At 42.3% G+C, this 66681-nt stretch overlaps 2 protein-coding genes across 2 annotated transcripts; one reads left to right on the top strand and one right to left on the bottom strand.

The window, feature by feature from the left end:
* Positions 1-7083: 7083 nt before the first annotated feature.
* DLX5 (distal-less homeobox 5) lies at positions 7084-11449 on the top strand. The gene is made up of 3 exons (XM_026706223.2): positions 7084-7606; positions 9432-9616; positions 11085-11449. Exons 1-3 carry the CDS (start codon positions 7243-7245, stop codon positions 11409-11411), a joined length of 876 nt encoding a protein of 291 aa, XP_026562008.1. The 5' UTR covers positions 7084-7242; the 3' UTR covers positions 11412-11449.
* A 10987-nt stretch (positions 11450-22436) lies between these two features.
* On the bottom strand, positions 22437-28970 carry DLX6 (distal-less homeobox 6). Its single transcript, XM_087915278.1, has 3 exons — positions 28274-28970; positions 25921-26114; positions 22437-23666 (listed from the first exon to the last, which is right to left on the bottom strand). The coding sequence occupies exons 1-3, from the start codon at positions 28854-28856 to the stop codon at positions 23415-23417; spliced, it is 1029 nt and encodes a 342-aa protein (XP_087771404.1). The 5' UTR covers positions 28857-28970; the 3' UTR covers positions 22437-23414.
* Positions 28971-66681: the final 37711 nt, after the last annotated feature.

Below are 66681 nucleotides of genomic sequence, written 5' to 3'. Positions count from 1 at the left end.
TTGTTAAGTTGATTACACAGTTATTTAAGTGTATCTGGCTTCCCCATTGACTTTGCTTGCCAGAAGGTCACAAAAGCTGATCAAACGACCCTGGGATATTGCAAATATGAGTCAATTGCCAAAGTCTGACTTTTTATCATGTGACCATGGGGATGCTGCAATGATAAATACAATGTCATTAAAGTGGTCATAAATCACTTTTTTCCAGTCCCCTTGTAACTTTGAACGGTTACTAAATGAAGTTTTGTAAGCCGAGGACTACCTGTATCACATTTGTGCAATGCAGATTCTGTAACTGATCTATCTGCATTCATCATTCTATATCATCTGCATGACATCATTATCTAAATGATGTCTCTATATTATCATCACTATCATACAAATATGCATACTAAGTCATAGATGTCATGTACACAGTAAATCACTGTGGAAAAGTAGTCCTTCGTATACAAAGCTTGTAGGTTTCACTTTGCTTCTGTTTCCTGTCACTTTTTTAAAAGAATCCTTAATAGAAAGAGAGAGAATGATTACCTGGTATTTATTATCTGGCTTTTATGATGCTGGCAACAAAAATGATACTAGACTCTTATTAGGCAGGCCTAAAGAAACTTGGTATATTCAGCCTATAGAAAAGAGATCGAGGGAGACCTGGTAATAGCAAGAATTGTACAACAGTGGAACCAGCTACCTGTTGAAGTGCAAATTCTCTATCTCTTTTTAAAAGGCTGGACAGTCACTTCTCAAGAATGGTTTAATTGGTTTTCCTGCACATTACAGAAGAATGGGCTAATAAGGACGTGTGGTCCTTCTGAAGAACTGGTAGTGGAAATTTTGACTAGTTTGGAGAATCGGCAAATACCACCTCTGACTGGCCCCGCCCCCATCTATTCTCTGCCTCCCATTGAGTCCCAGCTGATCATCTGGGTCTTCTTTTGTTGCCTTGCACAGGAGAACAGAGCTAGAAAGCAGGTTAGTGGAGTGGGGAGGGAATGGGGATTTTGCAGTATCCTTCCCCTGCCACATCCACCAAGCCATGCCTACCAAGCCACACCATGCCCACCAAGCCATGCCCACAGAAAATGGGAGGAAGTTGCTGTGATTGCTCTCCCTACGCAATATAGTCGTGTGACATTGGATTTACAACTGCTTTGCTTAGCAACAGAAATTTCAGTCCCAATCACCATAATCAAAACAGACAAACAGACAGGATGGAATCTGGAAAGCAAAGGTTTTATAATTCTATCTGTCCCTTTCTCTCTTTCTCCCCCTCTGACTCTTCCTCTCTCTCCACGCTTTCTCCCCCTTTCTGTTTCTTTCTCTCTCCTGTCTCTCCCTCCTGTCTGTCCCTTTCATTCTCTCTCCCCCACTGTCTCTCTCCCTCCCTCTCTCTGTCACTCTCTCTCTCACACACAGGCACACACACACAAACCTTCTATTCATGACTGTAGTGTTCAGTGAAGTTGAAGCAGCAGTGATATCTGTGGTAAGCAACTAAAAATCAGCCAAAATATTTAAAAATACAGTGGCTACTGAGAACAAGAAACCAGTTTTCAACCACAGTTATGTGGGTCCAACTGAAACAGAGATTTTCCTTTTCTCAAGGATGAGTTAAGGGCAACAATCTCAGGTGAGCTGGCAGCTAGGATATATCAGTTAACCCAGTAGTCAAGACTGAAAAGCAGGCCAAGAGCAAGTCAGGAGTCAGACCAATGGAAGACCAAGGAAGAACTAAGGATGCAGCAACTTAGCAATGTATACAATATGGTTTAATTGATTTTTCTGAATGTACTGTATATGCATATCTTTATCATCGTTTACCACCCTAAGTTGTTGTCAAGATGGGTGGATATATACTTTGAATAAACAAACAAACAAACAAACAAATAAAAAACAAATAAAAAATAAGTTGCTGTGTAAGCAGTAGCTGGGCTGAGAAATTGTTATAATTTCCTGTCTGATGGACATTTTAACATAGAAATGCCAAAAATTCTTAAGCTTTCTAAGCTATTTCTTCATTTACAGCAGGGCTGTCAAACTCACGGCTAGCGGGCCAGATGCGCCATGCACTGGCCATGCCTCCACCCTTTTTAGCAAAAGGGAAAATGTTTCAATATATCACGTGGCACCGCTGTGATACTGTGAGTTTGGCACCCCTGTTTTACAGTATACATGAGTAAAAACATGATTGCCATTAAATAGCAAGGCACTAATCAAATTTTCCTCCTTTATTAAATAGCTTTATGTCCATTTTTTGAATTCTGGGAAGTAACCATGTTTTGTTCCTGTTTAATTCATCAAAGAATCAAAATGTGTGGCTTATTCCAATTCTCCCATTTGGGGAGAAGGATATCCATGTAATCAACCAGCCTTGATCAATCAATGGTAAATTTGCAGATGAAGTGCTTAACTTGGAGGTGGGGAAAAGAATAATATAGATACATACTTTTAGCTGCAGATAGTCCTCACTTTATGACCCTACATTGGGACTAGCAATTCCATTGCTAAGTGAAGTGTCATTAAAGAAAATATCTGAGTATCCCAATAGCAACAGCAGTTCTTTCAATCCTTGTTGCAGTTGTTAAGCAAACTACCCACGATCATTACGTGAGAAATCACATCACCACATCACCACGGGCATGTAAACTCCTGCCACCTTCCCTATTAGCTTTGCATGTTGGAAGCTGATTGGGAAAGTGACAAATGGTGACCACATGGCAATCAAATGCCATCATAAATGTGGAACAGTTGTCAAGTGCCTGAATTCTGATTATACATGATTGCAAGGATACTGTTGGGTTCATGGGTGCACAGATGAGTTGTAAGTCGCTTTCCTCAATGTTGCCATAAGTTCAAGCCGTTGTTAAACAAGGACAATCTGTATTCATCAGCCAATTACCTACTCAAGGCCTCTCTTTGTCTTGCTGGCCCATAAAAGAAAACAGATTTCGTTAACTAGACAGTACCGCAAGCAAAGTTAATGCAGTTATTCGGGCAAAATAGAACATCTGTACAATGATCAAAGCTGACCTATGTTATAGATCCCTAATAAGGAAACTCTTAACAAAGACCTTTACTATGCACTTCCGGTGTTTCTCCGGAGCACGCATGAACAAGTTCGTCGATTGGCCACAAGATGGCACTCTTAGTAAAGACTTCAACGTCCACCTTTGGTGGTGCTGAAAAGAAAAAAATTGTGGTCCTTGAAAAAGGAGCATGACTCCCATTTTTCCAACGTGTCACCCCGTTCGGATGGCACTGAAATTCTTTCCCTGTCCCAAGCGAACTCTTTCTTTGCAGAGAAAAGCTGCGGCGGCGGCGGCGGCGGCGGCGGCCGCTCGCTCGCTCCAGGAAAGCAAAGTACCAACTCAGCAGAACCCGAGTTGGGGTTGCCTTGAATGCTTTTCCAGCCCAGAGCGCCGTCGCCACAGGCTCCTGCCTTGACCACTTCATCCAGAAGCCCCCGCCCCCACCGCCGCCCAGGATCCTCGAGCCCTAAACAATGGGTGGATTGTGCAAGATCAACCCAGCACTGGCTTTCTTGCTGAGAGCTCCCTAGACTCTTGGCTCCGGATGTGCCAAATATAAACCGCGCAGTAAAGCAAACGAGAAAGTCCAGAAACCGAGTTGGGGGGGAAGGGGGAACAGGAGAAGATCGGCCGAGCAGGGTGAATTCCACACATCTAACCTAGGCAGAGAATTGTTGATGTGACTTTTGAAAGGCATTCGTGGCTCGCCCCCACCCCACCCCAAAGAGTTTTATAAGAAAAAGTAGAATAGTGTTCTGAACCTTGCACACCAAACTCTTTCCCTCCGGGGCGCCTTTAGGGCCAAATTTTCCTTAAACGACTTCGACCATTTAAGCCGAGATAGCTACCAATCGGAAAGTACGGATCTGCGTCCGACTCTCTCGCCTAAATTAAGGGGTCGCCAGGCTCGAAGCACGTGCCACCGTTAATTCTGTCTCCGCTGCTCGACTTCCCACTGAAATCTCTGTTAAAAGAAGCGGGTCGGAGGGCGCAGCCTGAATCCAACCTTGTCCCACCAGGTAGCTTCGCGCCTGCCGAACAAAAAAGCCTTTTCTGAAAGCAAGGCACGCTTGAACCCCTGAACTCTGGCCTCCCCAGTGCGGCTGCATCCAAGCGACTGAGATTAGTCGCAGCTGGCCATTGGAAGAGCAAGGAAAATGCTCTGGGTCCCTTAGAAAAAAGGGCTGGATCGAAGCTGCAGAGACCAGAAGTTCAAGCGCACCTACCAGAAATGTGTTAAAAACAGCTTGTTCCAACGTGGCGCCCCTCAGATGGGTTGAAAGGAGAAATAGCCAGGTGCCCATTCAGCAAGCGCCCTCCCATCTGTAGGGCACCATGTTGGGGAAAGTTGAATGTGAAGATCGGCCAAGAGACCGATCCTTCGCATTTGTGCTCTGGGTTTCAGTAGCCTGGCTGGCTTCTGTCCCATCTTCCTTTCTTGTGTTGGTCGGCAAAAATTCCCTTCACCAAAATTTATGGCTTTCGCGGTTTCTCGCGTCTCTCGCCTGCCCCATTCCTACCATCAAAAACCTTCCGCCCCGACTAAAGGGGTACGAAGTGGGTATTTCATTAAATTTCGCTCTAGTAAAGTGGACTGACCGTCGATTTGCGGGTGGGTGCCTGCGCTTTTGGTAAAATGATTCGCCATTTATTTAGATCAAGTGATTCCTGTAATTAAACGATTAGGGATTTGCTTAATGTGATTTTATAAGGGCCGCGCCTGTTTCCAAAGCAAACAAGGCGCTCGAGTCTTTTGCACATGAAGCAGACTCACAAGAGCGCAGTTAACCGGGTCTTCGGAGAGCAAACAGTCCTAAATCTGGAGAATAAACAGTTCGCGAAAGAATCTGTCGCTCCAGGCCATTGAAAACAGCGCCGGATTTGTTTGCCTGACTTTGAGGTTTTTGTTTTTTTTAAACCACATTAATTTCTACCACCTTCATTTCCCTCTCCTTCCTCAGCCCTCTTCCAAGAGGTTTGTTGGTCACTATACAAGGTATCTGAAGCGATTTCAGAATTGCTGTCTAAACCTGGTGTCCTTCCCACCACCGATGATGGAGAACATGAAAGGTCATGTTGGGTCCATGGAGAAGGGATAGTCCTAAAGATGTGGCTGAATGTCCCTCCAATTTTAGCCAAGAAAGTCAGTGGTGAATGTTGAGAATTGTATTCAAAATATATCTGGGGAGAAGTCACAATCCCAGCCCCAGTTCTTTGGTGCAGGGAGTTACAGCTCCAAAAGAAGGATTTTGTTTAGGCAATCATAGGAGGTAGGAAGTTTCAGATAAGGTGCGTTGGGGTGGGTTGGTGTTTTTTTTTTTTTTTTTTTTTTGTACTTCTTTAGAGGTTGTTCCTTCAACTGCAAAGAGCCCCTGCTAATTGTGCACTACAGAAGCAGGCCACTTTTCTTTGCGGGGCAGGAATCCAACTATCGAAGGCCAACACATTTGGGAGTATAAGGTTGGGGAAGACTGCTTCGCTGTGAAGTTGTAGGAACTGTAGTCCAATGTACATGGAGAATGGTGAAAGCCATCTTGAGAAAGAGGATAACTGGAACAGCAACTCTAAGAGAATAGCAAGGGAGCAGTTGACTAGAAGATTGGGAGGAAGAAGTTTTAAGACTGACATCTAGCTATTGATGGTTCTCAACTGCTTATAGGAAGATACCTTGTAGATGAGGGTTTCTGCCTTGCTTTCAGCAAAGCAGCTAATCTGGGAAAGTATTTCTGTTGCTGAACCCTGTGGAGTAAATATTTATTGCCATGCTGGGTGAAGATTGGCAAGGAAGAGAAGGAAAAGGAGATAGAGAATCTCCCTGAGTGTAGAAGCATATGTTCTTCACCTACACACCTGAAAAAAATGACTGTTACATGGAGGAGGTGAAAGTTTTCCCACTCAATGTAATTCTCTGTTAGAGGCCCTCATGGCCACCCCAAGTTGAAGTAGGAAGGTGGTCTCAGTAAGCCAAGGCAGATGATTCCAGAGGTGGGTTTGTCTTTAGACCAGTCTCACTAATGTCTTTCCCTGGTGACATTTTCTGAAAGAAATAGTGCCATTGTATTTTTTACAAGCTGATTTGATAAAAGTTTCCTGAGATCTACAATGAAATAGAAAGCATTTTATGCCAACTAGATCTTTACTCATATTGACTCCAAAATTAGACACAAATGCATTACACTACAGCACTGAGAATATGATCAGTGAAACGAAACTTTGATTCATTTAACAGACATGTCCATGGTTTATTTAATACTTTTGGAATAAATTATTGAAATTATCCCAAAGACTAGGTGGAATCCCTTGTTATAATATTGCCTCACAGCCTTGCTGTCACCCTCACGATTAGACCCATTTTGTGGATAGGAAAACTGACTAGTGGAGTCAGAGGATTGTCCAATATAGGAAAGAAAGGAAAGGTTGTCCAATGTAGAAAAGAAAATCTTATTTCGGATGTGATTCCTTTCTATCTTCAGCCCGCGTATCCTTTTGTATGCATATTTGTGTCTTTATTTTTTTATTTTATCACTTTGTCTCTTCACCTCTTTTAAGACCCACTAATTTCACATTTGCCAAGAACACCCAAGGGAAGGGTGAAAGCTTCTACGCATTGCTGAGGACTGACGCGCTCCTGGTCCATCCTCTTTACTTGAACCTGGGGCAGCACGCTGATATGGAAAGATAGGGGCCAAGCGTTCACACGTGGGGAGCGGGAGAGAAAAGCTTTATTCCCCAAGGCGCTATTTTCCTCCTTGTCTGTAAATTGCACAAACTTGACGGTTCCATGCTTTTAAACGCCATTTCTGCCCCTCCCGGCCAATGGGCTACAAGGCACAGAACCCCGAGATAATGGTGACGTTCGAATGCCCTCCTCCTTTTTTTAAGGGAGCGTGAATGGAACTTTCAAAGGAAGCCAGCCAGCGGAGCGCTTTGTTGTGCTAAACTAGTTGGGCGAGTTAGGGTGTCGCTGCTCCTGATTGCTCTGGCCAATGGAACCCGATCCACCCCGCTGTGCGTAAGAGCGCAATTAAGGATTTAACCAAGCCTCTACGCTCCCTGCGAGCAGTCTGCCAGAGCTATAACCAGCTCCAGAGAGCTCCCAGCCGTCGCCACCGCCGCCTCCCTCTCTCCCTCCCTCCCTCCCTCGCTCCCCCTGCCATGGCTGCCTAGAAGACACAGCCGCACGCACGCCGCTTGCCTGCTTGCCTCCCAGCCAGCTATGACAGGGGTCTTTGACAGAAGAGTGCCCACCATCCGATCCAGCGATTTCCAGTCCCCCTTTCCTAGCAGCGCAACTGCCGCCACCATGCACCATCCGCCCCAAGAGTCGCCCACTTTACCCGAGTCTTCGGCAACGGACCCCGACTTCTACAGCTCGCCGGGAAGCGCCCCGCATGGCTACGCTTCGCCTTCCTCTGCATCTTATGGCAAAGCGCTCCATCCTTATCAGTACCCTTATCAGGGCATGAGTGGAACCGCCGCCAACTACCCCGCCAAAGCTTACACCGACTACAGCTATGCCAGTCCCTACCACCAATACGGCGGGGCTTACACTAGGGCGCCGAGTACGGCCAGCCAGCCAGGTGAGAGGCGCCGCCGCCGGCAGCGGATGGGGTGAGCGGGAGAGCAGTACTTGGACAGGCCGAGGGGCGCACTGCAGGTAGGGGATACGCCGCTCCTCTCAGGCCGCCTGGGGACGGCGTGGAGCTGGAGCTCGGTAAAGAACCGTCTCCCCAGCCATGCCCGATGCCCACTCCCGGCTGAAGGATCCAGGTTTCGGAAGGTGAACTGAGATTGGGGGGAGGAGGAAGAGAAATAAGATTTTGTTTGGTCGCCCCCAAAGTCAGGGTTGAAAGACAGCGAATTTGGAAAATGGAAAGTGTGGAAATCAAAAGGTCCCCCCTCCTCCCAGGGCACGCGTTAAAATAACAACAAAAAGAGTCCGGCTGTAAAAAGTTGGGCTATTCGGTGGACTATTTCAACCCCCTCCCACATTTTGTATACCCTTTTTTAAATACCACAAAGGGACTTGAAAACCTGAGCCCTCCTATATTTTTTGCATGAAGACGTGCTGAGCTGGAGAGAGGAGCAAACAGGGAGACTCTTATTTGATCTTTTCCCCTTCTTCCTCCCCTTCCGGTGGGAGGAGGGGGAAGGGACCGAAGGTCTCCTAAATAGCGCTAATATGAACGCCCAAATTCGGATGCTGGTTTGCTCCCACACACGGAGAAGCGCGGTTGGAACGACTTCCTTGTGGTTCCTCGGGAAGCAGACTCCGGGAAAATGAAGCGCTTCTTTGGAGGCAGCTCGGAATTCTTCCTCTCCGCCATCACTCGCCCCACGCCGCCCCACCCCACCCCGGCCCTATTCTGTGAATCAAAGGCGCGGAAACTTTTGCGGCTGCCTGCAAGTCTCCGCACCACTTTCTTTGTACTTACCCAGAATCTATACATAGCTATGAGTCTCTCTCTCTCTCTCTCTCTCTCTCTGTGTGTGTGTGTGTGTGTATGTTACATAGAGGGGGAGGGAGAAACATGCACGTACATTTCTCCCTTCTCTGCCCACCACTCTGGCATTTCTATGTATTTCTTCGGCTGGCCGATGCTCTCCCCAAACTAGAAGGAAACTGCCAGTGGCGCACTGAGTCTTCGTAAAAGGAACCAGACGCAACCGCGCCTCTCCTCTCCTTCTACCCCACCTCCGGCCGATCGGCGGCGAGATTATTCTGTATAATCGACGCTCTGTCTGGGCCGGATTTGGCTACTTTCGGCTCAGATGGAGGGAAACGCTCTCTTCCTTTCTCCCCCTCCTTGGGGCTTTGGGGGGGCTTTGAACTCTGCATATCTCAGAAGGTCTCTGATCAGGGTTGAATGCATGAAGCTCCCAGTCAAGCGGGGAGAGGGAGAAAAAGAGCGAGGTGGGGAGAAAGCAGGATCAGGGCTGAGAATACTGCAAAGTTTTGTCCAATCAAAGGAGTGCTTTAAGAGGACATTTTAAAAGTCCACGTTTTCTCCCAGGCGGGCACGCGCACCTCTGCCACCCAGTTCCTGCCTTCTTCTTTCACTAAAACGCTTAGCCAGATAAATAACACACCGGGGAGAAAATATCTTTCGGCATAGGAGATGACGCCTGTCCTCCAACTAATTTAAAATTGGCAAGGGGTTTGGGCCTGCCAGTCAGTTTCCGCACTTCTTAATCTTCCAAGGGTCTCTGCAGACCAAACGCGTTGCGTTTGTTTACAAATTTGAGCCAAGTCCGGGCCAGCAGGATAATTGCGGGCCCATCTGCCAGATTCGGGGCAAGGGCAGGGGAAGTGGGCGTGGTGCCTAGTTTTCATAATCATCTCCTCCTCCTCTTCCTCCTCTTCCTGAATCTGTTTTTCTTCTCCCCTTCCCTATACCTCTGTAGAAAAAGAGGTGGCTGAACCCGAGGTGCGGATGGTGAACGGAAAACCAAAGAAAGTGCGAAAGCCAAGGACTATTTACTCGAGTTTTCAACTGGCGGCTTTACAACGCAGGTTCCAGAAAACCCAGTATTTGGCTCTTCCCGAGAGAGCCGAGCTGGCCGCCTCTTTAGGCCTGACGCAGACTCAGGTAAGGATCGGCGGCCGGGGCTCGAGGCTCCCAATCTTCTCTCGCGGTGGGCGAAGCCCCTCCAGGAATTCCAACTGGGCTGATCTCCAAGGGACCATTGCACGCGCGATGGCGCTGAGCAATCCCGACTTTCTCCTCGAGAAGCCTGTGGGATGCTTCTGCAGGCCGGAAGGCACGGGGCGAGGGCAGGGAAGGGAGTGCATGTGTGCGGGCGTGGGTTGAATGTTTATTCGTTTAATCTTCCTCCCGAGCATATTTCTCCCAGCGAAATTTCTGGTGCATCCAATTTCCCCGCCAAATAGGCGTCTGGTTCCACCGTCAGCTGCACCAGCCAGATCCCTTTGGAGCGGGGAAGAGGATCTTAAGGCAAATTCAGAAAGCAGCGCCTCAGTGAGTGGAAATTAACCGAGCTTAACTTCGGCGCAGTTCCAACTCGGTTCCCAAGCGCTTTGTTTACAGCCTGCGTTTCCCAGCATGCGAGCGGTGTGCTTTTCGACAGTCCCGAACTTCTCGGCCTTCTCGGGATAAAAAGGGGGGAAAGGGAAGGAGGTGGTGGGGGGAACCTTCCACTGATCAGCTCGGGAGGGGGGAGTCGGCTTGTCAGAGAGATACGGAGAACCGTGGTGGGGATTGCTGTGGAGGCTTGGATCCCACAGAAAAGGTTTTTACGTGCACCGGGTTTTAGTTCCGGTTTGTTAGGAGTTCAACCGGCGTCCTCTTTTCGTTTATTTGTTTTGTTCCCTTTCCTGTTTTCCTCTCCTCACCCTCCACGTTTTCAAAACTATTTGGGACAACTGCTCTACGGTTTAAATATCCGCCCCATGTCCAAAGACTGGGTGAAAGCACTGACACTCTATATTGTATCCCATTTTTAATATTATAAATGCCATTCCTTTAAGGATTATTATTTGCATTTCGAATTTTCTGTGCATGTATTTGGAACAAAAAATGTATTCCCCCCCACCTTCTTGTCTCTGATGCTCTGGCCCCGTCCGGAGACTGTTTTGCACGGTAGAGGCTAGTTTGAGCAATAGGGAGAGATTTAAGTCTTGGAACCGAGGGAAGGCCAAGAGGTTTTTTTGGCTAAGCCGTACTAGGATCCTTAAAAGCTGCCACTCTGAGGTCGCTCAGGACACTCTTCGCGTTCTCACAGTCTCTTTGTTGGCTTAGGTGCAAATCTGTGTGGGATTGTTGCCCGTCTAGCGACCTCCCACCCACCCACCCCCGTGTATCTAACCATTTCCACTTTCTCTGAAGTAAGCGCGTTGCTCGGACGTGGAAGCTGAGGTTGTAAACCCACCGATTCAAGAGGGCATCTGAACTGCGTTCTGCCGGTTAAAGTCCAGGCTGAGAAATGATTTCCAGAGGGAGGGTCCGGTCAGCGTTTTCCTTTTCCTTTGTGTTTGTCCGTTGGGATCCAACCCTGCCGTCCCTCTCTGACTTTGGCCCCCTCTTTTTCCTCCTCAAGGTGAAAATCTGGTTCCAGAACAAAAGGTCCAAGATCAAGAAGATTATGAAAAATGGAGAGATGCCTCCGGAACACAGTCCCAGCGCCAGTGACCCGATGGCTTGTAACTCTCCGCAGTCCCCTGCCGTGTGGGAGTCGCAGGGCACGGCCAGATCTCTCAGCCACCATGCCCACGCTCATGGGGCAACTACCAACCCCTCGCCTGCATCCACTTACCTGGAAAACTCCTCTCCCTGGTATTCCAGCGCAAACGCTCTGAATGGCCACCTGCAGTCCCACGGTTCGCTCCAGCATTCCTTAGTGTTGGCTTCTGGGACAATCTATTAGAACCAGCGATCCTTTTTAAAAACAAAAACAAAACAAAACCCACCATTCCTTCCTCTCTTGTTTTGGACTCCATTGCTTTTGTTCATGAAGGGAAATAATAATAATAATTAATAATAATAATTAATAAAAAGGGGGACTTCTCTTTAAGGAAACTAACAGGATGAAATGTGTAAAGCTTGTGCATGTAATTTATTGCATTTCAAAGGAAACTCCCCCCCCCCTCTGCCCGTCCCCCGTTGCTTTTGTTACATTTTCTCTTATTTTTGAAGACGGGTTTTGGATTTGCGTTTTTGTTCTCAGCAGCCTGGACACTTTCAAAGGTGCCTTGAAATCTTATGACCTCAACTTTTTTCAAGAGACTTTTTTTCAATGTCATTTTAATCATGTACATACTTGTAGATAGAGGAATTAAACTGTATATTCTGAATAAATAAAATTATTTCCACTGTGACGACAAAGAGAGAGAGAGAGAGAGAGATGAAATGGCAGGTTGCTATTCTCCCCCACTACACACACCCCACTAATCGAAATGAAGTAGAAGATAATAAGTGTTAGCTCCTTCCAACCAGCCTCCTTTGCCATTCTTCCTTTGTTTGGACTGCCGTCCTACCACCAGTTATTTAGAAGCAGCCCTTACATCTTCCTAAGCTTAATTTCAGGACAGTTTTCTACCTCCTCTAGGTTCCTCATGGGTTGAGTCCCGATTCTCCCCACGGTAGGGCGGTTCCGACAAACTCTCAAAACTCCCGCAATCTTTACCGAAGTCTTCAAATCTGCCAGTAAGTCTTGTAGGTTTGGAGATGGGAGACTAAATTAATGACCGTAGCCTGTTCCGCTGAATGAGAGAGCAAGAAAAACGACCTGAAAAGGGGGAGAATCCGGGTCTGAGTAAGAACAGAACAAAACAAAACAAAACAAATGTACTCCTGGATTTCTGCTTTTTTGTATTCTGTTGAATTTTCGGGGGAAAGCCAGAAATAACAGCTGGTGAGTGCAAGGCGGTGTTTATCCTTCCAAAGGAGCTCCGAAACTGGGCAGTAGCAGGTCGAGAAGATGGCACGGAGCCTCTGCGCCTCAGGGCTGGAAACAAAGGCGATCTGCGAACAGGACGCACGGATTTGGAAGCACGCGCCTTTGTCGCGCCTCTCCCTTTGCATCCTCTTCTCCACGCCACCAGTTCCGAAACTGAATCGTAATCGGAACCTGGGCAGAGTGGCTGTGGAAGGAGCTGGTTTGTTTCGGGACTCTTGCACACGCAGCCCAAACTAAGTTGGCCAAGTGAATAGTGCCGGGGGTCGAAGTAGGCAACTAGCGGGTTTTGTTTTGTTTTTGTGCATCAACACACACACACACACACACACACACACACACACACACTTTCCTCTTCAGTACTTATGTAGACAATAAGGCGGATAATAAAGCATTCCTTCGAAATCTTCTGCACCCATGTGACAAAGGGTATGCTTTTAAAAGTAGCTTGGGTTTGGGAGTCATTTTCATCTTGGAAAGAAGGTTGGAACATAAAGAAAACTCATTAAAAATTACATCCTGTCATCTGAGGAGTTCAGCAAAATATATTTCAGAACTAGGACACAAAACCTCAGAAATGGCTCCTTTTGTGGCTGGAGCAAATTTATCTGCCTTTAGACTACCTACCTATCTACCTACCTTCCTTCCTTCCTTCCTTCCTTCATTCCTCCCTCCTTTCTTCTTTCAATTTTGGCTCCTCTCAATATTATTGGCATTCAGTTCGTTTGTAATATAGGGCAATAAAATGTTGGGGAATAAAGCTTTTCTTTCCCTAGTTTATATAAAACTAAAATGATACTGCTTTCCTGATACCCCTTACCTGGGAATGTGATGCAAACCCAAACATAGAATACCCTGCTGTTTTAATCTGATCCCTTTCTACAAAATGATGTTCACGTGGCCATCCCTGCAGTCATCTTAGGAGCATTCTGTTAGTACAGCTAGTACAGCTCACCTCACCTCTTCTTTGCCCTTTAAGACGACATTGCACTATTAACTCTGCAGCGAGCAATGCTGAACTCAAATGTTAGGAATCCTGGGAATTGGGCTCCACTGACATATAAAAGGGGATTCAACCTACATTTTGCAGCTTTCGATTGGTTGAGGATTCGGGCTTGTGCGCGCTAATAAAACAGTCTCAATTTTGACTACAGCAGTAATTTGACCTTGCTCACTTGCCATGAAGGCGACCTTTCGAAGAGCGCACCTCTTCCTTGAGATAGAAAATCGTACTAGGTTCTCCTCCAGCTGCCTTCGCCCAATAGCTCTTTTTCCTTGGTTATAGAGTCTTTAGGTGGCAGGGATCTGTATAAGCATAGAGGTGTACACTTTTGATAGCTACCAGGGGCTCCACCCCGAAACCACCCCCCTGTTCATTTGAGCCAGTATGAATGAGAGTTCCTCCCTAAGTTTTTGTCCGGCGTTGCTTTAATGTCCGAGAACAAGGAGCAGTTTCTGCAGAGGGCCGCCTTGTTCTTTACCGTCAGTAGGTCCCCGCTTCACCATCTTTTTTCCCCCCGAGGATTTTATTTTCTCCTCGTCCTCTCTCGTCTCCTTGGGGAAAGGCGCTAGCCCTTAGTATCTTTCTTCGTTCTTTCGGGTAGGTAGCGAGGATCTACCAGCCAAGCTTTCTTCCCAATACTAGTGTGGGCGCATGGACAACTACGGCCAGAGAAAAGCGCACCTCCAGCGAGCTGCGATTTTGGAAGGGGACGGGCAGGCGGCTAGGAATGACTGCACAAAAGCTCCTTCCTAACAAAGATACATATATAATCAACGGCGCTTTTAAACTCTATACTTAACAGGCCGTTTCCCTTCCCCCACCCCGCTTTCCTCCTCTTCCAAGCGACGCTGGGACAGCCGCAGGGGGCGGGCGGGCGGAGAACCGGGAGAAGAGCATTCCTGTGGGTGCCGAATGGCTCCAGGGCTGCGCCACAAGGGCTGCCGAAAGAAGCCCAGACCGGAGAGAGCGAGAGCCCGCAACCTCCGGCGGCCTTGATCTCCACCCAGGAAACCCCCCCTCCTCCCTATCTCCCCCACCCCTCCCGTACACCCACAGGCGCATCCACTCAGCGGCTCATCGCGCGTTCCCGGGACGAGGCACGCAAGGTCACGCGCTCTCCCGACGCTGCACGACTCGTCTGCAGCCAGGAAAGTTCTTGGTTGGATCCGCTCCTCTCGCCGCCCGGTGATGCCGGGGCTATAGCTCTGTGCTTTTTTTGGCCGGTGCGGGGATAAAACGGGCTGCTCTTTCTCCGCGCTCTGCTCGCCCTTAGAGGGGGGGACGCTCTCTGGCTTCCTTGGCGTAGCTGACTCGAATGGCTCGGAGTTTCTAGGCCTCGCCGTTTGCCTTCTATCCCTCGCGCCAAGGAGCTCCCTGCAGCTTTCCCTTTCCGCCGCAACTCCACTTCGAATGCCTTTCAATTATGGGAAAGAGGGTGAAGCGTTTCACCCCACCCTATACGCACTAGGAAAACACAGGATTATACCACGACGGTAGCTTTTCTAGGCAGATAAGTTCCCCTACCTGCTTAGAAAAGCTACCGTAAGGAGGTTTCCACCAGATTGTGGCCTTCTGCAAAGTTAGGTTGAATCAGCAGCCATCTGATAGGAATGCTGAACGACAAATCCCATTGTTCCCAACCACCGCGACCAAAGAGGCTGCGAGTTCGAGGTTCCACCCAGTTGGAGCCCTCCTGTTTTGGATTTATTTATTTAAAACAACCATCAAAGAATCTCCCCCCCCTCCCCATTTTTCTTTCTGGGCGGGTAAAGCGAGAGGAGGCAGGGCAACTTTCGAAAAGTGGCTAAGGTTTTACCAGTTTGGAAAAGACCTGGCGAGCCGGTAGCAAAGGTGTAAACCTTCCTCCAGGCAACTAACCCAGCTTTAATTCGGTTATGTGCTTCATGGGTCAGCCCCGAGGACAAAGGCGTAGGCATATGCGCACACGGGTGTGCGCACGCTGAGAAGCTGATTCGCGCAGTAGCAGACGCGGGAGTGATCTTCCTTCTCATCTTCTTCCTCCTCTCCCCTGCTCCTCCTCATTGACTGGCCGAGTTTAATATTAATATAACCCTCTGCCAGAACTATCCTCGTGAAATCTGATCCTCGCCCCTGACCGATTTTTTTTTCAGCAAATAAACACCAGTCGTGACGACTTTCAATCAAAGCAAAACACACCGTCACTTTCTCTGGGCCGGAGGAAGATCCGTTTGGCAGAAGTGAATTTTCGTGCCCTGCCAGACGCTCCGCGGCGTCCTTTTAGCTGGTGGGGGTGGGGCTCTCCATTGGGTTAAACCTGACCCAAAGGCAACAGAAGGTGGGAACTAGCAGAAGCGGCAGTGGAAGGATCCGAAGTCACCACCAGGTTCCGTCTCCCCTTCCAACCGTGCTTTGCTAGCATTCCATTCAGGGCCACCGCGTCCTTTCTGAGCGCCCCCCTCCCCCGGCACGCAGTTCAGGGATCCCGCCTGTGCACCGGCTTTGCGGTGAGAAACCTTGCAGGGTCTCCTTGGCATGCTTCCTGAAATCTCTTCCCTTTTTTTTGTAAGCTAGAAGGGCAGTTCCAAGGCGTGAGGGAGTCCTTCGGGGAAACAGGAAGCAGGGACCTCAATAGGAGCCGAATTTTGGAGCCCACCTGCATCAAAAAGATCAGAGGAGTTTGGGTAAATGCCACCTTCAGTACTTCTGGTTCAATGGCGGCCGCCAAAGTCCCATAAGAAGTTGGGAAGGGAGGGGGGAGAACGGTTGTGCTGGTTGCTACAAAACGTCGAATTATTTGATCCCAACGCCGATTCCAAGAACACCAGGCCTTGGCTCGGCACGCACACCATAAGACGATTCGTGCCTGCACCTAATTTAGGCGGGAATAAAGCTGACACGGTTACCAGCCTACAAGTTCTCTAGTTCTCATTCTCTTTGGCTCCCCGTAAGAGTGATCCTCGACGTTTTAGATGCTATTCCTAAGGACCTGATCCAGTAATGTCGCCTTCCTAGCAACCTGCTTAGGAAAAAGAAAGCCACTGTTCTTTCATTCGCTTTCTTTCTTAAATACCCATATTAAGCCGTTGATTTCAAGGGAGCCTTTTGCAAATCTAACTGGCTCAGGTTCCCGGTGCCGCGTGTGAAAATGTGCAAGCATGTAAAACGTGGTGGTTAGATCAAGTACCTTCTTTTGATGGTTCGAAATAGTCTTTGCATTCCTCATTTACTCAGTGCCCCAGACAATAGAAGAGAACTCTAATCTCCAGCAAGCTGCTTTGTTTAATTAATTGCAATTAAGACCTGGCCCGGATAATTGCCCATTGGGCTCCTGAGGATTCATCCAATGAGATAATTTGCAAGAGGAAAACGGGTCTTTGGAACGTGGAGATTGAATCTCAAGGACATTTTTTTCTAAGGATAATACACCGCCCAAGCAAACAATAGATACCACTGTTCCAATGCATGTATTTGCCTTAAATAAAACTGAATCCCTAGATTATCACGACCTAATCCTAAACAGTACTAGAGGGTCAGGCTGCGATCAGCTTAGGTATGGGCTTCTTGGCCCCTTCTTGAAATTACAGTGTACCTATGGCAGCCCACTGTAATCAAATTTGCATTTAGAAAGTTTTCCGCTGGGGCCAAGAAGCGCCAGGAAGGGGTCCTTTTGCTCCCGTTCCTTCCTTGAGCGTTTCCTGAGATATCTACCTGTCCGTTTGGGAGGCAGCCTGCTGAATGGACCCTGAGCTAACCCAACGGGGTTTTTATGCGGTGGGGCTGACAGAGTAAGGTCTTTGTTTCGGGGTAAAAGACAAGGGTCCTATCGGGGGAGGAGAGGCACCTAGAGCAGGATCGTGCTGGCCAGGCTTGCTGCTTTGTACGTTGGGATCCAGGAAAGCGGCACTTGAAATCCATTGTCTTGAGTTCAGGTTTAGCTCAGCGGAAGCAAGGTGCTTTCGATTCAGGCCCGGCGAGGAAGAGGATCCCAAACCTGCAGAAACGTTCTCCAGCGGAAGATTCCAGGCTCTCGACGCGGGCTCGCCTCCGAAAAGCCACAGCTGCCTGTCTGGTGATTCCACAACAAAGATCCAATCGCCCGCCCGCCCAGCCTCGGACCCCTGATTTGCTCGGTTTTAACTCTCGCTCTTCTTCTTCTGCTCTGTATCAGCCCATATTCCCCCCTTCCCGCAGCCCTCCACGTTTTGATTTAATCGCTCCCGTTAGCATTTCACTTTTGTATTTTCCCCCTCTTCCTCTATCATTACACATTGAGTGCCCCGTGAAATTACAATTGTACATTTTCTGCTCAGCAACCCATTGGTAGCAGAGGGGGGGGGGGAGAGAGAGGAGAGGGGGAAGAGGTCTAAATAATGGCCGAATTAGCCCTACTGGACAGTTTCAGATGTAACACTCTGTAATAATTATATTGCAGGCTGGATTAGGATGCTATTATCATAATCTGGACGTTTACAATTATCCGTAATTTGCAAAGATGCGCCAGGTCTTGATTACAGCGGTTTTTTTTTTATCAAGCTAACCATCACTAAACAGTGACAGTAATAACAGCTAATTTTGCTGGCAATATAAGAGGTGCTGGGGTGTGCAAACAATTTCACACCTGGATCTGCTCAGTCAACCAAGAATCTAGAGAAAGAGCTTCTGCCCTGAAACACAGGGAAAAAAATATATATATCCTCCACTGCTTCTTTTCACTCTAGATTTCCTTAGACTCTCGTCTCTGCCTAACAGGTTTGCACGGGGGTAAGTTGTTTGTCTCGATTGGGTGAGGTTTCTTGGGATTTTAAAACCTTCTTTCCGCTTCCGCATGATTCCTTCAGCTTTTTCCCATTATACAGAAATTATGGCTATTGGTCTTTTTTAAAAAAGAAAGAAAAGAAAAAGAGTAGTTATTTAGCAGCCCCATGGCTGCTCCTTTCTCCGAAGTAGACCTTTGCCGAGTCAAGTGAGAACAAGGAGCGTTTGTCTTGTGGTTTGTTTGCCCGCCTGACTTCTTCCCCGATTGGGACTTTAGAAGATTAGGCTGGGTGCCTCTGGAAGGCAGCCTTCTGACGGCCGCTCCACTGACTCGACCACGCGAACTCCACGATTCACGTGGTGTTCAGAACCAGTGGCCGTGTTCCCACGACCCACTGAAGCCCGAACCAGCCAACCCCATTTGAGACTAGGGCCGTGAGAATCCAACCTGCGTGGTGAGTTGATGGCTCAGCGAGTCGTGCGAATGCAGGCGATTGGGTTAATTGAGTAAACCCCGGTTCATTCCTGCCAGCGCAGTCAATATGGGTTGGTGGGGGAAGGGAAGACGAGTATTGGGGAGAGGGAATAAGGCGCCTCAAAAAGGACAAGAGGAGGCCACTATGATTTCAGTAGCAAGGGAGAGTCGTTTGCTCAAGAGCTGCTACTTCTCTAACAGTTCTATTAAGTCTTACATTGCTGGTTCGCATTGCCAGCTCCAATCCTGTGTAGCCCCACTGTAAAAGAATCCTCCGAGAGCCGGTGTGTAAGTGTAGGGGGGTGTATGTGCGCGTAGGTGCAGGCGCGCTGGTGTGTATGGAGCATGTTTACAGCTTTCTCATAGCTTCAATGCTCTGCGAATGTATTTAAGGTAAATCCTACCGAGTCGTGCTTTTTTAAAAAAAAAAAAATTTTTAGGCATCCTTAATATCTGGCTGTAAATGCCACTAGATTTTTTCTCCCAGCCAAATCTGTTTAGAGACGGGGTGTTGAAAGAAGGGCGAGCTGCCATTCCGGAGCCTCTTTTTTACTTCTTAAATTTTCAATTATCTCCTGCTTTCCCATCCACCCCGCCCTGCCCCACCCACTCAGGTGCTTTGAAGATGCTGAAATCTCGGTTCCTCTTCTTAAACTGCATTTCCTTTCTACCCCTCGTTCGAGACTTCTGAGTGGGAAGTCGCCGCCACTTATTCCAGCAGCCTTTTGCCCATATTCTCCTCCTGTCCCAGAAACCTTTTCTCCGCTGTTAGGCGAAAGTTAAAGGCCTCTTCTTATGGAGGAGGTCACCAGGCCAGGTGGCAGAGAATCGGGTTGCTAAAACAAGTTCAACAGATTGCAGAAGTGTTGTTGTTTTTTTTAAAAAAAATATATTATTTTTGTGGTCAGAAAGTTCAGTGCATCTGGCTCGGACAAAATCAGTAGGCCTGGATCGCCTTCTCTTCCCCGCTCCCGCACCCCCAATTTCAGAGGAAATTTATGGAATGCTTTTAAGGAAACAATTGGTACGCAAGAACTACCCCGATTCTCCAGGGCAATTTTGCCTTCCGTTTCAATGGAAGACCCATCCACCCCCCACCCCCCACGAAACACTGAACCTTCTTTGGGACGTTCCTGGATCCAGAGTTCTGGGTTTAAGAAAGAGGCCTTTCGATCCGGATGGGGAAGAGGCTAGAGTGGGATATAAAGAAGCTGCGGATGGGCAGCAGGAAAAATTGTGCTCTAGAGAAGTCTTATATGTTCTAGTCGCCTGGCAGGGTTGCCCTAATCTGCCATTCCTTTAATGGGTCCCGTGCTGCCCCTCTGCCCCTCCCGGACTGGCAGTCTGTGAATCTGCTTAATGGGTAGAATCTGAACCTCACCGAATTTTTGCTATCCAAGGCCCAGTGCAGAGAACGTCCTGCATTGGCTCTTGCTGACCTGAAAAAAGAGCCCTTTTCTAAAAGAAGCAAATTCTATTGTTTCTCCCTCGCCCCCTCCCCCCTCCCCCCCACCTTCTAAAGAGGTTTAGCCAGGTGGGGAGCAAACAGAGGGGAAAGGTGCACATATTTTGCTTTTATTTCCACCCCAGTAGTGGTGATGGGGGGGGGGAATGAGAGGTTATGACTGGCTCCACTGATTTAAATGAACTAACCGGATATATTACCTAGAACAGCCTTCTATTTTGGAAGAAATAGACTGCTTTTGGCAGTGGAGTGTGGTGCGGTAGGGCTGGAGGGAGTGTGTGTTACTCGCGGCTGGATGGGTCAATCAGAAACCAGTTGAGGTGAAATAAACCAACAATATTGCATGAAACCGGTGAAAAGCAGAGGTGCAAAGCATTGTAAGTCTTACAAGCAGGGAGTGATTTCCTAATTTCATTAGCATGAGATTTGTGTCTTGCATCATCTTGATCCCATAGTTATATTTGTCTAGCACTGAGGCCTATCCATCGCAGCGGCAGCGGCAGCCAGCGTGCTGTGAAGCCTCTCTTCCCTGGGCTGGTGGCTTTGCGGTCCCCATTTTCTCTGTGGCTCATTTGGTTTTCAACATTATTCTTCACCAGGAAAACTTGGGGGACGGGATAGCTGGCTCATCCACAGAGGTGGATACCCTCGATTTAAATGCTCAATAGCGTTTACCCCCTAATACAAATCAGAACCAGTCAGTGAACCCCACAACCAGCTGTACCTCAGAATTCTCTTCCATTCTTTCTAGCATTATAATTTTGGTTAATTTTCAATTTTAGGTCCTATGTCTCTGCAATTTGTGTATGAATAACAGAATAATTTCCCTCTTTTGTTTCGCCTTTCCTGTTCCTGAATCTAAATAAAGATGGCTTTTTAGTATTAAAAGTGGAAGAAAATTACAGGTAATTATCTTTGACGGTAAAAACGCTGTAATCAGCGGGCTACATGAAAAATTACTCTAATTATGGCTGCATTTAAGAGAATGGGGGGAAAAAACCTTCTTATGGATAAAAACCTTAAATTGTCCCCAATGTCTGCTTCAAATTGGATGGCACTGCAGCTGGGGGCTTTGTTCACAGTTGATCCTGGGGAGAGCTGAACCCGAAGTTTCACAGTAGGCACGGGGAGGGGGAGAAAAAAAGAAAAGAAAAACATTTTCCCCCCCTCCAAATGTAACAATGCGAATGGTAGAAAATGACAAGACTTGATCGGTTTTAAGCCATTCTGAAGACTGACTGAGCATGGAAGTTACTCAACAAAAAACCGGCGCTGGTATATTGGTAAGTAGTCTTGGCTTTTGTGTCTAATTATAGTGACTGTCCTTTTGCACAACTGTATGTAGCTGTCATTATATTCAGCACTCCGAGAATCTCCATTGACTTCTGATAAATGGCTCAGTGGTTTCAAGGTTCATAATTTGAAGGATGCCCAGGGCTCTAGCCATTAATTCTCTCAGTATGGGGCATCCTGCTTGTGTGACGAAAGGGGCTTTTCATGATGGATGATTTCTCGCTTTGGCACCACCTCGCAAGGATATCATTCGCGGCAGCCCTTGCCTGGAGAAGCCGGGAGCGCTCTGCCAGACCCGAAGAATCGGAGGCAGCTTATATCTATCTGTCTGAGGAACGGCCCGCCACAGGGCCACCCCTCTGCTCACCAAGGCAGCCGACCTTGGCGTGTTTGGGGCGGGGGCGGAAGGGGGGGGGGTGAGAACCGGGTAGAACTGCCGAAAGTCCTGAGACGGGTGGCCCCTCATGTCGACAAAGGCGCGAGACTCCAGGCGGTTTCAGTTCAGCCCAAGGCTCTCCTGGAGGATAATCTGGGTTGGGAGGGTGGCGGCACTTTAAATCAACCCTCGGTGGATTCAGACAGGATTCCTACAGGGAACAATCTTCATCGGTTAGAGTGGGCAGATAGGAAAGTCGGGCGGTTCCTAAAGAGGCACTATTTTATGACTGGTTTGTGCGTGGATACGCTTGTGTGTATCTGCCTCCCCACTGACCGGCACCTGCTAAGTGGGAAACTTCCCTTAGACTGGACTCTTCTGGTGCTGTTCCGCTCCTGGGGAGCTGTATAAAAAAAGGCTTTCCTGCTCTGGAGAACTCCACCTAAGCCGAGGATGTGGACTGGGAAGCAGCGGTCTTAGGCTATCCCGGAGGAGTAAAGCTCCAGTAGAAGGAGTCAGAAAGAATCCACCAGACGGGAGAGGGGCGGTGGGAAGGGACGTAATCTTTGGCTCGCGGAATAACCAGGGGGTGGGAAGCCGAAAGAGAAAGAAACTTGTCAACGTACAGAAGTAAAGCAGGACTCTCGCACATTTTGTGGCTTTTTACTCTATATATGAAAGGAGGAGACAAAACATACAAAGATATATATATATACAACTAAAATTCAACAATATGTACAACGCGACTGTCGCCAGCTGAAAAACCATGGGAAGGGGATTATGGCGGGAATTTTAGCCTTTGGAACAGGTCGAATTTTTGTTATTTTCCCCAATTCTTCCTCCCGCTCTCCCCCGGAGGAATCCATTGGAAAGGATTCCTCCTGGAAGCCCCTTTAGAATAAATAAAGGTGGCGCAAACGCAGAGCTTTAGTTGGTTGCAATGGGGCATGCGCAAAAGAACTTCTGGTCAATTTCCAGGTGCTTTAATTCGCCAAGAGAAGCTTATTGACTACAGGAGGAAGAGAAGGCGGGGGAGGGGGGAAGAGATTGGGAAAGAAAAGATTTCCAGTTCTGACCAAGGTTCACCATTGTGCTGGCATGGGGGTTGAGGGGGGTGGGGTTGGTATAAAATATTCTTAAACCAGATTTCCCCCCTCTCCTCATCCTACCCTCCCTCCACTGCGCCCTCCTCTCTGGATGGCATTTCCTTCTTCCTAAAGGGGAAAAAAAAAAACCCTTCCTCTATCCATTTTGTTTTGTTAATTTGGGTTTGGTGAATAAAAAATAGGGTAGCTTTGTTAGCTTTTTTCATTCCACAGGAACTTTTTTTTTTAAGTTGCTGCATGGTGGACTAGCGGGGGAAAGGCTGTAATTGGTTTTGTTTTTTTCCCCATTCTGACTTGTACTCCCAATAAGGCTTGGTGCCTTTGAATCCCCAACAAAATATCCCAAAGAGGGCATCTGACGTGGGTCACAACGCAAATGGTTTCTCTCAGCTCAAGATCAATCGCTGAGGTTAAAGGCATAACCGCCCCAGTCCGTCTTCCTTGCCACGCGCTCCCAATTCACCCCAAGACCCACGAGCTGGCCCCGTCCGCCAAGCCCAGCAGTTGTTCTTGGACCGATTACATCATTTGTGGTCTCTGCATAGTGTCTTGATGTGGAGAGGAATACCAGTGAGAATAGCCAGGCATGTAGCTGTTGGGAGGCATGTTGACTCCTTTGGCAGAGGCTGAAACGTCCCAGACTGGAGGCAGACCTGGAGAACGTGGTGAGAGGGTAGCCGAGCCAGGCAGAGGGTCAGTCTCGTGGGGGTTGCTGCCTTGCTTGAGCAGTTTCTTAAACTTGGAACGCTTATTCTGGAACCAGATTTTCACCTGCAATCAAAGGGCAGAAGTCATCGAAATGCCTACAGAATAGCAGCTTCAGAGCAGCTTAAGAGGAGGGAAGAGGACAAAGGAAAGTCGCTCTGAAATTTCCTTTATTCCCTCCCCCGCTTCTTTATATCTGGAGCAATAAAGCACAACTATCCTGAATCATAAAATTCAATATCTTCCCACCCCTCCCCTCCCTCCCCATCCCTCATTCTCATTGCTGTAGTTACCTGCAACAAAGGAGCCTTAGGTAACTGAGTATTACATGTTATTTTACTGCATTTATTTTTAAGGGCCTTTTTCTTCTATGGGACCATTGCAGTGCACTCATTCACTCTGCTTGCTTATTTTGTAGGCATCTATTGAAAGCATCTACGCAGGTACGTAAGCTATAGACGTGCACAGCTGTGATAGTCATCAGTATACTATGCTGCATAATTAAAAACATGCAACACTCATTTTGAATAAGAGAAGAAGGGAAAGAATGCTCAGGGGTTTTTGTTTTGTTTTGTTTTGTTTTTGTACTCAGCAAAAGTGATTGTCTACAATCTTGATTCATATTTTAGTAGTGGCTTCCCATCTCAAATCCCCATCCTCCAGCACCTGAAACTGCCCTTAGCAGACTCTTTCACCTGGTCTGGTGCAGCTGGTTCTTCACTTACAGTGGGATGAGTGTGCAGTCCTAGAAACACATACTCAGCGGTTTCACTGGTCAGCTGGATCTATTCCTGAATAAATCTGCTTACGAAGGGGGTGCCACTTGGACTTGAAAGAGCTTTTAAGATCAGGTTCTAAAATGACTCTGGCAGCTGACTGGCTTCAGGGGGCCTAAATTGGCTTAAATCACAAATATGTCAGTATAGTTGGAAGTCCACCTTGGCTTATATAAGAAAAGTTACAGGAGAAATCAAAAACAGCCCCTGTGCAGCAGGTCCTTTGGTGGTCAGCAGGAAAGAGCTAGAAAAATGAGCCGATTTGAAGTTTAAGTGGAGATCGCTGGGTTGATTTGAGCGCTGTTAAAAAAAAAATCTAAGATGGGATAAGGGAGGAACTAAAAAAGTTAGAGAGACTTTAAAAGAAGAATATAATACATGGCAAAGTGTTTGTCATTCAAATGGGATAGCTGTTGGAACTCCCAGGAGTAAAACTGACAATATCCCTCTTTTCTCTGATAATATTAATTTTCTAGTATATTTTAACCTGTATGACAGAATACAAGTTCCTGTTTTACCGGGTCCGGGGTCGCAAAGTTTATGCTTATTACCTTAAGACATGGAATCTTAATTCTCTGTCTTTAATTCTCCGATTGACTTACATTCTTAACTGCAAGCCCTGGGCACATCTATGATTGATTCTCCCACCCTCCTGGCCAAAATGTAAATGCCACCAAAACTTTTTAAAAAAATATATATATATTTTTTGGAAACTTTTCTTGCCATCCGGGAATACAATTAATTGCTTTATTTTTCAATAATACTCCATATGTCATTCAGGCTTAAATTTGCAGAGAAACCAAGAACACATCAACCACATTTAACTGTAGCTTAACTTGTTCTAATTTTGTACACGCTTCCCTTTGATCCTTAGCCTCTATCAGCACCTTTTGTACATTTAGCCTGAGGGCACCCACTGGATTCTAGTTACTCATCCAGGATAATTTACTATTGAATATCACTAAAGTAGTTGTGCTTTATTTGGGCCCAGAGGCTCTTCAGCATATCCAGTACCTTTCTACTATCTCAAACTACGATGGAGAAGCTGTTCTACCCTTCCTACATCTAATACTTCGTATGCATGTGTGTATATATATATATATATATATATTATTTTATTTCTAAATCACTCTCTAATTTTTCCATCTTAGTGAATATTTTATAGTCAATATTTTGACTATAATAAAGTAGATACAAACACCCACAATTCCGAGCTGGTGGATATGCCTTTTTCTACATCTAAATACATTGTTTGCCTTGATCAGAGGCAAATGAAAAGTAGAGGGATAGCTGAACTAGACCTAGATCTCCAAATATCTCTATACAGATAACTGATAGCTCATCAACACACTTTAGATCATTGTTTAGGACATCCACTGTTCTCCAGTTTCTATTCTTAGTCCAATGAAATTATACATTAAGTGTGTGTGTGTGTGTGTGTGTGTGTGTGTGTGTGTGTGTATCTCATTTCTACGACCACCACCATGTCAGTCCTGACCTTATTTCCTAAAGATTGCCTAGACCTGGTCTTTCCTGGGAATTACCTGTGTCTGAGTAAGTCCTAATGAAGCCGCCAGCTCTGCTCTCTCTGGAAGTGCCAGGTATTGGGTCTGCTGGAAGCGGTGGTTTAATGCCTGCAGCTGCAGACTTGAGTAAATGGTTCGAGGTTTCCGGATCTTTTTCCCTTTCCCATTAAATCGAATCTCCCCATTTTCAATCACTGTGGTTTTTTGTTGATCTGCAATCAAAACGGAAAGTGCATTGGAAAGGAAGAGGGGCAGCTAAAGATACCTCATGCCTAGTTTAGGGTGCTGTTCATGCTAGGAGGGGAGATTAATAGTATCTATTGATAAAACTGCCCCAATATCATTGCTAAAACTGTATAAGCATTAGGGTGAGGGCAGGTAAATAAGGCAAGCAGACCATCAAATGCCCTTTTTAGTGGTGGATTCACTTTTACCTGCAAAATGACCTTAACTGGCTTTCCTGACATTTCCGCAGGCAAAAACTTATTACTTAATGGATGCTTAATAAAGCACTTAAGAGATTTTTCCCCTCAAGTAAATAAATATTGCAACTTGTGGGAATAATCCAGATGTCTTCATTCCAGGACAAATTCAAGAATTGCAACAGGAAGATAATTTTAATGAAACATTCATTTTAAATTAGTTTATAATTACTGTGGTTATCTAAATACCCCTCTAAACCACAGCTTTTATTTTGAATTAGCAGAAATAAACACACATCATCTGAACATTTCCTTTTACATGGTTAGCCTCATTTTTATACAAATGCAGTTTAATTTATTTCTCTCTCAGTGAATAAATTCAGAGAAATTGCGAGAACTGTTTGGACAGATAACCACAGTCAAAAATAGGAAGGAAACCTTTCATATTGACGCTATTGCTGATTTAGTCACTTTTATTGGTTTGTTAAAATATTTATTAGAGATTAGCTGAGTAGATGAATGGATAAAAATACATATCTAATTTGAAATTTTACAAGATTTTACAAGGATCAGGATGCATCCTCCATCTGCGGCAAGTCACCTAAAGATACTGAAGTCATTTGTGTCTGACACTCTAATCTTCCTTCCTTCCTTCCTTCCTTCCTTCCTTCCTTCCTTCCTTCCTTCCTTCCTATCTTCTTTCCTTATCCTTCCTTCCTTCCTTTTCCTTCCTTATTTCTCCTTCCTTCCTTCCTTCCTTCCTTCCTTCCTTCCTTCCTTCCTTCCTTCCTTCCTTCTTCCTTCCTTCCTTCCTTCCTTCCTTCCTTCCTTCCTTCCTTCCTTCCTTCCTTCCTTCCTTCCTTCCTTTTCTTTCCTTCTTTCTTTCCTTCCTTCCTTCCCTCCTGGAACTTCTGTGGCTTCTGCCTTTGGCTGGGGAGGAATTAGTTTTCATAGAGAGTCTGTCTTTTTTGAGCCCATCGTTGTAGAAGAAGGCAAAGGGCCCACTGCTCTTTCTAAAATAATTCTGAGGGTACAGGCCACGACTCGGAAAGGATTCCCATGGGCTAAATACACACTCATTAAAAAATAAATAAAAAAATAAAAACCCAAACAAACAAGTTATAATTCTGAACTGTGGAAGGTCAGTCTGGTCCTAGCGAATGGTTTGTAGGAATACAAGTTGCACTCCACAGTCCATTGGGAGCGTTCAAGTGCACGACGATGTTTGCAGAACCCGCGGAAAAAAAAACAACCCCGCATGCTTGAACATTCTGATGAACCTGAATTCTAGTTCCCTTATAGCTCTCGCGTGGGTCTTAAGGATGTCAGGGAGCTGCCGATGCGGGTCGAAGTGGTGCAAGAAAAGAAGTCGGGATAGTGGGAGGGGGAGCCGCAAATGGCAGGCACACTTACTTAAGAATAGAGTATAAGTTCCACTGAACTGCTTGCGACTCCTTCTCGGAGAAACAGGCTTCGGATCGGGCAGAGAAAATGTCGTTTCAAAGAGATATTCGGCGCGAAAGGGGGTGCAGGGAGCCAGGCATCTTCATCCACAAACGGTGGAATTAGAAGCCAGGTTCTGTGCATTACCTAGGTCCTCACTTGCCAGAAAACGTGCATCGGAACGAAGAGCAGGGAAAGACGTGTGAAAAGAAAGAGGCGAGACAAGGTGCAAAAGGGGGAACCCAGGGGGAAACGCGTTGCAGGCCAGAAGAAAGAAATAGAGGAGCCGGAAAGAGGGAAGAAGAGATAGAGAGAGCAAAGACGAGAAAGAGGAAGGAAGGAAGGAAGGAAGGAAGGAAGGAAGGAAGGAAGGAAGAGTCGAAGAGGAAGAGAGGGGGGAATGGGAGGAAGGAAGGAAGGAAGGAAGGAAGGCCAGCCACATCGGGCAGACGCCGGAGGCGCGGGGGGCCTTGGCTGAGATCCGCGTGCGCGTCAGTGTCACCCACCTGCGTCGTCCGGCCGCGTCTGGCTGCCCGTGCCGCTCCCGGTCCCGGTCCCGCCGCCGCTCCCGCCGCCGCCGTGGTAAGACTGGAGGTAAGGGCTGTGCTGCGAGTGGCTCACGTAGGGATAGGCGGCCGCGGCTGCGGCGGCAGCTGCAGCGAGCGAGCGGTGACTATAGGAGTTGGCGCCGGCCGGGCCGGCCGTGTAAGGCGCGGCGTGGTGGTGGTGGTGGTGGTGGTGCGGGTGTGGATGTTGGTGGTGCGGATGCGAATGCGAGGCCGGCGCCGCCGAGTGCAGGCAATGGAGCGGATAGTGGGCGCCCGCCATGGCTGCCGCCGGCGAGGTCTGCTGTTGTTGCTGCTGCTGCTGCTGCTGCTGCTGCTGCTGCTGCTGCTGCTGCGCTGAGTGTGAGGAGCCGCCGGGCGCCTGTGCCACTGGAGGCGGCGGCGGCGGCGGCGGCGGCGGCGGTTGGGGAGGCTGCTGAGGCGCCGGCGGCGGCGGCGGCGGCTGCTGCCCGAACTCCATGAAGGCAGATTTGGACGAGTCCTGAGCTTCCAGCCCGTCAGCCATCGTAGTCATGGTCATCATCCAAGTTGGGCAGCCAGCGACGAGCGCCTCTGCCCGGCTCGGCGCCCCCTTGCGCTCCCGCCACCTTCAAGGGAGCCTATTAGCCTGCGCCGGGCGGGAATTAGCGCCGGGGCTCGCTCGCTATATTTCCCCCCCTTTCCCTCCTTTTTTCCTTTCTCTCTCCCCCCCTCTCTTTTGGCGAGTGTGTGTGTGTGTGTGTGTGTGTGTGTGTATCTTGGGTGGGGGGGTTGAGGTGGGAGAAAGGAGAGCGCGTGCGAGAGCAATAGGGGGAGAGGGGCCTTGTTAACTGAGGGAGGGGCGGAGGGGAGGCGTGTGCGAGGCGCTGAGGAGGGAGAGAAAGAAGGAGAGGGAGAGGAAGTGAAGCTGGGAAGGAGGGAGCAGGAAGAGAGGGACGCGCTGCCAAGTCCTCTTTCCTGGGGCTTCCCTCCTCTCCTCTCTTGCCCTCTAGCCAGCAACTTGGGGTTTTCCCCCTTCTCTCTCCCTCCGTCGCCCTGGTTCTTTTCTGATTTGGGGGTCTGTTTCTACGTCCTTGAATCTCTGTGCTTAAAGCTGGTGGAGTTTAAGGCAGATATTTCTTTTCTTTTCTTTCTTCTTTTTAAAGGTGGATTTATTCTCTTAAAGTTGAGCTTCGGTTTATAGGCTTCAGACAAGAGAACGGGAGGGAGGGAAAACGGAATGCAACATGCGCGCGCGCTCGAGCGCACACACCCTCCAAATAAATAAATAAATAAACGCCCAAGTCGAATGGTTTGTCTCCAAAGGGCAGCGGCTCCTCATTGGTCACTCAACCCCTGACGTCACCAAGCCCGGGCACTTCTACTGGCGTCTGCGCCAGCCCACCTTCTGTACAACTTCAAAGCTTTGAGCCAGCTAGAAGCAGCCAGCCATCCAGCCAGCTAACCAACCAATAGTCTCTATGTGTGTGTGTGTGTGTGTGTGTGTGCGTGCGTGCGTGCGTGCGTGCGTGTCCGCGCGCGTGTGGCTGTTTCACCGCACCATCACCGCAACAAAGCTACGCTCTCAAACAGCACTCTCGCCTAGAAAATCGGGTTCCTATTCAGTAAATATACCACGATTTGCCCTTCCATGTTTCTGCCTGAGTATGTCTGTGTACAGGTACAATTCCATCCTCAGGTATCACTCTGCCATTCCGTTATACCTCACCTTATGCGTGTGCGTTACAACCCGCAATAGCATATAATATGTCCTTTCCAGAAGCAAAGCACAGTGACCTTTATACGATTAATGTGGCCATTGCACCGTAGTAGCCCTAATTTTACACAAAATTGATAACGTGAAGTGGGGTGTTTCAAGAACATGTCGTCACGGGAAGCGTTCAATAAAAAGGACCTCAAATGTTGGAGGGTTCTCCTTCATCTGCACAATAGCTTTTATATTTAAGCATCTTGATCCGAAGGCGAATCCTTAGAGATCTGCCAGTAATACATTTTTCCCCTATTGAAAACAGAAGCTCCTGTAATACTTTCAAATATATGCAAATGAGACATGCGGTTAGTGGTTTGGCAAATCTTGATTGCAATATAAACTACCCGAGGAAAAGTGCCTTCGCCCTAAGTTTGCCTTTCGATTACAATTCCAGTTGATTTTATTTTATTGTCAACATTGTTAATGATAAAAATAGAGTCACTTTGCAGTTATTTTTACTTTCCGAAAGGAGGCAATTAGACTTCTAATCAGGAATACACACACAAAAAAGAGGGGGAAAATCTCCCATGATTAACTGCACTACTTTGTTCAAATTGCAGCTATAAAATTCAGAACAATTTGCCTGTAATGATTATGGACTGGGTTTATTTTGGGAGGTGAAATAAAAGTGGATATAGCATAAATTATCCTCTAATTATACACCAGTGTCGCCTCAATTATCCTCTTATCAAAATGGTTGTCTAACTGCCGCATTTAGTTTCAATTCTCTCCCATTTTTTCTATAAAAAGAACTTCATACCTTGTTATTATTAATCCATTTATTATTTGCAAGGAGATTTATAGCTGAACAGCCAGGTGGTATTGCCACATCTCTCGCAAAGATGGACTGGAAAAAGACAGGATCTGGGAACCGACTCTGCACTGGATCTCTGGCGATCTCTTTCAGGACAAGTCAGCCGTTCCCCGGAGTTATTTTGTTCTCTTGTTCGGCTTTGTTTTAATCTGGCGTCCACTAAGGCTAAAAGAATTTAGGATCTTTGGCGATTTACAGACGAGCCAGGTAGGAAAATGGAGCGTTGGAGAAAGCCAGAGAAAACCGAAGACGGAAGGAAAGCGGGGCTCGCAATATTGTAGAATAAATAGTTCTGAAAAACGGAGAGGAGGAGAGAAAATGCTCAGGTCAAGAAAATGCATGCTACCACTTTGTAGATAAATTATCCTTCGCCTCCCCCCCCCCCAATGTAAAATACATTTTGGGGGGTTTGGCATTTATAAAGGGCAGGTCCCTTTTTTCTTCCCTCTCGTTCTCTTTTCTGGTCTTATATTTTGCTGACTAACACAAGCCTTAAAAGCAAAGCTCTAAAAAAGCTGTACTTTTGCACTCTGGTTGTGTAAACAGGGTTCGGTGTGAATTGTAGTTGGCAAAGCAAGGTCCTGACTCGGTTGCAGGACATTTTGTCCGTGGGACAACCAACGCGGCGTGTCTCTTTCAGAGTGTATGGATTCTCCCCCTCCCCCCTTTTCCCCCCTTCTTCATCCCACTGCTTTCCTTTCTCGCCGTTTAACTCCTCGAGCTTCTGGGGTCGGTTCAGTAACTCTGAATGCAGTCCTGAGTGCCTTGCCTTGTCTTCGCCTTTTTTCTTTTTCTTTTTTAACAAGGGTTCCACTCTTAACACGGAGAAGGGGGGTAACTCGAGCCGCACCTTTACAAATCTACAATAACTTTTAAAAATGCACCGACTTCTATAGGAGGAAAAAGCGTGAAAGTATAGAAGGGGGGCGGGCTGCAGCGTGTTCGGGGGAGAGACGTTAAGTACAGTGTCTCCAAGAGTTTCCTAAGACGTTTTATTTTGTAGGGTGTAACTAGCGTACAGGTAGATTTGGCAGGTTTATTGCTTTATACCCCGAAGCTGCTTGTTAACAAAGATCAAGACAGCGGGGCTTTGCAGGTGCAGGGAACCTGATGCATTCTCCACGCTTTGCATAAGAACGCCCGCGCTGAGCCAAAGGGGAGCCGGCGACCGCTTAAGGAACGGGTCGATCTAGCCCCTTTCCTCGCCTTTTATCGCCGCTTCTGACATTTGGGGGGTTTGTTTCTTTTCCTACGATCCTCTTACCCGGGAATAAATATTACCGAATTCGGTGACACCCCATTCTGAGGAATTAGACGTCGTTTTAAAATGAGGAATTTGGTATGTGAGAATGTATCGATAAGGACGCTTCCACGGAAATAAATAGGAAAAAATAATATATATGGGTAACGGTGGTGGGAGAGGGTCGCACATGAGAACTGCCGGAATCAAAAGCTGGAGTAATTAGTTTTGCATTAAATCCTTCTGCTTCCTCACTCTCCTCCTTTTATTCTTTTCCTCCTCTCCCTGTTCTTCTTCTCCACCATGAAATTCCTATGGAAACTATTTGCCATGTGGATTTGGAATTTATATGAAATGTATAACTTCTGTTTATGTATGCCTACTTCCACGTGCATAAATTTAAAAACAGCCTTTGTTTTAAAGTATAACTGTCTCTGATATCTTTGTGCATGTCCCCACCTATTATCCATAACGTTATTTCAACTAAAAGTCCAAAATGTTTTTAGTATAAACATATGCCAGTGTGCCAGTTCCATAAGATTAATTGAAGTGAACAGTTCTGTGCATCTAAAAGGCTTGTCTTCCTGCTCATGTAATAAATAAAAGCCTTTTCTTTAATTTGTATATCTCGCTTCCTGTACTTGGGAAGGGATATCAAAGATAGCACAAAGAAAAACTCACTAATGTATATCAGAGAGCAAGTTTTGTAGCGAGATTAGCATGAAGCTCTTAATGTTTCACTCCCCCCACTTAACAGCTATATAAGATGACAGACCACAGATCTGATCCAACATGATCAATAGGGAATTTTTTTATACCAAAATTTGTCTGTTGCAGATCGAACATCTATTTTCTAAATCTAAGTATAAAATAGACCCCCTTTCTATCTCTTGCTAACCTATTTTTAGGTCTCCCAAATTTTTAGCATCAAACCCAGTTGAATATCAGAAATATAATACTGCCAATTTCCACCAATTTAATTAGCCAAATCTATCTGATTGGGGCTCTTCGTTGGCTGGGGTTAATGACTCTTGAATTGGAAAAATCTCATTGTTGGCAGTAAAAATTTATTGAGTTCATTTATTGTGGTGCAGGAGTCCTTCTCTTCCCCATCTTTCCCTCTCTTCCAATGGTTTAACCTCTTAGCTGACCTCTTCATTTTCCTTACAAACCCTGGTGGTATCTCTGGTTCTGGACTTGCTATCCATGCAATCTTCTTTCTACAAGGGGCCTTTCCCCCAGAGAGGCCTATTGAGGAGGAAACTTCAACTCACTTGCTGTGGAGGTGAAGCTCTTTTAATCCCTCTTAAAATGCAAGACTTCAGGCTTTGACACGAACAGGTGAGATGGAAAGAGTGGAGAAGCCCCATTTTCTTTCCATTTCTTTGACTTTAGAATAAATGCTGTTTCTCATCCCTTTGTTCCACCCCTTCCTTTATTTTATCCTTCCATATCTAATAAATGTAAAGGGAGTAAGGCCAGTGGTGGTCTTGCAGCTATTTCTAAACCAGTAATTTGTAGTGTCTTTAAAGCTATCCTTGTGATGACGTAAAGCCTTTCTTCATTATTACTAAACAATTACAGTGAGAGCTGAAAGTTACTATAAACCACAAGTGAGTTGTGCAAAGGATATTTTCAGGTGAAGAGAGTGTTCCTGTTTCACCATATCCTCAGCCCAGTAGGTTCCTTTGAAGTATGAGACTCTATTGAAAATTAAACCCATGGAAATTAACTTTAGTGATTTTCAAATATAATCATATATTCCTTATGAAGATAAAAGTCCCATCAAGGATTTTGTTAACTCTTTTTGAAGGCTATTAATTAGCCTTTGGACCAGGAAGTTCTGAATTTATAGGAGGTGTCTCATGGAACTATATGGGCCTTCATTTCAGTTTGTGAGACTAGGCTGTGAAGTTTTTTTTTTTTAAGTATTGTTATTATTAATTTAGCAAGGTGAAATAGTAAGACATAAATGACAAAGAATTACTGAAAGCCAATATTCCAAATTTTTCTTTCTTTCCTGTTTTGCATATTAACTTTGGCCTCTCAGTACTTTTAGTTTAGCTGCCTTCAATAATGCAGGGAAGGATCCAAATGGGAAGTTTATTTGCTAAGATGAATTCATTTGCAGGGCTGATTATGGTGGGAATTTACTGCATAAATATTTTAATCTGAATGAATAACATATGCCCAATTTTAGAAAATTCAATGATTTCAGATTTGATTCGATGATCAAAATAATGACCCAATGGCTTCTTAAGTTTGTGAATTTGAAGCGATTTTTGAGGAGGCTGGAAAGAACTGGACACAACAAAACCCTCACCTTAAGTTGTATTGTTGTGTTGTTGTATCAATAGCAACTGTAACCGCAACTATCAAGAATCTAGAGTGCACTATTATAAATTTTATTTATAATTTTATTTAAATTTTATTTTTGTAGAGTCCAAGACTTAAAAAGTTGTAAATAAGTTCTTTTACAATTAGGAGTTACAACAGGTGACCTTCACACAAGCAAGAAGAACTTATTTACTTTTATCAGCTTGGAACCCAAGGTTAATCAATTCAAGGGGGTGGAGGCAGAAAAACTTTATGCTTACATGCTTATGTACTGTCCTATATAACATGAATGCCTGACAATTGGATTCTAAGTCCAGAGTCCAAAACCTTTTTACTAAAGGGTTGGGAAGTACTTGGGAGTGAGAAGCCCTTTTTCTGCACTGCCTGGAAAGACTAGGATTGAACATTTTGCTTGCAAAACACCATGCCACAGCAGACTTAATGCCTTCCTATTTGGATGAGGTAAGTATCAAACTAGTGCATCTATACCTGTGTAGGTACAACTTCTATTTTAATGGTGTGGCAAAATTATTCCGATACCTGTAGAGAAAATCCAGCGTAGTTTTCAATTTAAATTTTGCTTCTTATCTTTGTCACTATTCCTCTCCATGAACATGATTATCTTTTTCATTTCATAGCAGTGGCCTCAATTTACTCCACCTTCCTTCAGATAAAATCAATTTAGAATTAAGATAATTAAGGCTGAAGAAGTGGCTTTCTACCTACAATTGCAAACCAGGGCCTTGTCTCACTTTCTCAATTTTTCTTCCTAATGTGAAGTTTTTGCTGCAGCTAAATCTCCTACCAAGGCCAAAAATGTTCAGTTAGAACTGTGAACACTTCTATTGTGGACAGATCACCGCATTTGACTTCGTTGTGTTTCAAATATTCAGGGGCAGAATAAAACAAGTCAAAATCATTAATCTGGTACTCTTTTATTGGGAATCTGGCAGAATTTGATCACTGCAGAGAATTTCCCACTCAGAGAGCCACCACCAACAGCTTGAACTTAAAGTTGTCCAATTGCTGGCGAGGGAAGAAACCAACTATATGTTTCTTATGAAGCATAAAACACGAGGCACAAATAAAGTTCGGCAGATTTGAACCCTTTTCACAAAAGAGATTGTTGTGTCCGCTCTGCCTAAGGTGTGCCCTTTTCTTTTACACCTCCACCCCCCTCATCTCCTTAGTCTTTTAGCCTTTGCAAACGGGCCCTCAGCTCCCATGGAGGAGGATGAGGTTCCAGCTGGGAGTTTTATTGGTTCCGATGCCCTTGCTAGATGCATGCAGACTTACCTCTCTGTCTGTTTTCTTATCCTCACACACTCCCATTCTAATCAGAGGGAGGTAATAGATTGAAGGGAGAGGAAATACTGACAGCCCTAGCACTTGGCAGAGTGGTGGACTTCAGATTTATATGAACTTCCCAATCTATAATGGGATGGTTCCCGAACATTTCTGCTTTTGAAGGAAATCGGCTTGGCAGCTGCTGGCCACCAATACACCATTTAATGACTCCATAGATGTCAATGGAGGTGCTGTTTCTTTAGGAGTCCATCTCCAACCTTGTTTGCTAGAACAAAGGACCCTATCTTTCCCTCAAAGGCAACCCACTTCAACAAGAGTCCAGCATGCAGAGTCCTCCACTCCACTCCAAGAATTTTGCTGATTCCTTACATTCAGATAAGAGCACCATTCTAGTGATATTCATGCGGAGCTGATCCAGCTCAATCAGGCTAGCTTCCAACTGTTACCTAAATATATTTTTTGCAGTTGCCCAGAAACATTGTCTCATTAGCAACGTGTTTTAATTTCCAGTAAAGCTGTAAGTGTGAATTTGGCAGAAAAACCAGTTCAACCAGCCTTCCTCTTCCTTTCCCTGGGCACCCTCCAGAGGAAGGGCTGGCTGTAGCACTTGCCATCCCTGTCCATCATCTCTGGAGCCTTTAGGTGAAGAAGTCGTAGGGATTGGGCGATACGGGAAGTTATTCTCGAAATTAATTGCAAGATATCAACATGCTGCAGCCAGATTGAAATATTAATAGACATGCATTTTATCATCTCCTTTGTGTTATCATTTAAATATTAACTTTGCAGCTAATTCTCCAGTGGTGACCAGCTATTCCAAGGTTTAGTTTGCATTTTCTTTTCTCTTTTTAAACAACCTTCCTCGACTAATTTTCAGAGGGATTGGGAGTCTAAAAATATCCATGGTAGTTTATACCATCAGAAACTTGTTCATTTGTAAAGTTATCATGATCAAAACTGTTACCAGAAACTTTAGGAGAGGTTTGTGGGTCTATTTTAATAAGCCAGCCATATCTTAGAGGAAAGTCTATGGAGGCTTTACGGCATAAGCAGGTATAAATTTGCACCTCGAATTTCATTTCTAGGATATCCTTTGTTTCAAGGGAAACTTTCCAAGCTTCATCTCAGTTCTGTGACCGCCTCCCTGGCCTCCTCCTGCTGCCACAATGAAGAAGAGAAAGTAATTTTTGAAGTTCTATGTGTCTTCAAAACAAAGTTGTTTTTCTCTGAAGGCAAATAATCCATTAGCTACCCACAATCCAGCACTATCCAGATATGCTCAGGTTAAGCTCCCTTCCTTAACCATATTGACCAATAACCATAGTGATTGGGTAGAGAAGAAACAATACAGAGAGAGAGTTCAAGGGAGAACTAAAATGAATTCAAAAAGCTACGAATATTCATTTATATCAAAGTGTTTTTCTTTCCTCAGCTTAGTGTGAGCCCATTTGCTTGATATAGATCTTAATAGTGCATGAAAAATTGGATTTATAATATATCTAAGTTACAGCTTCCTTGCATTTTCTTTTCTTGCCACTCTGATCCAAAGTAGATAACATTTGGACACTATTTCTTATTTTGAAGGAGAGTTTGTGTGTGTGTGTGTGTGTGTGTGTGTGTGTGTGTGTGTGTGTGAGAGAGAGAGAGAGAGAGGGTTAGTTAGTTATAGGAAAGAAAAGGGGTAGTGCAGAAATAATTACTTAGTGTGGGTGTAAAATTGCCATTTGCCCTCACATTCATAGTAATACTTAATTTATATTGGGATTATATCTGGAATCCTTTGATTTAACATTCCCGGCCTAAATATAATACATTATTACATTTTTTTTTAAAAAAATCCCACCTTTATTACCTTTATAAATAACTCAAGGCAATAAGGCATAATATTTCTTTCTCCTCCTATTTTCCACACAACCAGCCTGTGAGGTGGATCGGGTTGGACTGAAAAAGAGTGGCTGGACTAAAGCCACTCAACTGTCTGTCATTGCCTGAGGTAAGTCTAGAGATCATAGTCTCCTGGTTTAGCAGCAGGTACCTGGAGGATATGATTTATACACAGTCTATGGAATGGCTAGAATACGTTGAAGGGAATATTTTTTTTTTCTTGTGGCACGGTTATTTCTGCCAAGAAGGGATAATGTCTAATGATCCTATGCTGATCTTGTCAAAGGATCTAGAAGAAAAAGAATCTGCTAGAAATGTCCTTCCTTCCTTCCTTCCTTCCTTCCTTCCTTCCTTCCTTCCTTCCTTCCTTCCTTCCTTCCTTCCTTCCTTCCTTCCTTCCTTCCAAAGTTGTGCTGTGTTGCCAGGAAATCAAATTGCCATCTCTTGAACACCAGGCGAGGGGGAAGCCACAGAGATTAGCTCCTCCATACGAAAGGAAAGTCAGCGCTGCTATTTCCTGAAGGAAGGGAAGAAAGCAGGCACTCTCCCCGCCCTTTCCCTGGATTCTGCCCCTCCCCCTTCCCCGCTTTCTGGATAGAAACGGGAACAGACTGGGAGGCGTCAAACACTTTCCCGACTACTAGTGTGGAGGAAGTGGTGAGCGGGGAGAGAGGGGGGGGGGGAGAGCTGCAGCTAGAGCCCACCCCACGCCCCCATCTTTCCCGTGCGGCCCTTTGGGCCGAATAATCGAAGGCAGAAGGGAAGAATCCGCAGAAATCCTGCTACTGTCTCATGTTCAGATTTGTCGCGTAATTTAAACCGGATCCTCGGTTCAGATGAATACAATGTGTGCTGCTGCGCAGGCTTTCTGGTTTTAAACCAGCAACCCTATATCAGAACTGTGTGTGTCTGTGAGAGAGAGAGAGAGAGGGGGGGGGGATGGAGGGAGAGAGAGAGGGAGAAGAAGAATATACAGACTGTTTGACTGGGCCTAGTTGTGGGTGGATTAGGGTGAGTGAGGTGGGTTAAACCTGACATCGGTCCAGCCGCCCCAACCCCGGACACTAGATGTGTTGAACTGCAACTTTCCTGCTATTCAGCCAGAATGGCTGTTAGACAGGGCTAGTTCTGGATCTTTCCTTGGCAGAAAGAAGCCAAGGCAAGAGATACGGGGCCCTTGAAGGAAACGAGATTCAATTTAGTTCTGCTTAATCCCTAACCCCATTGATTTTGATGTGTCTCTATTCCGATCAAGTGTGGAGATGAAGACCCCGCTGTTAACAACAGGGCGCGAGGAATGCGGTTGACACAACCCAACCCTTTCGTGTATGTTGGTTCAAAGCGAAGCGTTTCAGGGCTCCCTTTTCGGGTTCTGCTCGAGGCAGCTTCCCCGGAACCGGATCAAGAAAGCAGTTCGCGGTGCAACAACTCCGCGAAATTTTGACCCTTCAGGCCCAGAAGAGCCTCTGCCAAGGCCCAGAAGGGGCGTCTATGGCTCTCTCTGCGCTTCCGATGCGCGTGAGAGGAGCTTTCCTTCCGGGAAGTTGCTCTTTCATTCATACTCGGTTTCCACTGGTTCTGTCGGGAAACAGCGACGTCTCGGAATTCTCGTCGTCTGGGATCCAGTCCGGGCAAACTGCTTCCATATTTGGTTAGTGATCGCTCGAATCACGCGGGACTCAGGTGACACGATCCATCGCCCGACTTCAAAGTGGCTTCGGGCTGCAAGAGATAAATCGTGCTTGAAAACAACGGCGCAGACTTCAGAAGATCGGGCGCAAATACTCTTAACTCACGCAGTGCCTCTGGGCGCAAAACGAACCTCGCTCCTCGCTCGTCCTTTATTTATGCTCTGGGTTTGTCGTAATTCTGATTTTCCTGAATCCGGTTGAGCATCATCCTGAAGGCCTTGGCATCGGCCTTGGTGCCACGCACCCCAACGCCGATTACATTGCCACTCGGCCTGGTCTATTTCTTTAATTCAAAATAGGGATACGAAAGGAACTCACCAATCAAGTAAAATCAGCCTGCATTACCTAGAGGGATTTCCTTCCGTTTCCGAGTTGATGACAACCTCGTGAGGTAGAAAACTTGGTGCAAATTGGAATTTGATATATAACGGTTGATCCTTGATTTCGGGCGTTCGTCCCCCTTTCTCTGTTTTAATGCCAGGCGCTGCGCCGCCATCCCATCCTCACTTGTTTGGCTTCCGACTTCTGCGGCCAAATGTGGCCCTAGAATCAGGTGCGCCGCTGGATAGCTCCGTATCCGCAGTTCGCTTTAGTTTTGCAGACCGGAGAAGGGAGAAGAGGCGGGGAGGGGCAGGGGTGGTTTTTTTTTTGGAATCTTGTGCTCCTTTCAAGACAGCTCTGAATTTTACTTAGGAGAAATAGTTGCAGGAGTTGTGCTTGCCCGCCTCCCAGTTCAAGGGGGATTGGGTCGCGGTGGTACGCAAATCTTTCGGCCCGCCTGTTCTTCAGCGGTCTCAGGGCCTTCCAGAGATAAGCCGCGCTACCTCTCCCATCATTCTCAATCCTGGATGCAGCGAGCGATAGCCCCCGGGTGCCACTTTCAGCCTCTCTGGAACTCCTCTGTCCTGTCAGGCTCTCGTCCGACCAAGTTGACGCCTTTCATCAATCATTTAGGCTCCGGCAGCCAACTTCTACCGGCTGCAAGGAACCGGACCCCGTTGCTGTGCATTTCTGGACGGGCGAGGAGTGGGAAGATCAGAAGCGGATCTCCCGAAAAAGCAGCAGGCAGACCCTTTCCTTGTTTCGCCAGGCCCAACTGCTCTGCTGCCTCCTTTCCTTTTCCCCTTTAGCTTCTTTCGACGGAGGTGCGGACTCATTATTTTCTCAGCTGAGAAAAAAAAAACACAATTATTTACTCTTGCCTTAAAAAAAAAAGCATTTTATTAAGCCTCCAAATGGAATAGTAATAAAAACGGCGGGAAAAGAAAGACGAACTTTTCACTTTTATTGGGAAAGTTTCCACAAATCAATTAAAAGTTTATTTGATTAGCCAGGCAAATTGGTGGCAGTGGTGGGGATAGGCTGTTCTCCAGTGTTCTGCTTCCTTCTCCTCCCACTTTTTTTCCTTTTCCCAGAAGAAAATTCTCATTATCTGACCACACCAGGCAAAACTCTCTGGCTCTAAGGCAAGTTTTTCTTTCCTCAGTTAGGGCAATTGCTTTCTTCACCCCTCCCTTTTATTACAGATCTCAGCAGACAAGAAAACAAATGTGAGAATTAATTATACTGCAAGTGATCCATGGAGAGGCATTATCAAACCACCCAGGGAAGGGAAGTGGAATTTGTGTGTCAGAATGTGAATACAGGTGTGAGAAAAATCTAAATATACTTGCATTGATTCTAACCAGCCTAATTAAAATGTTACCCATAATAAGCAATCTGTATCCCATTTTGACAAAAGCCTCATTCCGTAGCCTATTCAAACCAAAGATTTTAGTTGGACTAAATCAGACCTCACACCCCTTTCACAAACAACATTCATATATATTCACAATGTTTATATAAATTTTTTCTAGTCCTGGTTTGTTGAACAAACTGATTCACATACAATGCTAAACCTGAATGGGTGTTTTTCTTTCTTCATAACCCTTAAGTCAAAGCCCACCAATCCATATGATGAGTTAACATTAGGTGTGAATCAGGCCAACTGTGTACTGGTTTATACGCATTGATAAAATCTTTTTTATTATAATATTTGATTGCATCCCCTCAATGTGTCTCTCGTTTCATTCCCTTTTTTTGCTGGCAGGTAGAATGGAAATGGAGGCTGAAAATATATTAACACATCCAATGACTTTTGAAGGCATTGACTGAGCTTGGAAACCAAATCTTTTAGAAATTACCTTGCTGCAATTTCAACTAACTTTAAAGAATAATCAAATATTTTGTGAATCTATTCTATGTATCATATGTGAAGATTATATATCAGCAACTGACTATATAACTATCACTCCCTTATTGATCCATTCCTTTAGATAGAAAATACATAGATGTACTGCTTATAAACCCTTGTTTTCTGCCCAAGCAAATTTCAGTGATTTTAGAGTAAATTTTTGTAAGTTTGCCTCTAACATGTGAAAGTTTATATGGGACATTTCACAACCCGTTTGGTCAGCCAGGGATTATAAGTGGGTTCTAGATGAGGCAATTATTTGCATGCAATCTAACCATAAACTTGCAAAGTATTTTATCTCCTTATATCTGAATTGGAAGAGCTGTGTTCCTTCAGGTATTTCCTTGGGGGCAAGACCTGCCATCCCATCCTCATCTGGGTACCCTGGAGCTGAGAGAAGTTGTACTTCATCAACATCTGGAAAGCCCCCAAGCCCTCAGACCTGCATTACATTCCCACTGGTTTTTTTAAAAAAGCCTTTTCTATTCCCACCTATATAGAACTTGGTCCTGGAGTCATAGAACTAGGGTGCCAGAAACAATAGTTGCTTTGTGCTTGTAGTTAAAGTTGACCCCGGGCACTCCCTTCGGCAAATGTAAATAAGGAGCCCCATTTTCAAGGACCTCACATTGTTCCTTGTGGTTTCTTGTAGTTCTTGTTCTTTGCAAGCAGGCTCCCTTCTGCAAATTGTTCTAAGCCAGGAGGTAAGTAATTCAAGTCTTCTTTAGCAAAGGGACCTTCAGTGCCAGGTCATGGCTGAAACTTTGCCAGCCTTCTCTTCCTCCTACAGCCATTATTCTGCTTCTCTTTCAAACTCACTTTCCATAGGGTTTAGGCTTGTTCCAGTGCAACAGAAAAGCAGGATCCATTTTTCTGCTTGGAAGAGGCAGCTAATTCATTTTGACTCTTAGTTTTGAACTTGCCTCTTTCTTCCTATCAAATGACTTAGACTTGGTGATATATATGAAACAATGGTGAAATGAACTAAGGATTATCCCATTAGCAACATTTCTGAGCTTCTGCCTCACCCTGAATCATAAACTAACAACAGCAAAGTGGCTCACTTTACTGATGTCCAATAAGCATAATAAAGCAAGATATAATCTCCCTTATTAAGGGGAAAGGGGTATATTTATTTGAGTTTGAGAAGGTTAAGGAAGCCTAAAAAGGGTTTGGAAGCTAAATAGGGTAAGACCCAATTAATATTTGGATGGCAGAATAACAGCTTATAGGATCTTTTAGACAAAGATACGAGGACAGGTTTTATATGGTTACAGTAATATTTTGGTGATGCTAAAGGAATGTTAAATGTTGACATATTGCGTTAAAGAGCCACCCATCCATTCTTGAACTAACTCAAAACACTGGCAACTTAAAGTTTATTGCCTACATTTGCAACTCCAATCCTGTGTTGTGTCTATATCATATCCAAATGCTTTTATCTTCATTTGTGATTGTGCTATTCACTAAGAAAAAAAGGGACCAGTTTTTCTGCCTTTGCTGAAGTCACTTCCAACAGTCACCAGTGGAACTGGCTAGATTTGGCAGTGGGAGAAATGAAATTGATTTCCACTGGACAGCCATCTTTCTAAGTTCAGATGAGAAGCAAGCACTGATGTTGGCAATGATTGAAATGGAAAATAATAAAAATCTAAATCTGCATCACTTGTTATTTTCATGAAGTTTCATTAGGAAAAATTGGGGTTGCTACATGTTACAAAACACTGTTAAAATAGAGTACTAACACTTTCACTCCACCCCCTATATAAAATAAATATGGTCTACCTATCTTTTCCTTCCTGGAAATGTGGAAAAAAAGTTGGTATTGAAAGTGTGTAGGTCGAAAATGATGGACGTATAAGGAATTCTGGAAGCATAGGGTTATTTGCAAAAGCAAACATTGGAAGAGAAATAGTGACAGTAGATGCTAGTTAGTGATCAGAATATAGCATTTCCCAAACACATTTCTGATTACAACCATAACAGGTCTAGTTGATAATGCTTGATACACCATTCCAGATTTTATACATCTCAACATTCTGATGCTGTGGTTCAAAGAACAGGTATCTCTAATATCAACACAAGGCAGCTTTGTTACCAAGTTCAGAGATGAAAACATTAGTGGATCAGGGTAACCACTAATAATGAACTGCATGTTATAACATCCTCCAGCCATGTTGAGGTGGCTTATCCTTGTTATTCTGGCATAATGTTGAATGGCAGTAATGCTGTAAGTCACTAATGAGGATCCTGCCCAAGTGGGAAGATTAAAGACAGAAGAATTCCTTCTGATCCTGATTGCACCATGGAGGAATAAAGTAGGCAGGTGGAGACAATCTCTCTCAAGGAATACAAAACATCCAGGAGAAGGCAATGACAAATGCCAAGAAAATTGCATGTAACCTAGTCAGAAATTGAACTGGAGACTTTACGTCTTATTTCTAAAGAGGTAAGTTCCCTAGGGACTGCAGAAAATATTTAGGTTTTATATGTTTGAGCTCTCTCCTTCCTATAATTCAAATCCTTATACAAAGACCATCTTACATTGGTACCCACCCAGAGTTAGCATTCTTCAGCTCCATTTATTTGGGAGCAGCTGGATCTAAACTGGCAAGTATTAAAGGATCTTTAAAAATTACATGTCGAAGAGTAAGTGCTGAAGAACTACCATTGCAATGGAAGTTGCGCAACTCAATTTCAAGCCATTCTTTTTACTACTTTTAAAGATTTTTTAAAAGATAAAGAAAGAATGAATAATAAACTCTCCACAATTATCCCAAATATAGTCCCAAATGGATTCACCTTGATCTTTCACAACTCAGCATAAGGCCTTAGTCATGCTACTTCTGGATTATGAGAGTTTCTATCTGGGCCTCTTCTCCAATTTTACACAAATAGAACCTGTTAAATCCAAATTTTTAAGGTTGGCCCTCCAGATCCCAAAATGTGTGTTTCTATTGCATGAGAAAGACTTTGTCATTATATTCATTGGTGACTATGTTCAACTATTGGATCTGACTATTCTTTGTCCCCTTGGTCTTGCCCTACTAACTTAGCAAAAGCATCATTTGGAATATTTCTAGTAGACAACTATATATGTGTGTGTGTGTGTGTTGTCAAGGAGTAAACACAAGTACAGATGCAACTTCAGTTAAGTGTAGGGAGCTAATGGACAAGAATGACTTTTCTCTGAATTCAACAGGTGATACTTAAACTGTTTCCTCCTTAGTACTATAGATTCAAATTCACATTCTGTTTCTAAGTCCATAGAACTACAGTATAAACTATTAATCTTAACCTAATCTCACATATATGTTTATCCTTGACCTAGCACCCAAAAGCTATTCTTTTAGATTTTATAGGGACACATTTGATTGATCTGATTTTTACCTGAAATCAGGTAGATCTGATTTCTTAAATCAGATTGATATAAAATAAGATCTGTTATCAAAGAGATGGGCACATGATCTCTCAATTTAGAAATAAATTCCTCTGATTTCAGCAGAATTATTTCCAGCTAAGTACAATAGAATTGGAAGATTTCCATGTATTTGAGGATTCATCCAAAATAGACAACTGGATTTTATTAAGTGTACAGAACTGTTATGGGTTCAGTTGATGCTTTGTAATTGTTTTGTTATACCTTAATTCTATGTTTATATAAAATATTATTTAGTTCTTGTAAAGATACAATAAATAATATGAGCATATGGGTGCATTTCATGTAATCCATAGTTTGCTTATAACTGTAGATCCCAATTAGTTATGGATTCAACTGCTGAAAATACTGCTATTTTTTTTAAATGGTATGAAGAGAACTCAATTTGGAAAGTCGGGTAATTTTTGAAAGTATAATAACCATGTTTTGCAATTCCATTCATTACTGTGAAATTTCCATTCATTACTATTTTCATTTTCAGATTCAAAATTTTAATTGCAACCAAACTTTCAGTCCTATCATAAAAAACATAAGTATCAAACAAAACCCAATGGATTACTTCAACTAATACTGAATTATTTTGATGAATTTCATTTGTATCATGTGAATTAAGAGACAGTCATTAAAATAAATAAATGCTAATGAGATCCTTTTAATGTTGGGATGTTATTTATATTACTTACTAGAATTAAGAAACCAACTCCTTATGAGTTATAACTTCATTAGCTATTATGGTTTTGCAAAATATAGTGCAAAGTGCCTGCAACAGTCAACTTTGGGCAAAATCCCTTCCCTTTTCAATAAAATTTAAACTTGCCATCTTAAGTGACCATAATACACTTGAAAAGGTTGGCAGCATTCATATCATTTGCTAAGCACTGATGCTTTGCTTGATTTTGACTCAGTGTGTTGTATGAATGCTATTGTTGCTTATTCACCAAATTATGTCTTAGCATGTGGTGTGAACTCAGCCACTGTGTTATTAATGATTACTTATGAATGGTCACTCTTCCTGTATTATGCAGTTCCTAACCAGGACCATAGGCACTTCTTGTTTCTCATTGCCATTAAGCCCTGTTGTTTATATTTTCCGCTCTTTATTTCTCTGGGTACATACACTACTTTTGTAGATATGGCCCATACAACTGAAAAGCAACAAATAAAGTCCTGAAACCTACTGCTACACAATAGTTGTTAATGGAAAACATTGTATTTGAATGACTCCAACTGAGTTCAATTCTATATTAGATGCTGAGCGTGTATGAAGTACCAGAGATGTCTTTTATACTCCACCCAATTTATTTCTATGGACAGTGGTGACTGCAAGAAGGTCAAAAAAAAAAAAAAAATCAAGGTGGCAGCTGCAAGACTGAAGCATTACCCCTGTGCATGCAACATATGGAAAAAGAGTAGGATTTCATTCACATAGTGTGGCCACTATTTTTATCCATTAGCATGTTTTGTGGATACCAGTTAAGAAGGTAGCCTTAAATTGTCCTTCAGTTTGAGAGTCAAAGTGATAACCTACCCTTGTATTCACACAATAATCCCAGCTGGATCAAGGGCAGGGCTACAGAGGAGACTAGTGTACTTGTACTCTGAAAGTGGCTGCTAGGTGGATGGCAAACTCCCCCTGTTCCCCCCTGTCCCCCGCCCCCCACCCTCATCTCTGCTCCCTACATATCCATCTTTTTGATTACTGCATTGACTTACTATTCTCATTATGGTCCTTTGTCATTGTTATGTTATTGTTTTATTATTTTACTTCTGTTTACACTCTTTTCATTTTTCTTCCTTTTTATTATTGTAAGCTGCCCGCAGTAGTCCCTGAGATAGGCAGCAAATAAATGTAACAAATAGATGATAAATATCAGAAATCAATCAGAAGTGGGAGTAGAAGTTAATTTTGGTCCCAATAGTCGTAAGTTTGTTTTGAGCTAAACTCATCTTCCTCAATCACCCATGTTGATCAATCGCAAAAAATAATCTAAAGGGTTAGATACTGGAAGAGAGATGAATTTCTAAAGAAGACAAATAATATTTTTAGAGGAATTCTGCTCTTCTTCTCTATGTTACTTTCCAATTTCCTTAGCCATAATGGGGAGAGTCATAGTTGAATAAGATAAGAAAGGAGAGGGTATTCCTCATAGTAGGAGTTAGTGGGGCTTCAGGGATAACTAACTTGACGTGACTGTTAGGCAAGGATCCCCATCTTAATTATTTTTTTATGAAAATAAAATGAGAGTTGAAGACGTGATAGGAAAAGGTATGAAGGGTCTGTTCCTATGAAGCCCTCTTAAAATGTAGTAAAGAACAAAAGATAACTGTGCAATAAAGCTTTGTTCAGAACCACTAGTTTGTATTCATCACATTGATAGAGGATGTAAAGACTGATAAATCTTCTAATCTTCTAATTAATCAAGCTCTATCACATGAACTTGCCAATAGCTTCCATCCAATCTATTTCTAGGACAAAATACACGGAGATTAAGGAAAGCTGCTCTCCTCTATAAAATAGCTCAAATTACACAGATTTCAGTGCAAATGACCACTACAGTAAGCATAGTAGGAAAAAATGACAACACTCTTATGATACAATCACATCTGGTTAATTTACTATTGTTTTTTTTAAATTTCAATTTTTTGGATTTGCACAACAGACTGACTAACCACCATACTAGATTTCATCCAGCATACTAGATACATATCATTTTTACAGGGATCTGCAGCCATCAATGAGGGTGGGATTCACAGTTTGTTTTGGGCAGACAACTGGCCTTAATTGGATGGAATGAAATGACCATAAAAAGAAAATCACTTCCAGAATAAACAGTACAATATTTACCAGACAGGAAGATGACTGAATTTCAGAGCCTCTCTCTCCCAAATAGAGATCAGAGAGAAGGGAAATCCTTCATCTGCCTTCATTATCAGGTCTTAGCAAATCTAAAAGAGGCCTACCATTTTAAAGGGTGACTGGGAAGAGTGACCTATTTGGGGGGTAACCACAGTGGCCTCTGCTTAGCTAGGGGGACTAAATTCAACAATGAGCCCCAGAACCTTAACAAAGCTGCCTTGTCATGCTCCTTTCTTTGGGATTAATACCCTGTTGGTGATGTCTGTGTTTTTATTTGCTGTAGGCCTTCCTCAGCCCTCCTGTTGTGCTCAACCCCAGCCCACCCTCTGCAGATGGAGCGCCTTTCCTCTCAAGGTCAGGCATGATGGAAGCCTTGATCGATCTTTGGATTGAAAGGAGCTGCGTTGCGGACAGCTGCATTTCAAGAGCAGTGGCCCCTCCAGCCAGGCCAGTCGCATGGAAGATCAGAAGGACCTGTTTCTTCCTGCAAGAGATGCACATGGGAGTTTTTATTAGCCACAGCTTGCCGACATCCTGCTTTGAGGGCATCGTCCTGGGCCATTTATTGACTTAATATTTAGCGATGCCATTCTCTGGGCCTTCCTGCATGAATGTTGCTGATGCTGCCCTTGTTTTAAAGGGCCTCCTCCTCCTCCCCCTCCTTGCAACCTCAATTCTGGCAGTGAGAGGGGAGTGTTTGCTTCCCTCACCCCAATCCTCTTCCCTTCCCCTTTCACGAATGACAGGAATGGTATATTTAAAACTGCCTTCTCCTCTTTATATTACTCTTCCTATCTTGCCTTCCACAATCAATTTTTGTCACCTGCACAGTGAAGCCACGGCCCCTTCTTTGGATGGAGTCGCAAGAACGGGGAGCATCTCGTGTTTATTTCATTTGCAAGCCAGCCAAACAAAGATGCATCTTTGCAATTTGGGTCTTTTCCTTTTTGAAAGGAGGTGGATGAGATGAGGGTGGGTGGGTGGGGAGGAGTTCTGTGTCATAAATGAGAACATTGTGCCTGGATGCTATGTCTCTCCTCCTCCTCCTCCTCCTCTTCTCCTCTCCCTCCCCTTTCACTTCTTTATTACAGAGACGTTATTAGCTCTGACAGCATGCAGCTCAGGTTTGGAAGAGAGGGTTTTGTAATGGGATGACAGACGGGAAGGGCAGCAATCACGATCTTCTCCGGCTAACATTCCCCCCCCCATGCCACCACACACACACACACACACACACACACACACACACTTTTTTTTTTTATCAGAATGTTCTGTTCGATGCCATTTATCCTTGATGATAGAAAATTGCTCTGTTGCCAGGACGCTGCTACTGTTGCTGCTGAAATAGAGGGCAGGAGCTCCGTTTCCATTTTATGCCTTGAAAGCTATTCAAATGAATTTATCGGGAATGGGGAGGGTGTGTGTGTGTCTAGCTGGGCTGGAAAGCTGGAGATAAACAAATGAGTGGGGGAGAAAAATCTTGTTCCCCTTGTCTTCTTTTCTGTTTTCCTACCTACCTCTTTTCTTTGCATACACAGGAACAAGCATGCACTGCAATTTTATTCACCCTTCCCTCTTTACCCCACCCTGCAGTTGTGTGTGTGTGTGGTATATCAAGTGGGAGTTACATTATTTCACATCTGTATGGAAGTTTTGGGTGGGTTGTGCTGAGAATGCAGGCAGATTTGGCTATCCATTAGGAGAGATGATGGAATTCTTTAAGGGGATGAGAGTTACAAACTGTTGTCCTTTAAATACATGCAAACACATAACAAACACATGAACTCAATTAAAGACTATTTGTCTAGGCACCCAATCAAATTCCCTTTCTTTTATATTATACCGTTGTTTGCCATATTCAGTCTATGGCCTTTATATTGGAAAGAGGTTTTCAATTTAAATTTCCTTCCTAGAAAAAACAGGAGGATGTTTTAAAATAGGGAATTTTATTTTTTAGCTGATGCTCATAATATTTTTATAGGGTGTTCTGGCTCTCACATGGTGCTAAACCATGATTTGTTTCATTGAATAACAATAATAGATACTGATATATGTTTCCCAAAACACATGTTACTCAAACACAAAACAAAACACACAATAGTTCAAACTCTTCCCCATGTAAGTATCTGAACCCCCAGCCCAATTACATCTAATAATAGGGCTTAAATTGTTTAACACCCTAATTCCACCAGAATCCTAAGGACCTGGCTGGTTTTTATCAGGTAACAATTCTAGGCACATTTACCAGCTAGTAAATCTTATAGAAATCTGAAGTGAGTTGTGGACCAAAGCAACAAATATTTAGAGCCTTGGGATATCAGGTTACTTGTGAGTGGGTTCACACAATACCTTAAATTATAATGTGGTTTTCTCATTTGTGGTCAGCATAATGTAGGAATGCAGCCAGCAGTAGCTTGTTTGATAAATTATGGTTAAGCAAATTATGACAGAGCAGTCTACAATCCTATACTTATTTATCTGGCATTATGTTCAACTGGAGTTACTCTGTGGCTTAAACTCTGCATTTTAAAAACATAAATCAAAATAGATAAATAGGCCCTTCCTATAGTTCCTAGCATCACATAAATGACGAAATATCTACCACTTTTCTATAAAATTCCTCTATAAAATTGTTGTTATTTAAAAGAAAATGGCAGTACCAATAGTAATAGGCGCTTTGGTTGCAACCCCAAAGCAAATGGAGCATCATTTGAAAGTCTCAGCATTAAATACATTCACCACCAGTGAACTGCAAAATGTGATTTTGCTTGCAACAGCTTACATTCTTGTGACTTATCTGCAACACCATCAAACATTCATACCTGCCTATTCCAGGTCCTTGGAAAGAATTCGATAGGAAGACAAAAATGGCAAATCCAGCATGAACATCTGGTTGACTGGGTGATAAACCAGAATAATAACAATAAAAATAACAGCAACAGCAGCAACAACAATAGTAATAAATACCCTGATTCTACAAAAAACCACCCTACTTGGAACAGCTTATATCCTCCGATGCTACCTGAACAGTTCCTAGGTCCTTGGTTAGGACTCAAGCTGTTGAGCTACCAACCAGCCCCAAGGACTGTGAATCTCACCAAAGATTAACAACAACAACATCAATAATAATAATAATAATAATAATAATAATAATAATAATAATAATAATAATAATAATAATAGTAATAATAATAGCAACGATGATGACTAGAATGTAAAGGTTCCTGGCTGATCATAGTCACTTGGCCAACTGTGTCCTGGAGAGACTGATATCATTTACCTCAACTGAGGACCAGCTTATAAATCAAAATAACAGATGTCTTTGGTGTTTGGATATTTTATCACTAGAATCTTATGGTTAAGGTTTGATAGCAGCAAACCACCATCCACATCAAGACTAACATTGAACTGTGTTTGAATATGCTCTCAGAGTAAGCAGGGTTTGCTTTTGTCTAATCTAAGGAGTGGTTAGGACCACATTTACAATCTGATTCTGAGTATTGAACTGTGGTGGTACAGTGGTTAGAATGCAGTTCTGCAGGCTCACTGTTCACTGCAGTAGTTCCAAGTCTCCCCAGCTCAATGATTCAGCCTTCCATCTTTCCAAGGTGGATAAAATGAGGACCCAGATTGTTTGGGGCAATATGCTATAAAGCACTGTGAACCAGTATATAAATCTAAGTTCAATTGCTATTGTGGCTTGAAAGAAATTTAATTTGTCCCATAATGAGGATGATCTGTCTATAAAAAATCTGGATGACTATTACAAGTAGTCTTTTATTTATGACCATATTGGAGTTCACCCATTACAGTTGTAAGTCATGATGTTGATAAAGTGGGTCACTGACTTGACTGTCCTGAGTTTACAACTGCTTTTGTGGTGGTCATAAAGCAAAGTCATTGTTTACCATGGGGCATTTCTCCCCCAAAACTAGAAATAAACCCAATTTTTAGCAAAAATGTAAAATATGATCTCATGACAGCAGGATGCAAAGTGCTGTGAAAGCTGGTTAGCATGCAATATGACTGAGGCTGACTTTTGGAAGTTCAAAACTGGATAGTAATTACCTTTTGGGGTGGAACTGTTGTAACTTCAAATAGTCACCAGGTGGCTGATTGTAAGTTGAGGAATACCTCAACAAATAGGTATGTTGTCATCTAATATTAATTGGATTCCTGTAGCTCAGATGTGGAGCCTTATCCTGAGTATGTGTACATTTGGCCCCTATTCTTTTTTGGGAAAATCTCACAGAATAGTTTTCAGGTAGTAAAAAAAGGTTACAAACCCCCTTAGATCTGAAGAATCATCAATGTTTGACTTCTATGCAATAAGAAAGGCTGGCTGAAGTTTAAAATGAGATATCTTGATTGGATCACTCTCCCAGTAATGGGGTTAAATGATCTAGAAGAGTTCCAGTTCTTACTTGTGTAGAGAGACTCTTTGAATTCAGTTGCAGGGATATTTTATTAGTTGTTGTGCTGAATAATTCCATTTATTCTTCCATTGAGATAAAGTGGGGAAAATATTGGAGGAGAGGAGTAAGAATGAGGTTTTTGTTTATAAAGCACACATTCTTAATGAAGCCAGTCCATAGAAGCTTGCAACAAATGTAAATAACAATACATCCAAATAAAATATATTGAATTTCATAAAATACGATAACATTTTAATGGAATAAATCATAATTAATGGAGAGGTAGAAAGGAGCAGAAAGATCTGGAAAAATAAAATAAAAAATGATTTACTTTTTAAATAAAATCCTCATTATGCAACTAAGTTTTTGTAGTAGCAATAAAAGAAGCAGAAATGTAGTCAATTCAGTTCTTCGCAGCATGGAAATGAAACTAGGAAAAGTCTATGTATAAGTTGAAAAAAAGTTGGTTTAGTAGTCATTTTTAAATGTTCAGATGTGTCTGTCATCTGTTTCCCATGCACACACTCCACCCCTGATTTGGGTTGCAATGGCTTAACAGTGGGGATTATATCCCAAGGAAAAGTTCAATATTCTTTTTTCTTTTTCCTTTTCTTCTAATTTTTGTTTCAGTTTTATGATCAAGCATATATCAGTAGCCTTCGTAGCATTTCCATATTTCTGGAACTGTTGCTGGAATGACTTGAACAACCATAAAAGTTTGAAAAGTATGATATGGTGGTCATAGCAGCCAATCTGAAGACCTCTAGTATGGTAGAGATATATCCATGGAATTTGTAGTCTCACCAGATCTTAAAAGTTCCAAGCTTGCACATGTTTAATCCATTTTGTGTAAGTTATGTTAGATTTGGTGGGATTTGATTTTGATGATCAGCAAAAACAAGAAAGGGAAATGGGAAGAGCAGGTTGAAAGATTGCTGTGAATATGTGATAGTTTTAAGACAAAAATGAAGGGTTACACATATTTGCTGCATGTTCCAGTATATATCAACTTGTTAGTTTCTCTATGTTTTATGGGCCTTGATTCTAGATGACTATGTAGGATTGAAAAATGTACTTGCTAAGTGTGCAATTGTAACAAAGCAGTGTAGCAGTGTATTTATTCAGAAATGAATTCTCTGCACTCAGTGAAGCTTCTTCCTTGACAAATATGTTTAAGGATGCCTGCTCACATGTCTATTGTGGCTTGATTTTACTGTGTTAAATATAACTTGTTCTCAGATTCAGTTGTAACCTTAATTAGGAGAGATAACAATGGTAACAATAAAATATAATAATTTTAATATTATTAAAAAAAGAAATTGCAGGCTTGACTTTAGTTGCTCAGGAGCCACATATTCAAATGAATGCAATCAAGGCCAGTACTGAAAAAAAAATCAACAAATGATTTGAAGTGCAGATTGTGCAAACAGGATAAACAACAGATCAGATAGAAAAATTGCACAAACTGACTATAAATAATGATGCAATACAGTAATCAACGTGATTCACTGAATCATTTGCATAAATTATCATTATCAGAAGGTTACAAACATTGATCACATGACCATGGGACACTACAACCATCATATATTTGAGTCAGTTGTCAAGCAGCTACATTCTGATCATGTGATCCTAGGGATACTGCAATGGTCATAAGGGTGAAAAATAGTCATAATTCACTAATTCACTTTTTTAGTGCTGTTGTAACTTCGAACAGTCTATCAAATGAATAAGTCAAGGACTACCTGCATGTGAAACATCAAAAAATACCTCACAGGAAGCATTCATCTATTTGCAGCGATGGTCTTCAGGTGGCTTTTTCTTTGTAGTACAAAAATGCTGATCATTTTCTATGCATCCCTAGAGGCTAGCAATGCTTCAGGCAAACACTAAAATAATAATGAAAAAATCTTAATCCTTTTATTTATAAAGGGTGATCAAAGCAGTAATCAGGTGATCACACAACAAAGCGGTTTTGCAAAATACCACTATTCCATTTCATAGGACCTCCATTGCCTCTGCTAGAGAGTTATCGGTATCAGGAAATAATTGGACATTTAAGATGAGAGATTAAGGGGATTGCAAGTCAAAGCACTGAGAATTCAATTATAAGAGTAGAATGCTGTGACGGCACCCTGCACTCACCCAACATGAAACAGATGTTTTTGTTCATTCTTTTCCTCCTGCTACATATGTGTTTATATAGCCAAGATAAATTAACACACACGTTAAATGATATATTAACTTTCCCTAAATATCTGTGTGTGTTTTTGAAGATAAGGTAATGATTCTCTCAAGTCAAGCTTGAGAGACTTTTGTTCTTAGCAAGCCTGCAGAAGTGGTTTGCCGTTTCCTTTTTCTATGGAATTTTTTTTGACTTTCCAATTTAGCCTTTGAGCTGTAAGTTTTCCTGGTGGTTTCCCATCCAACCACTAATCAGGTCCACCCTACTTAGCTTTGTTTAGATCAGCCATGGCTGAGCTGGTACGTCTGCCTGTTTAATTCTATTCCTCTATGTACATACACAGACCACATGATATAGATATAAATATTTCAGTCCCATGGACTAATTGGATGTGTAGTATGTATTTATATGGGTATTTTCCCTCCTCCATTCAATTGTGTTGATTCTCAGAAGCTGCCTGGACAAATTTCTGCAGTTTTTTTTGTGTGCAGAAAAATGGTTTGCCATAGCCTCCTTGCTAGAATTGAGAGAATGTCATTGGCCCAAGATCACCCAGCTGGCTTTGTTCTTAAATCAGATCTAGAACTCACAGTCTGCTGTTTTCTATCCTGATGCCTTTACTCCACCCCACTGGGTCTCTTTGATACTTTCCATTACAGCACTAGTAAGTGGGATGTACATCAGCAATGTTCAGATGTAATAATATCACAGATTCTGTTTTTGGAGGAAAAAGTGCAAACAGATAGTCCTTGGCTCACAACCATAACTGAGCCCACAATTTTGCCCATGTCATGATGGTTGTTAAGCGCTAAGCATCCAAAACGTGATATGGAACTGTGTGCATTTGTGTAGGGGAATGTTGGATCTGAGTCTTAAGAAGCTTTTTTGGAATCTATTGTAACGTTGAACAGTTACTATGTGATTGGGTCACAAGTACCTCTAGTCTTTTAGAACTGAATATCACCAGTCCTTAAATTCTTTGCCATCCTGATGCTATCCCATTGCTCTTAAAGGGAGAAATAATAGTAAACCTCTCATAACCATCAGTCAGTCTGTTTTTACTTTCTGCAGGTTTATCATAGCTAGGTTATATGATATAGCTTTCCCTTTTTTGCATTAATTAGACCCCATCTTGGGCTCCTTATCCAATTCTGGGAAGCACAGTTTAAGTAGGATTCAGACAACTGCAAGAATTTCAGATAAGAAGAGTGAGAATGATCAGAGGACCATGAAGTAAGATTGAAGAAAGTGGGCATGTTTAACCAAGGGGAGAGACAATTGACTGCTAGTAAGTTAACACTCTTCATTTAACTGAAAATATGTCAAACAGAAAATAGTCAAGATCTCTGGTGTGCATTTATAATAAAAGATGTAAGTTGTAGAAAGGCAGATTTCAGATCCTAACTCCCAAGAACAGTTCAACAGTAGTACCAATTATCCAAAGAGATGGTGGATCTTTTTTCACAAAATGTCTTCAATTGGAGGTTGGATAGTCAATTGCATAAAGACTTTGATTTCAATTCCTGAACTGAATTGGGGATGGTGTAAATGGATCTCAGTGACTTTAGGTTTCCTCTAAGTCCTCAGCTTCAGTGTGATCTAAAATCAAATTAATTGGCCTGCCCATCATAACTTGGTATCATGAGCCTCATTTTGCCATTACACATTCATGCCTTTTCTTGACCTATCTGTCAGAAAGTCATTAGAATTGGAAACTAATTCACTGTGGCTTAGTTATAATTTTGTTGAAATTAATCCATACTACCAGGAGTGAAAACATGCCAGTTCCATAAAGTTTAATTTGAAAACAGCATCTTTCTGGTGATTGCAGTGTGAATAGATTGGGATAACATAGCAAGTTATTAGAATCTAAAATGGAAGTTGAGAACATAAGAAAGAGCCTTGTCAGCAAGTGGCTACATCAGTGTTTTTCAACCTTGGCCCTTTTACGAGGTGTGGACTTCAATTCTTGAATTCTGGGATGTAAGTCCACATCTTTTCAGTTCTTGAATTTTGAGAAGTAAGTCCACACCTCCTAGAAAGGCCAAGGTTTAGAAACAGTGGGCTGCATATAATTAGAGAGATTATAGTCAGCCTCTAGAATTTAAAATGCCTTAAATGTAACAATGACATAATCAGCCTTCATCAGCCTCTTGTTCTCTACAGATATGTTGAGTTGCAACTCCCAGAATTCCAAACTGATACATTTGAAGAAACTATGGCCTTTTGGCTCTTTGGTCAAAGGTATAGCTTCCTGGAGTTCATTTTCTAAAGGTTTTGTTTATTTGAAGATTACAATAATAGCATCTACAATGTATAGTTTTATTTTAGTCAAGATGCTTGAAGTAAGAGCTGTTGGACAGATGTACCTAGTTATCATAAGAGTGACAAAAATGTGCATTGTGATATCATAATGTAAGTTAATCTCTTATATACTTGTATTTAATGTTGTAATGCAGAAACAGAACAGGCAGAGTTCGTATCACAATGCTGCTATGCGAATTTCATTATATACACGTCACACCAGAAAACCTGAGGAAAGCTAGGGAAAATTTAAATGTATCACTTATATTAAAGAGAGGAGTAGATTTGCTTTAAGAAGGCTTTTCACATTTGAATGTAGTTTCAGAATAATCTGTTATCATGCTCTTTTAGTTAATTGTAAAATCAAATGTAAAGAGCTTCAGTGAAGTTTTTTCTACATTTTATGCATTTCACTCTTTCGCTAAAGATATTTTGAGGTAATGAATTAACTGGTGGAATGGTGCAAAAGTTTGATCTGGAGATTAGATTCAAAGTGGTTTATTCTTAATAAACTTCAGTTTATCAATCATTTCAGATCAATGGCCCAAATTATTAATTCAAATGGGACTGGAGACAATTATCATACCCATACCAAATCTTCTGAGAGATGCAGGGCTCAATGTCCATGAAAGAATAAGATTTGACCAGGCTTTCCCTTTGCTAAGCCAAGTGCAATTCTTTCTTTTAGATTTCTCTGTTCGTATTATATAAACCTAAAATGTGCATTTTCAGCCTTGTGTTTTAGTCCCATGTTAGTCATGAAAGCTAGCTGGGTGACTTTGGGCCTATCACTCTCTCTCAGCCAACCTCACAGGTGGTTGTTGTGCGGATAATAGGAGGAGGAAGGTTTGTTGGATATATTTGCTACCTTGAATTATTTATAAAAATAATAGAGGCAGGATATAAATAAAATGAAAGTAAAAAATTATGTTAACTGAACAGTAAGATATCTTCTTGTACTCTGAATATTAATTTACATATTCTTCCCTCTCATAATATCATTTTCATTTATAGAGCTGCATCGTTTTGTTGTGTGCATGGAATATTCCTCTTACATTTTCTTTTGTGCTTTTAGTTGTTTAGTTGCTGATTGTGATCATAGTAACTCCAACTCATTTATCACAATGTTGAATATATCTATTTAAGGATTAAAATGGGGTGCATATTTCATTTCTTCCTTTTTAGATAAAATTTTATTTTCTTTATTTTTAATGAGATGGTGTTTATCTGAATGGGGAAGGTAAACTTGAAACCTGTAAAACACATCTTTAAACTTCATTACCAGTTGCATTATAGAAACTATTGTTACCCCATTGTTACCATTTCGCTGCCAGAAAAGCACCACAGGGCATGGAAGTCCTACGTTTCTCAAATACAGATGCTGGGTAGAGTTCTTAATGGAAGATCTGGTGGCAAAGAAGGAGGCAGATCCAGGGTGAAGAATGAATAAACCAATTTGATTGCTTGTGGTGAAATATTAAGAGAATTGGTACAATAAGCAAGATTATAGCAGATTTTGAATAAGGGACCAGACATTACTTTTTAAGTTCAAAAATGAATTTTGGAGAAAATAGACATAGAAGAAAAGGAGAAAGAAAAAACTGTATTGAAAGTATAATGATTGTAGGAAGAAGAAACTAAGAAAGTAAAGTCATGCTTTAGAAAATAGTTTAATTTCTCACTAAAGGAAGTTAAGGTGGAAGCTGCATGGGACAGAATGAAAATAATTGTGTCAGAATAATACAAATACAAATAACAGAATGATGTTTGTAGGAACTAATGGGAATAATGAAAAAATTAATTGATGGAAGAATGAAGTGAAAGATACTGAGAAAAATGCATATTACTATGAAAATGAGAAAGTGATATATGGAAGAACTGAAACAAATAAAATGCCAGAACTGCTAGTATCCAAGAAAAATGATGGAAGGAAAGTCTAGAAAATGCTATAAGAATATAGAAATGGGGTAAGGCTGCAGGTGTAGATGGTGTAACTGGAGAAATGTTAAGACACAAATATGATCTGCTTGTGGAATGTCTGAATGGCTTAATATTTGTGTGAAGACTCCTGCTTTGTCTGATAATTAGAAGAATCTGTTGTTGTTCCTCTATGAAAAAGGTTAGCTGCAAAAATTAATCACATATTAAGTGTGTCTGGAAAAGTATTTGGCAAAAACTTTGATCCAAAAGGTTAAAAAAGGGAAAAAGTAACAATATTTGCAAAGTGCAGTGTAGTTTTATACTAGGCTAGGGTGTTTCGGGCATTAGCTTTTTATATAATTCCCTAAAGCAGGTGTACATTTTCTATAGATGCTTTCTAGATAACACACCATTTTATTTTCAACACATTATAATAATAGATCTATTAGTAATTTTATTGGGCATGGGAGTATATTTTAGGTATGTTTGGCCAAAATTAAAACTGTGAGATTTTTGGGGGCACATTAATTAAAGCACAGGATAAAAGATAGCAGCACATGGAGTACCTCATTTAATGTTACACAGATTTAAACAAGGCTGAATAGTTATCTGGAATGATCCAAAGCAGTGGTGGGATTCCACATTTTTTTCCTACTGATTGTATGAGAGAGTGCTTTGCGTGTGCGCACAGCACTCAAAAACCGCCCTCTATGTCAGTGCTGGTGAAGTGAGTGGTTTTTTAGCTCAGCTGAGGCACGGCAATCTGCTCTGCCACGTGAATCAGCTGAGCTAAAAAAACAAGGGAATATAGGACAGGAAAGGGCAGGGGCGAATGGGTGGGGCCAGCCAGAGGTGGTGTTTGCTGATTCTCTGAACTACTCAAAATTTCCTTCACCGGTACACCAGAACTGATCTGAATACCACCTCTGATTCAAAGGCATTACAGTTATCGATCATATTTTTCAAGATAATGTTGTAATTTAAGGCAGCTCTTCTCATCCTGAATTGGAATAGCAACATTAATTTAGAATGATGGGACTATAATCCAAAACCTCTGGTGGATGCCAGGATGAAGAAGGCTGTCCTTAAGACCTCAGACAGTCCTCTACCTATGACCACAATTGAGTCCAAAATTTCTGTTGTTATGTGAGACATTTGTTAAATGAGCTTTGCCCTATTTTTATGACCTTTCTTGCCACAGTTGTTAAGTGAGTCACTGCAGTTGATAAATCAATAACCTGATTGTTAAGTAAATGTGGCTTCCCCATTGACTTTGCTTGTCAGAAGGTTGCAAACGATGATTACATGACCCTGGGACACTGCAATGGTCATAAATACGAATTAGTTGACAAGCATGATCATGGGGATGCTGCAGAGATCATAACTGTGAAAAATCACATTTTTCAGTGCTGTTGTAACTTTGAATGGTCACTACTGTTGTAAGTTGAGGACTACTCGTACTTTGATTTATCGTGCTTTGTCAGTGTTATATATTTGGCTCTTGGCAGTTCTCTGGAATTCATCAACTGTCTTTCACTTAAACTAATTCTCCTTAGAGACTTTCTGTCAGATATAAAGCTTTGAAGCTGGTTTGGACAGGATATTTATTCCCCGTTCATCCATTCTCCCTTGTACCTTACCTTGCACCTACATGGAAAAGAGAAAGTAGAAAGTTATATGTGTAAATATTGGGGTAAGATTTATGAAGACTTAGAATAGGACATCTCTAGATTGGCACCTTAGTAAAGCAACTATTTCCATGTCTGATTTAGAAGATGTACTACTTTTAATTTTTGCTATTTGAATCAGTATTTGGATCCTTTAATTAAAAATACCCATTTAAAGATTTGGAACTTTTATGTTGGAATCTCATCCAAAGTTATAATTTTTTTCTGATTAGTTTGTGTAGCAGTAGCTACTGATACACCACAATTTTCCATGTCTTTAAGTTGATCCTAACAAACATTGTTAAAAACTTCTTCTAATGTGAAATTAATGTGCAGTAGGATTAATGGTTGAATAACAAGTATGGAGAAACAAGTGTCCAATACATTTCTTATCTGTCTCACAGTTGAACTAGAATGATGACTCATTCCATAACTGCTTCACATATATCTATCCTTGTCAATATGGTGAAGAGGAGTTTACACTGAATTACTGCAGGGTTATGCAGTATATTTGGCAGGATATGAATAACAGACAATAAATATCTTCATTTAAAGCATGTTAGCTTCCTTTAGTATATCTCATGAGCAGAATCCGTATATGATTAGAATGTTATCTATTAATAACAAACATTCTCTCCAATAGTTACTGAATCAAAAGTATTTCCCACGGCATCTGATCCAAACCATTGATTTAGGACGCATTTTATACATGATGATAACTAAATAGTAATTTAACATACAATGTGCATATAACAGTCTTTTATTTCATAGAGGTCCTACCAAATGGTGAGAAATATCTTATCATTTCCCTTAATCTTTCATTTTATGATCAGGTGAAAAAGTACTGCAACTCTTTTCCTGCTATATTATTGACAATGACAACTAATTCAGCAGTACATGCATAAACAGTTTTACTTGGATCTTCTTCCAAAATTGGTAGGATTCTGTCATCATATGGCCAGCCTAAATATGTAGCAGCCCCAAAACTGCTGACCAAGTGGATACATAGATTCATGGGTTTGAAAATGATGTTCTGTCCCTTTTCAATTTTGATTTAAGTAGCTAAAACGTCTCTTTACCTCAGTCTGGTTTACTTATTGGAGAGAGCAAACTAAGCATATTTTGTGTTGGAAGAGAACAGAGCTCTTTGTCTCATAATAGAAGTTTACACAGCTTGTAGAAAGCTATTTCCCTTCCCATTTAGATCCCATTGCTCCACTATTTCATTTTTATATTTCTTTCGCTAACCCCTTCCCTCTTTTCAAAGCACCAGATTAGTATAGTGCAATAAAGCTATGCACTGCTTCGTGCCAGCATTCCAGAAAGAAAAAGAAACACACTGATTGTAAAATGCCTGCAGGGAAAAAGAAATATTTTTTAGTTTTGTAAACTGATGTCTAACAAATAAACTATCTGTAGGATTAGCAATAATTCTTAATGTATTCCGACCTTCAATTTGGATTGTAATAGGGTAGAGTTAATATCTTCAATCTTTGTGTGTGTGTGAACTTCCATAGATATAAAAAACTGTAGGAAACAGGATATTGGACCAGAAACACCTAATTCAGAAGGATTCTTCTTCCGGTGACTTTTCCCCCTTAGTAAATGAAAGTTCAGAAAAATATCACTTTTTAATAGATGTCCAAACTTATACATTATTCATGGTTCAGTTAGTTATTTGACATGATACAGTAACTATGGGTTCCTTGGGATGAAAAGCAAGCCAAAGTTTCTTTGGGCTATTTTCTAAAACCATGAGACGATGTCATTTAATGGAATGAAATTTAATGTTTGCAATATTTTTCAGTGAGGGTTTTTTAAAAATATGTGTTTTTACCTATTTTTCAAGAATTCAAATCTGCTGCTATTTTTGCAATTGCACAATGTTTAGCTTGGTATGGTAAATCCACATCTGATCATATATATAGCCCACATACTATAACCCAAATAATGTTAATTTTATCTTCTCAAAATTACACCTTATGCTACAAAAATTAAAGTTTTTTCTGCATGAATCTTATCTAGCTAAGCAAAAAATTATCCATGCAATCATAAACTAACACCAGAAAGCAATTATCTGAATTTCAAAAATGTTTAAGTGAGTTTCACCAAGTCTTGTTTTGATTTGTTCTTCAGCATCAGCCACTGATTTGCTTCTGGGCCTCTGATATAATTCTCCCATTTCTCATGTGTATACACTCTGCTTGCTGCCTCTGTGACCTGTTTCACACATTACTCTATTGATTAGGCATGTAGGAACACTGTGGTAGTTGCATTAGTTTGTCAATGAACTTCTTTATTTCTGCTGTAGTTAGTTTGCATGTCAAAGGTGGCACATATATACCTTCAGACCAGTCAATCATCTCCAGCAGAGTGGATGCTTTGGCATAGATTAAAGGTGTTTTTCTTACATGTACAGAAAAATCTTCCAGCGTGTCATCGTCTGTACCCTCAAGTCAATTATCTTTTGCACACTAGCTCTCCTCTTTTGAATGTCACCTGAACACAAGAGTGTCTGGATTATCATTTTACTAAAAGCGTACCATGTTGAGCTCTGAATGGTTGGCAAAACAGCATCAACTTCTTTTGCAGTTTGACTTGCTGCAGCTGGAACAATGCATGACACAGGCTTTTAATCCAGAAATATTTTACTTTGATGTTGAATTAGCAAGGGTAGTACACACCAATGACGTATTCCACTATCATTCTTAAGTTTTGGATACTTTTGCCTTTAAAGCCATGTTTTGAAACTCATATTTGACAAAGCCTATTTGCAGTTGTCAACCAATGTGAATGGCTTACAAGGCCAATTTCCAGAAGAGCCAGATCTGTGGGAAGTTCTTTTGTCCTTACTACTTGTGTGATTCTATATCTATACGCTTGGTGAGTAAAGAGATCCTTTACAACACTGTCTCTCATTGAAACGAGAGTCTTACTAAATGATACTTTGGTGAATGAAGGACCAATGTCAAGTTCTGTTGCAGTGTCTAGCATGTTGCCAATTTTATCTGCCCATTTGTTGTTAGACAAGGTCTCCCCATCCAATTTTGTGATTACCTGTCGTAGAGGTAACTCATTTTTGTGGAATGCATACACCCACTAGATTAACTTCTAGTCAAGATTGACCTCTACCAGTGCATGGCACTATGTTCACAGTCATTTGCAGTATCTCTTCCAATGGCCTCCAAACTTTTTTTTTTTTAAGAACAAGTTTTATTGATTTTTGAAGACAAACAAAACATAAAAGTATAAAACCTCCTTTCTAAGAATTACTTATAAATTTTAACAAGGCAAATAAAGCATTATTTTTTAAAACATAGTTCCACATTATCACATTTCCATTTACACCTATATATCTTTTCTGAATTTCTCATTATTTCTCCCTTCACTTTTGCTCAATTATATTTCTATCAAAGTTTTAGTAATTCTCAATCAGTCATAAGCACACAAAATATATAACATAAAACAAGACATAAAAAAAACCTCCTTAATTGTCATTTATACATGTCTTTTCCAAATTTCTCTCCTTTAGTTTCATTCCTCCAAGGTTTTATTAATTCACAATCAAACATAGCTAATCAAAACACAAAACATAAAACATAAAACTTCTTTTGAAAAGTGGCTTAGTCCCGGGTTACATCTTTTTTAACAGACCTAAATCAAATTCATGCTTACCTTATATACCATTCATATCTTATTAACCATTTTATATTTTCTATATAACTTCTCCCATCTTTTCACTCTCTTAATTATGTTTTATTTATTTCATCTTATTTCAAAATCATTATGCTTATATCTTTTGTCCATTCTTTTCCAATCATCTATTTATCTCTTCTCTTTAACAAAAAATTTCCCCTGTAATCACTTTTAAAGTGTGATGCTTTCCCCTAAAGTAAAACTTAAAATAATACATAATTTCCATCCTGATTCTGCAGAGTACATTCTACATATTAGATCTTAAAATAAAAGAATAATAAACTTATAGTATAGTTAAATATATAATTTCCATTCTAATTCTAATTCTGATTAGTACATTATTTTAGAATAAGAAAATAAAATACTAAGTTTATAATAACATTAAGACAATAACGAATTAAACTATAACTAAATATTAATCATTTTACACATTCTCCTTAATATTTTATTAAATATTGAAATCTATCATTATTAAACATTAATATTTTATTAAATGTTCCAATAAACTATTTCAAATGCAAATACTACAATACTATCTTATGTACTCTTGCAGAATCTTTCTTTAATTATGCACTAGCCATTATCCTTTATCTCTAAAAAAAAATTGCTTTTTAAGATCTTGTTCTAGCCCGTGGCTTTTTTTTTCTTTTTCCCTCCCTTTCTTCTCCAGTCTGGTCTTTCCCCCCCCCCTCTCCTAGCCTCCCCCTTTTTAACTTCTCCTCTCTGTTGTAATTCTCTTTTCAATTGCTTTCTAACATTGTACCTTCTTTTCACCCTATTTTTCTTTTTCTTGGTTGTTTTATTAAATCTTAAATTCTCATTTTTCCTTCCTCTCTTCCCATTTTCTTTCTTAATCAAACTTTTTAGTCCATTAAAGATGGCTTCTTCCTTTTCTTCTTCTTTTTCTCTTTCTCCTTCTTCCTCAAGTATTTGCTGGTACGTAGAAACCGCCATTTCTAAAAAGTGGAAGGCAGCTCCCAAGGAATCCTTGCCATTTTGCTGTCTTTCTTTTAATTTTTCATATTCCATTTTTAGTTCATCCACAGATGGTGAAATGGCCTCCAAACTTTTGTCTATGCCATTCTTCTTTATGAACTTCACCAGATTATCTGCAATTACTTGAGCAGGTTTTCTGTTTTTGACCCTTTCTCTGGAGTAAAATGATAAAGATCTCTTCCACCCAGCTCATTCACACAGAATAATGTTCTTCTTTGATGGTACTGGGGAATTGCTGATCTAACTTGTTTACTGTCAGCATAACATTAGTTGCATCTATATAGCCATTGAAGAAGATGTGTTCTATTTCTCCCTTCTTACAAAGCTTATCAAATCTTCATATTTTTTCCTGGGCTCTTTTGACTTTATTGTGGTCAACTACAAATCTCTTTTCTTCTTCAGTGATCAAGCCAGCATCTATGAAGTTGGCTGTGATTATGGCAGGAGTGGTGCATAGACCAACACCATATCTTATGCTCTGCATAGTAACATTTGTCATTTCTAATCTTCTGTATTGAGTCTTTTCTTTTGAAGTAGAGAGCATGCATGTTTGGTCTAAGGCCTCCTCAAATTTCTATCACATTCTTCTTCATCTTCATTATCAGTCATCTGTCCTTCATTTTCATCATAAGAGATAATTACTCAAAATGTCTGAAATACTTCTCTGCTTATATTTAGCAAGCCTTTGTCTGTCATTGTCTTGTTACTTTTGCTGTTTTATAGTTGTTTTTCCTTGGGCACATCTGGCAAACCAACCTGGTGCAATCCAAAAGAACCAGTCTTGTCTTTCTGACCTTTAATGAAAGCATGTTCCTTCAATGGTATCTTCAACTCCTTAGGGCAGGTAGATTAATGTGAGTTTCTTTTTTTCAGCCAGCCAGGCAACTGAATTCAGTACACAGAATAATTTGACACTTGCAGTTGAAGATGTCAAACAGTTTGTCAAGTTTCCCAGTGAAAGTCTCTTTGACATCTAACTTTCCTCTATCAAGAGATATGTTTTTGGCTAGATCCCAGGTCTCTTGGGTCTTATTCCAGATTGTCACTTGTGAATTTACAACAGAGGTCATAAAAGAATTGTTCGTTCATTTCCACTTCTCAACACTTTTGGATATATGTTTCTTGCAAGACTGGCTGCTGGGGAGTTCCTAGAATCATCACTACTTTGTTCTCTTAACAGTAGTCTATAACAGAGAATGTCTCACAATATTGGAAGTTCAGATGGTAACAAGGCTCTACCAGTCTCAATTAGGTTGCTCATATGAGTGAATGTTCCCAGTCTTGTTCTGTTTCTAGAAGCCATTACAGATCAGTTATTGCACTCACAGGAAATGAGGCTAGCAGTATTAAAACACTCTCAGAGAAAATAATGTTTAACAAAAAGAAAAAGACAGCTGAACCTGTGAACTAAAACAAACAAAATGTTGTCCTAAAGGTACTTTTCAAGAGGCAATTGGATTTTCTGGTTTTTCTTTGAAGACGTTTTGCTTCTCATCCGAGAAGTTTCTTCAGCTCTGACTGGATGGTGGGGAAAGGAAAGACTCCCTGAAAGTTATAGAATTTGATACACCCTAGATGTGCATGACACAGAACATATCTATTAGAAATTATCAGTATTTAGATGAGGTCAATA

Source organism: Pseudonaja textilis, chromosome Z (assembly GCF_049901715.1).
Source record: "Pseudonaja textilis isolate UNSWEBS1 chromosome Z, rPseTex1.2, whole genome shotgun sequence".
NCBI lineage: Eukaryota > Metazoa > Chordata > Lepidosauria > Squamata > Elapidae > Pseudonaja > Pseudonaja textilis.
Note: the sequence above shows the minus strand (reverse complement) of the source record. Positions and strands in the feature narration are given on the sequence as shown.

Coding starts and splice junctions, on each gene's coding strand:
- DLX5 (XM_026706223.2), top strand. CDS start 7,243: ATGACAGGGGTCTTTGACAGAAGAGTGCCCACCATCCGATCCAGCGAT. Junction 7,607..9,431: donor GAGTACGGCCAGCCAGCCAG/GTGAGAGGCGCC, acceptor ATACCTCTGTAG/AAAAAGAGGTGGCTGAACCC. Junction 9,617..11,084: donor TAGGCCTGACGCAGACTCAG/GTAAGGATCGGC, acceptor TTCCTCCTCAAG/GTGAAAATCTGGTTCCAGAA.
- DLX6 (XM_087915278.1), bottom strand. CDS start 28,856: ATGATGACCATGACTACGATGGCTGACGGGCTGGAAGCTCAGGACTCG. Junction 26,115..28,273: donor GACGCGGCCGGACGACGCAG/GTGGGTGACACT, acceptor TTTTGATTGCAG/ATCAACAAAAAACCACAGTG. Junction 23,667..25,920: donor TAGGACTTACTCAGACACAG/GTAATTCCCAGG, acceptor CTTTGATTGCAG/GTGAAAATCTGGTTCCAGAA.